Source organism: Trachinotus anak, unplaced genomic scaffold (assembly GCF_046630095.1).
Source record: "Trachinotus anak isolate AG129_WGS33_773 ecotype Australia unplaced genomic scaffold, CSIRO_AGI_Tana_v1 ptg000001l, whole genome shotgun sequence".
In the NCBI taxonomy this organism is placed as follows: domain Eukaryota; kingdom Metazoa; phylum Chordata; class Actinopteri; order Carangiformes; family Carangidae; genus Trachinotus; species Trachinotus anak.
The window spans coordinates 20,621,153-20,693,241 of NW_027273852.1; the positions used below are offsets into that span (position 1 = coordinate 20,621,153).

The 72,089-nt window shown below is 42.4% G+C and overlaps 1 protein-coding gene across 5 annotated transcripts; it reads right to left on the reverse strand.

Moving 5' to 3' along the window:
• Window positions 1–2,056: 2,056 nt before the first annotated feature.
• Window positions 2,057–53,353, reverse strand: satb2 (SATB homeobox 2). 5 transcript variants are annotated; one of them, XM_071483804.1, is made up of 15 exons: window positions 53,040–53,353; window positions 52,592–52,726; window positions 42,406–42,624; window positions 37,282–37,467; window positions 28,138–28,264; window positions 26,420–26,543; window positions 25,802–25,904; window positions 24,021–24,071; window positions 23,096–23,688; window positions 21,532–21,744; window positions 21,250–21,336; window positions 19,928–20,080; window positions 18,465–18,659; window positions 4,869–5,075; window positions 2,057–4,734 (listed from the first exon to the last, which is right to left on the reverse strand). In XM_071483804.1, the coding sequence occupies exons 3-15, from the start codon at window positions 42,578–42,580 to the stop codon at window positions 4,240–4,242; spliced, it is 2,709 nt and encodes a 902-aa protein (XP_071339905.1). In that variant the 5' UTR covers window positions 42,581–42,624; window positions 52,592–52,726; window positions 53,040–53,353; the 3' UTR covers window positions 2,057–4,239. The 5 variants fall into 5 exon arrangements, with proteins under 5 accessions (XP_071339905.1, XP_071339934.1, XP_071339925.1 ...); XM_071483833.1 differs by having other exon boundaries at window positions 23,168–23,688; window positions 52,592–53,353; XM_071483824.1 differs by having other exon boundaries at window positions 4,869–5,054; window positions 52,592–53,353.
• Window positions 53,354–72,089: the final 18,736 nt, after the last annotated feature.

The window sequence follows — 72,089 nt, forward strand, 5'->3', positions numbered from 1 at the left end:
TAAAAATGAATAAAACTTTCTGCCAACTGAGGAGAAAGAAAGTTGTGGAGTGACAACCAAGAGAAAAATCTGCTGCATCAGTCTCTGGTTGGTTGGTTGAAAGGAGTGATTATCTACCCAGAATACACAGCAAATGAGCATTACGTGAATCGTCAAACTCTCTTTATGGAAGCACACTCTGGGACTAGTTTCACAACCAGGGTTAGGCCTTCCTCAGTTCTTTTGTTAGACTTGTTTACTGCTGCTTACTCAGTTTAGCCACAACATGTAGTCGCCATGGTGCTTCTTTGTCTGAGCTAATAACTGTGTTTCATTAATCGATGACTAATGATGACAAAAGAGAGGAAAAACAACCACAAGAAGACAAAGAGTTGTCAAAGACTTTTTCCTGCTAGTTCTTCTTCATTTTAGCTGCCTGAGCCCCCAAGCTCCATCAGTCATGTTTACAGCACAGGTCTGTCCATCCATTATCTATAACACTTATGCTTATAGGTTCATGGGGGGGCAATCCCAGCTGACATTGGGCGAGGGCGGGGTACACCAAGACAGGATGCCGGGGCTGCATGTTTTTGGACTGTGGGAGGAAGCTGTCAGCAAATACAATGAAAAGACCAAAACTAACAATGAACTGACTCTTCTAACGAGTATCATCTGTGTAGCCTGCGAGCTGCTATACTGTGTATCTCATTCTTCTTATTCCTACAAAATGAAAAACACAGAAAACACAGAAATGAGCCTTTGCATTGGGTAAGCACTTCCTCTCCTGTTTGAATCACCTTTGTCACAAACTCCAGTGCTGAGTGCCTCAGGAAATTATATAGGGTTAAAAAAGAAAAAGAAAAATATACATGTGACCTGGTTTTGATCATTTCCTATAATCCACTGTTGTCCTAAAACTGGTAAAAACACATCACGGAGCCGCACTGTTGCAGATGCTGCTTTGTTACCATGAACATACACAGTGTAGTTTACTATGTGAACACCGTCCTGCTCACTACTGCACCAAACCCTGGAAATACAACAAATCCTCAGTTTGTTCTTCTTTGAGTATCTACTCTGCTCATTAATGTCTAAATCTGTGACCTGTTTTTTTTTTTTTTTTTTTTTTTTTATAGATTTACGCTTTCAGTAGGAACCAATGGGCTTCAAGCTGAGAGCCACAGACAGGGTAGTGAGGTAGGAAAATACTGAGTGATGGGCCAAGACATTGTTGGTTTTGGTCTTTTCATGGGATTTGTAGAGAGCAATAAAAATCACAAGCATTATTACTTAAATTTCTTTTTCCCCCAATGTTTTTTTTTCTTCATTAAAAACCCATTACTCATCTCATGACCCCTCAGATTCATCTGGTGACTCGCTTGAGGGCTCCAGCCCCTAGGTTGGGCACCGTTGGGATGCACTACCTCCTTGAAAAACTACAACAGTGAAATTCATTCAAACTCTCATTGTTGCATCAGTTTTAAAATTTCAGTTATATAAGCAGTCCTTATAATACATAATGTCAGTCGCAGGTCAGGTACTTTTACTTTTGACACTTTAAATGCAGTTTTCTAGCTGGAAATAATTCTTGAACTGAATGGAAGATTTTTACTTTGTTGTATTGGTGCTTGTACTTAAGCAAAGGATCTAGATACTTCTTCGTCTCATTAGAGTCATTTTCTACAGTGTGTTTTCACATAGTGTATCTGAGACAATGAAAAAAATAAACATGATCATCAGTGGGACTGGTTCACAGAACAGGCTCATTGTTTTCTAAAGTCTGCTGGGTGAAGTGGGACTGTGCAGCGTCCAGTAGCTCTAATCTTGTGGGACAGGAGAGAGAGAGAGAGAGAGCTGGCTGTGCTCCTGTGTGAATTACTGTCACTCCCCACACACTTATTAGAAACCCCAGCCCCTGTGGCTTTACACAGACCTTTTAATTGATTGGCTCGGAGGACGACTTGGCCCAGCTACAAAGTGTGTGTCTTTGCGTACAAGTGTGTGAGTGTCTGTGTATGTGTGTGTGAGAGAGAGAGAAAGGATCCGTGAAAGTGAAATAAAATCACACCATCTTGAATTGAATTCACAAATTTTTAATTGACTTCAACACTGGATGAATTACAACTGCATTTGAGTCGAACCCTGATTCCTGTCATACAGAAAAAAGCACAATGTTATCATATGGAGTGATCGGAGGAATATCTAAAAGTCATCTGTTTTGAGTGTAGCAGCTGATCAGGATAGTCACACAACACGCTATCCATTCTCAGAAATTGTTTTGAACATTGTATACCTAAACACAACTGCACCAGACATCGAACAAAAAAAAAGCAGTCAGATTTTTTTTCTTTTAAATACTCTTGTGATTCAATTTGCCTGGCACATTGTAAGGAACTGATTTCACTGAGTTGTCCAAAGAAAGGAAAAAAAAATCAAAACTCTTCTGTCACTCCAAACTGGCTCAAACACTTAAAGTTACTCAGCAAAATCAAAACTAAAAGTATACCAGTTAATAATTAATCCCATGTCGGGTATTTACAGACATTAAAAGTGAGGAACAGACTCAAACCTGCCACTTTTCTTTAATGGCTCAAAAAAGTCGATTGTCATCAACTGCAGCAAAAAAAGCACAGTTTTACTCTCTTATTTAACTATTTCTCTTTTCAACAAGTCTTATTTACTATTTTTGGGAAACAGAACTATAAAAAAAATTGGCATAATACAACATGACAGGACTTTTTTTTGTATATTTATTTATTTTTTTACCTAACAACACTCAGTAACTGCTTCTTTTTTTCTTTTCTTTCAGTCTCCGCTCCTTTTCGTCCTCTTCTTCATTCAGGGCAGAGTTTCTCTTAATGTCTCTTGTTACCCAAACAACTGCCCAGTTCTGAAAACCAATATTTAAAACCATGGAAATAAAAACTAAAAATAGCACACGATGACAGCAATTCTAACCATAATAACAACAATAATAACAATAATGATAATAATAATCATGGATAAAGATAGCAATAAATAGGGATGGTGAAGTTTAAGTGCGGGTAGGTGTGGTGAAACACAAGACTGTGGGCACCAATTAGAGAGAGGAAAAGGAGGAGAGAGTGAGATGGAGAGAGGGAGAGTGGAAGGGGTGGACTACCGCACATAAAGTGACTGATTGTTTGGTTGCTGAATCTCTGCTCTGTCCTTCCTTTCTTGACATTTTTTTTTCTCGCCACACGTACACGGGTGTTGCCAGGAAGGGCTCAGAGCCGTGGGCGCACAAGCACCGGGTGTCCCTCCACACCACATCCTCTTGATGTCAGTCCACTGTCCTCCTGCCAGACCGTCCACTTGCTCCTCTCTTGAGTCATTTTTAAACCTTGCAGCTTTATGCGAGCCTCGAGGGAAGAGACGGACGGACAGACGGGGGCCAGGCCAGAGGTCCTCACAGCCACAAAATGATCAGTGTCTGTGTGAACAGTAAGTGCTGGATAGGACAGGTGGTGATTCTGGAGCGTGACGGTGAGGTGAGGATGGGGTGTCGGTGCTCGTTTCCTTTTTCCACTGAAGTGATGAACAGCAAAGTCCTGTTTATCCATGTTCTCAGGCAGGCAACAGCATTAGCAACATCAGTGTGTGTCCTGAGGATGTATAGGATTGTAGAGGTCTCAGAAGGCCCCAGGATCCAGTCTATGAATCAGTGGGGTAAATTCAACCCAGCATATAAGGACAATGTCCTATGGGACTGTGCTCAGTTTTTAAAGGAGGCGCAGCGACAGTTTCTGGCCAAGGCTGATGAGATCCTGCCTCCATGGAGTGTCTTTCCTGGAGATTGGCTGATCAGGAGATTTTTTATCTTTTGTGTCTGTTTGTAGTTTTGGACGCCTGAGCAGCAATAGTCGTATCTGCTATTATCTGGAGTGAATTATTTAAACATTTCTGGGAAAACTGTTTCACAGTTGCACAACCACTGCAAACCTGCTGTCTCTGTCTGAGGTAATTCACTCCACAAATCAGGTTTTCACAGATGTCTGTCACAGATTGTCGTGTAAAGAGTCTGTCGGTTGTTTGGATGATGTACAGTACTTCAGTCTCATGGTTTCTTGGTTTCATGGTTTCTTGGTGAATCTGTGCCTACGTAGATATTTATGTCTCATACAGTTTCTGTGTAGCCATAGTCCATCAATTATTTCCAGTTCCTCATTTCAATTACCCCCCCCCCCCCACCCCCCACCCCCACCCCCCCCCCACCCCCTCCTCTCTGTTTGTCAGTCTCTACCTCTGGTAGTCAGCCTGCTCTCGAGGACTGGATGAGGAGCTTCCGGGGGCCATGTTGCCACCAGACCGGCTGTGCCCCTTGTCCTTGCCCTCCTCTTGAGCCACGTTGGTTCCTGAGGAGGACTGGCTGGAGTTGGAGCTAGAGGAGGCTGGAGGCTGGTTCAGCCCCCCTGTGCTCCCGCCACTCCCCTCTGTGGACTGGTAGATCTCCTCAGCTCCGTCCTCGCTGGACTCTGGGTCCTCTGAGCCCGACAGCAGCTCTTCTTCTCTGTATTCGCTGACATCCACACCGCCACTGGCGGCAGCCCCTTCACCCAGCTCCTTGAGGCGGCCGTGGTGCTTGACGTGGTAGCGCTGGTTCTGGAAGAACTTGATGATGGTGTGTTTGGGCAGGTCAAGCTGTGCAGACAAGGTGTGGATGGCCTCCTGGTCTGGGTACAGGCCCACGTCCTGGATGAAGCTCTGCAGAATACCCAAGGCCTCCAGGGAAATCTAGAATGCACACAGCCGGGATTCAGGAAGAATAGATAGATGAATAGATGAATTAAAACCATAAACCACATGCAAACATGCATCATATTAACTTCATGGGTCCTGAGCAGAGAAAATACAATGTCAGACTGTACCTTAGTGCGCGAGCGTGGCTTCTTGTTGCTGCCAGCACTGCCGACAGTGCCAGGCGGACAACCGCCTGCAGCAGCTGCACCCACAGTCTGTGACCCCTCCTCGTTCCCCGGGGCAGATAATGGTTCCTCACGCATCGGAGACAGGCGGTGTTCCTTCATTGGGGCCGGTTGTGGCCTGTGAAGCGCCTGACGTGAGAGACAAAAGAGCTGATTAATGGGGCACAGTGACCCCTGATCAAGACTGCAGGCAGGAATTCATTTTAAGCAACATCCTGAAATGAAAAACAACCAAACCTGCAAAATTTGGCTTTGTCTTGTCATTTATGTTTATTTCACATGAACATTTGTCCAGCAAAAAATAAATTGATAAATAAATAAATAATTAGATATAAAACAATATATCACAAAAAAGCTTAGTCTATAGTTAGTCCAGTGCATACTGTACTTGTTTATCCTCTAGCCAGAATAAAATATTATGTCCTAGTATAATCTGTAGCTGACAGTAACCTTGTATGATGCAATGCATCTAATAAAACAAACAGTAACCTATTCCAGCCTCCAGCACACAGTAGCCAGGGCTGCAGGGTGACCAGAGGGTGAGAACAAGTGTTTCACAGCCCACAGGGTGTCACAGTCTATTAACCAGCTCCACGGCTGGCATTCAAGCTGCTCTGTGTCCAGTATACCTTTGACCTAATGTGTGTAAGATTAGCTCTAGTAAAACGCCAACCACCTGTCTGCCAGGAAGTCTCTTATTTACAAACTTATGACACCCATCACTATTTAACCAGCTCATTCAGTAGAGAGACGGAGTGTATACAGGGGACCAGTAGCTGAGGCTCTAGTTTCATAGTGAAGCTTTAAAAAAATTGAAATAGTAAATTTGAAATGTTTCACAGTGCAATAAAAAGTAAGTAGAATAAAGTGAATTCAAATAATTAGGGAATGCAATACAAGTTACACACACAGCACAGAGGAGAAAAATTCAGAGTTTAATGAAAAGCAGTGGCAGAAAGGTTTTTAGTTTTGACTTGAAAGTGAAGAGCTTGAGTATAACATGTCATCCATATATGTGATGCATGGAAACAATTTTATGGTGCTTTGTTTTAACAACGGCGAATGAAGCATCAGTCGCAGATTATAGTAATATAACACAACATAACACAGAAGCAGAGCAGAGCTGGTCAGTGCTTTGTAAACAATAAATGAAATGTCAAAGTTGTTTGACACATGATTTTAGTTTGTAACTATGAAATTCAGGCACATGTTTAGCGGTTCCTCAGGGCTGTAGTCAGTTGTTAACACAGCCATGTAAATCTGATTATTGTCTGTATAGTAACTAATCTGAGCTCCTGGGAACATGTGGAGAGAACAGAAGGAGCTCAAGAATCGATCCTTGGGGAACTCCACCGTCATTTTTGTTAGATTAGACATACAGTTACAACAACAACAACAATGTCTTTGTTCTACATCAGTTGTCTTGACACAGTCAATTGAAGCGCCACTTTTCTCCAAATTACTTCACTTGAAACTGGGGTGGGTTTAGTCGTATATTAAACACAAAGGAGTGGGTCTGTGGGGGAAATAAAAAAAAAATCGTCTGTCCATTCTTCATAGTTTTGTCTCTTTTTCTATTTCAGCTGCTGCTCTGACTCTTGATTTTCCTCTATTGCCACACTGCTTTGTTTCTCTGCATGTGGTTTGCAAATTTTAAGAAACATTTTACTGTGTATTGTTTATTGTTCCCTACATGATAGTGACCATGAGACCCTGCTGTAACCGAACTAACACTCCTACACAAGTGAGCAGTGTTGCCAGGTTTGACAGCCTCCTCTTAAATTCAGTGGCAGTGTTTAGGAATGTAGTAAAGCTTATAGTGTAGTGTAGTGTGTATTTACTATTGTTTAAATCAGCCCAGATAATTTATTTATTTATTAATTTATTTTTTGTGTGTGCATTTTAGGCATGGTTGCTTATAAACAAAATTGTAGCCATGTTTTAAATGTTTTTTCCCCCCAGATACACATACATATGGTGGATATAATTAATGGTGCATTTTACATGTGCTTACAAGTGGAGCCTCCTGAGTGGCTGACTGTTATACAGGTGGTTAAGTTTGATTGGTCCTTCAGAGGACACAATTTTTATGAAGCCTACAAAACATATGGCAAAAAGCCTAGAAAGGTGTACAGAGAGGCAGAGTGGACAGCAGATATTACAAATAGGGACAATGAGGGAGGTGTAGACATGTGTTTGCTACTCTGACGAGTGGAGCCCCCCCCCGGACCTTTCGCTGTTGGGACCACTGTGAGGTCTGTTTGACAGCAGTGAGAAGGGCAGCCTGAAGTGTTGGGAGGGAAAGTGGGGACTTTGGTTGTTTGTCAGGAGGTAGTGGCTGTTGTGAGAGCGTTGCGGTTGTGTCCCGCCCGCTCGCTTTAAGAGCAGGGAGGGGCCTCCCCACTGGAATGCCCAGCTATAAATCTGTGGTGCATTAAAATTAAAGGACCCACATAAAGATAATAGTCATTCGCTTTTCTCCCCCTCTCCTCAATAATAACAGGGTATTACTTAAATAATATTGAGGGCAGGCCAGACCATGAAATTGCTCCAAATTCATTCGCAGGGGCTTTATTTTCAGGGGTGGTGGTGGTGGTGGTGGTGGGGGGGGGGGGGGGGGGGGGGGGGGGGGGGGGGGGGGGGGGGGTGACCAATTTACAGGAATTCAGTAGGTTTTTCCTTTTTTTGTCATTTTTTTCTCTCCCTCCTCCAAATCTTCTGTTTCTTTCACGCAAAGTGACGGTTTTAGATATTGAGGAAAGACTGTAAGAATGCTGGGAAACCAACGGCAGAGAGTTACTGACACAGAGAAAAAAAGATATCTCTCCCTGCCCTAATGAGGACCACACAGCCACAAACATCCCCCATACAAACTTACTGAGACACTTAATAACTAAATTGAGGGTAAATCATGGAGGGGATTGCGAAACCTCCCATCTCACCCGCCTCCAACCTCCCCCCACCCCTCCACCATCCAAAGACCTTCATCGTTTCCACGCTTATTTGGGCTGACAGCAAGGACTCTTGGATCAATCGCCAGACACACATGCTTGCATCGATGGCGGGGCCTGGTCTCCCTCATGTCCTAATGATGATGTGACAGAGCAGAGCCAAACACACGGGGCTGCTTCACTTCCACAGAGTTTATCTCTGAAGACTCTCTCTTCCCTCGTCCTCTTTCCTCTGTGCTCACACTCTTCTTTTCATGCCTTAAAGCTTTTTCTACCCTTTTCCCTCTTTTCTCCCACCACCCTGCTTTACTTTCTCCTTCCTCCACCTCCCTCTCTACTCAGGTCTAATGCATCAGGACACTAATGAAGTGGGCCCCTGCCAAGCCAACATGACTCCACATCCAAATCAGCCCTGAACTGGTGGATGCCAGCAGCCCCCACACCCACCTCCCTCCATCCTACTCTTCATCCCCACCACTCCTCCTCCTCCTCCTCACTGCTGACCCTCCCACTCCCCACTTTTTACACCTCCAGCCCTCTCCACCTCCTGTGTAGTAGTAACAGAGTTTCAGACAGTTGTGGGCATATTGGTTTTTAGTTAAAAGAAATAATCCTCAGGATTTATTTTGAAGAAATAGGGTCAAAAAAAAGAAAATCAATAATCCATCCGGACTCTGGTGCATACAGTTGTAATAATTTAGAACAATAATAACAACCCAGTCAGCAGCTCTCAAGTTTTCTCTTCATTTTCCTTTTCTGGAAGGACTTTCTGACCACACAATCGTGAAACTGATCGGCTTCTTTTCATTACATATCATTAAAAGAACCTTTGTCATATGTCAGAGAGAGTAGACTCACATTCCCTGACATTTAAAACCCCAGGATGACCCTGCACGTCACTGGCCAACCAGTTCTCACCAGGACAACATCAGTTTTCACTGTCTGTCAGTAAATGATTCATATGGCATTTCTGACCTGCCACCTCCATGGTTGAGGTTGAGTTATGTCTGGGAACTTGGTTAAGGTTATAGGGAAAGATCATGGTTTTGTCAAAAAAAAAACACTTGGTTAATGGCAGGAAAAGATCACAGTCACAGCGAAAAAAAAAAAAAAAAAAAAAAAACCTACAGCAATTGGTTAAGGTTATAGGGAAAGATCGAGGTCATGGTTAAAAGAAAACACTGGCTGTAACTAAATACATTTACTCTGGTACTTCACATACTTTATACTTCTACTCCACTGATGGAAATATTGGACTTCTTACTACACTACATTTATTTGAAGAGCTACAGTTACTTGTTTCACATATGAGATTTTACAGAAAAAACGTATACAATAAGCTTATAAAACACATTATTCCAGGATTACAGAAAACCTATTGGTAACTTTTGAGTTGCTATCAGTTTCATCAAAGAGACTTTTCCCTTCTAAACTTCTCACACAGTCTGATTTCATTATCTGTTCAACTGATCCAACATTTCAACAAAGATCCAGAAACTGAAAACAGATCTGTGTTTCCGAACTTTCTTCCTTCCTCTCCAAGTAATCATCTCACGTCCCCTCACATTCATCTGATGACCCTTTGGAGGGGCCAACCCCAAGGTTGAGAACCACTGGACTGAACTAGCTAACTGTAAATAAAGTAGTTAAACCAGCTCCACCTGCCACCACAGGGACATGCTGCTGACAGGCTTTGATGCTTCAGTATTAACAGTCTAATAATGTCACATGATATATATTATTATCTCACTCAAGGTCATTTTACTGCAGAGTACTCTACGTATTTAAAGCCACTTTTACTCAAGCACATTTTTGTGGTACTTTTGTGGTACTACATTTCATGAAAGTATACTTATAGCCTACTTTCTGCTCCACTACATTTATTTTTAATACTATAGTTATAACATACATTAAACATTAACCATACAAAACACATGATCAGCCTATGAAATATGATGCATAGTGTACTTTAAACTGTTGGACAGTATGTAAAATGGTTAAAATTAGCTGCACTTTAAATGAATATATCATTAGTTATAATATAATAACACATTATATAACTACCCATACTGCCTTTTTATTCATAATGAGTACTTCTTTTAATACTTGTAAGTATATTTAGCTGCACTTTTAATGTAGGATTTTTTCTGAACTGAACTGAATACTACACTGATGTTTAAAATGACTTAAGACTGATATTATGCTCATTCATTTTTTCCATTTATTTCACATAAAATCTACTTTCTCTGAGAAAAGCACAAGAGGAATGAGTTGTTGCACTGACAGAAACTTTGTCTTGAGTGTAGTTGTTAAGTAGTGAATGTAAACAGACACTTTAAGTATGTTTGGCCCGTGTCACCTTCATCCCTCCCTCCCTGCCTGTAACTCCTCCCATCTCTGACCATTACACTACTTTGAAAGAGACTACATGTCACTTCAACACAATACAGCCCTGCTCTCCCAAAACCACAGGCAGTGGAGCCCCGTGGCCAGGCCGGCTCTTCTCATGGCATGATTCAATATTCCTGAAGAACTTCTGCTCCTTTTTTTCCCTTCTTTCCATCTCTCTCTCTCTCTCTCTCTCTCTCTCTCTCTCTCCTGGCAGCACCGTGAGTGCACTGCAGTAAAATGAAAAAGTTTTCTTTTAAACGTAAATCAAGGCAAATTACGACGCAGAACTATGAAAGAATTATAGAACATGAAATATTCATCTTCTCCTTAATGAGCTCTGGTCCTCCAGGGCCCCTAACTCTCTCTCTTTCCTCTTTCTTTCTGTGTGTGTGTTTTGGTGGGGTGTGTGTGTGTGTGTGTGTGACCACCAGAGACACCATTAACACAGAGATAAATATGTAATGAAGGAAAAATCACTTTTCTGTTAGTTTTGTGCATGACTTCACCTTTCCTGTTAATCAGTGTGTATTTTTTTATTTCCTCTTTTCTCTCTCTCTCTCTCTCTCTCTCACTCTCTCACTCTTGTATTTGAATAAGTGTGTGGTAGTGATCCAGGCTAAGGGAGTAGATGAGTCACAGCACATTCACTGTTTTTTTTCTTTTTTTGTAAAATAATGTTTCTTTGATGAATAAATGTATACACGTAATGTTATTGAGGCTAGCTGGAGTGTAAGTGTGTGTGTGTGTGTGTGTGTGTGTGTGTGTGTGTGTGTGTGTGTTTGTGCTTGTGCGGTCGTACACATGTATTTGCATGCACGCACTTGCGTTGTTGCATATTTTTTTCATTCAGACGGTGGGTGGTATTCATTCCATTTATCTGCAATTAAACAATTAACTTAATTGTGGTTTGCCAAAAAGCCCAAACTCCACCCTGCACCAGTGAATAAGAGGCCACCGGGATGCACTGAAGAAACAGAGAGAGGCAGCTACTTCCTCTCAAAGTGAAGGAGTGAAGACGACAAATTGTATTTATCTCAGTAACACTATAACACACTATAATGCAGTTATAATAGGATATCAGTGTTTATAAGTGCATTTATCTACAGCTTTAACTCCTGGTGGTTGGTGTGTAGACAGATAATGAATAACTAAATAGTAAAACACAAATGCAATGATATAAAATACATTATAAATGTTGAAAAATACTGTGTTAATAAACTCTTAAAATGTCCCTCTAGCTGCTCACAGCTACATTATAGTGTGTTATAAGTCACTTATTAAATGTTTATAGTAGGGCTGAAACTACTGATTATTATTGTTATTGATTATTATTGATTAATCCCTAATTTACCACATGCTAAGGTGACATCATCTTTATCAAATGCCTTGTTTTATTCTAACAACAGTCCAGTGGATTTTTTATTAATTTTAATAATAATTTGAAAATAATAATTAATGAAACAATTATTAGACTATCAAAATAGTCAATTAATTTTCTGTCAATCAACTAACCATTGTGTGATTACTGATGCTAAAGATGGAAGTTAAAGTAAAAGCAAAGCAGTGAGATGAGAGTCAGACTTCTGCAAAACTGCAGGAGAAAAAAATGATATTATGAAAAATATTGCATATGGCAGGAAACTTTGTGATATTTCATATTATCAAATATCGGTCCAAGCCTAGTAATTCGTGGGTTTCCTATGTTTTGGACCACATTTTTCATGAGTTTACCTTTTAAAGTCTAAGTCCAAACCAAAACACCAAAACCAACAGTGCATCAGTTAGTCTGAATAACTGACTGACTTTCCCTGCCTGTGTCTGTGGCACTGAGCCCAAAGCCTGTTGGTTTCTTTTCAAAAAGGCTAAATAATCTCCTAAAACAGCTGCACGCTAGTTTTCAGCCAATATCACTGAAACAGGATTCAAGAGTTCCTTCGTTTGGGACTATTTTCAACTGCGGATTAATACATATTTGGTGTTCTAGTATTCAAGTATTCAAGTATTTTAGTATTTAAGTATTCATTCATATGTCTTCCACCTGAGCTACATGTTAAACTAACAGAGCAAACGTTTCGACTTGTCACAGTACAGGAAGCACAGGTGTCAACAACAACATGAAGTGTGGATCTTGGTGTCTCAATAAGCTGTGACAATAATCCAGCATGAACCCGGACCCTGAAACTGAAGCAGCTAAATGGAATTCAGCCTCATGAATTTATTAGTCTTTATACTGTGACATATTAAAATGTCCTCTGATGATATATATTTGAAATTAGTTATTAGGGTTGTTACACCTTTGTTTAGTTTTCAAGAGGTGAGGGTTTTTTCCAGCCCATAGAAAATCCTGTGATCTTTTTGAGTGGCTGATTCACTGATTTTACACATCAAAATCAATTCACTCATCGTGGGAGGTGCTGCCAAGCTGGTGAAAACAGTTGTGTAATGGCTCTGGAGGGAGGTTTCCAAACTCTTGAGAAAATGATGCCTGATGATGTCATCAGGGCTGTCTTAGATTGGGCTCGGACACGTTTTAACAGCAGGCTTACGTTACAAAGTTGGGTGTGGTGGGCGTTTACCTGGGTGCGGAGGTTGAATGAAGGGACACAATGGTGTTTTTTGAGCTTGACCCATACTATTGACTAAAGGTCCGACTGTCTCAGCCTCTGCTGCTTTCTTATTTTAAATACACCTCTTGTCTCTCAAGACCCTCAGCCCTATGGAAGTGGATACTAAATTGCTGACGGAGAACAACTGTATATTTTTTTATTTATCATGTGCTTATGGTTCTACAGATATTTTATAAGAGAAATATTCATATTATCTCTGTTTTTTCTTCAATGAACCTTTTGTATAGATATGTTTAGACTCTTACAGCACTTGGTTAGGGTTAGGGAAAGGTCCTGGTTTGGTTTAATACAGGAAAGGTTCTCAGTGACTTCAGACACAACCTGTTTATTTACATTTAACAAAAACCACCATCTTTCACCGACTTTAACCAAAGTGCTTATGAGTGCTAAACCCCGGACATAACAATTGTAATGCTTTCATCATTAATTAAAAAAAAAAAAATGTTGAGAGAGCACCATTACGAGGAGACAGGGTTGCATATCAAGACCAAGTATTTTTTTTGGCAAAACATCAGCAGCTACACAAACATCATTTGAGTCGCTGAAACTTAAGCTGTGTTCAAATTCAGGGGCTGCATCCATCACAGGACATGGTCTATGAAGGTCAGGAAGGCTGAACTGAAATGAGACGGGCTGGCATACGGAGGATTTTTGCTTTGCATCAGCAGTCTTCAAATGCAGCTTCCAAAGGATGTGGCCCTGAATTGGGACACAGCTATAGTGATCCACTGCTAGCATGATTAGCATTGTAGCTAAGCACCACCAGTAGTTCTGGGTTGGTACTGTGCCGATCAGTGCAGCATGCACACTTCTTCTTTTCCCATTGTAATATTGATCATGTGTGACTTGAATCATCGATGTGTTGGGGGCGGCCCTACTTGACAATCTCTTAAAAGGGAGACATGAGTCTTTCACTGTTTTGACAGGAGCCATTTGTTGCTGCTTTGGCAATGAGCACCTGCGTGAGTGACGCCAGTGAAGCACCTTTGGACTGAAGTGAGACACAGAGAGAGGAGGAGGGGCGCAGTGGCTGTTACTTCTTGTTCTAGTCCACCACTCCTGGGGTCTGAGCCATGGTGAGCGGTCACACACACACACACACACACACACACAGACTTGCAGCAGAAATCAATTTAGCAAAAACAATAAAGAAATAATTTATAAGGGCAGACTCTGCCAAATTAGCTGTGGGACGCACTTAACTGCTAGAGCCGTACGAATAAGAGCTGTGGAGCGAGCACCACAACCATGTCAGTCATGAAGAAATGTGATGCTGCTGACATGAACACAAACACACACACACACACACACACACGAACACAGCACCTGCAGATTTAATAGACACAGTCTGAGATCTCCCAGAGCCCCTGACATGCAGAAACAGCTCACGCTACTGTACATACAGTCCAGTCCAAGCACACACACACACAGACACACACACTGGTGTGTTGATTTACCGTACAGCTCTTGAGGGCAGCACTGCATTCATTTTTCCTGTGGTTGGCTGTTACAGCTTTCGAGACCCTCTTACTGTCCGAACACAAAGGAGCGCTCACATTACCAACTATCAGTGTGAGATGTTGTGTATGTGTGGCAGATGGGACACATGTGTGGTCTGTGGTGGCAGGCTGGCTGGAGCCTGAGGTTGGTGGGGGCTTCATCTGGGACAGAGGGGGGTCTGAAGACAGCAACACGAACACACACACATATAAATATATATACACCACACCTCATTTCCCATTAATAAATCACTAGTGTTTCGCCACAGTTCATGTCCCTGTGTCTCTGGAGGTGTGTGGGGGGGTTACAACATGATTGTTATGAGGATAAACTTTATTTTTAGTCTTTGTGGAGAGTGTGAGAGGAGCAGAGGAATGTGTTAATGGTGCCACCACAGCTTCCTCCCCGTCTTCCCATCAGCCTTTAATACACAGCTCTGAATTGGAAGAGAAAAATTGCTCGGTGGTGGAGTGGAGGCGGGTGGAGCCACAAAACAGCCCCTACGGTTCATGTCGAGATGTAAAATGGGAAGTTTCAGCATTTGCCTGTTTCTGATTTATGACATATGGTATATGCTATATGTGGTATATAATTGCTTTGCACTGGGGGCAGGGAGAGCTGGTGGTTGGAGACACTGTCTCTCAACTAGATGACCGGGCCTCAAACGCACCAGGCTTCAATGTGTTCGAGCAAACAGTGAACTCAGCTTCTGTGTCTCATCCTGACCTTTGACCTTTTCACAGTGCAGTAGGACAGTAACACATTTTCTGTTACTCTGGACTCCATATTTAATTTAAATGAATAATTCAACAGTTTCAGAAGTACACTTTCTGGGCTTTGGCTTTGTTGCCGATGATGAGAAGATCGATATCACTCTCCAATCTGTCTGTCAGCTGATTAGCTTAGCTTAGCATTATGATAGGAAAACAGGGGGAAACAGCTAGCCTGGCTTCGTTTAAAAGCTAATTAATTAGCCTGTTACACCTGGTTTGTTTAGTCTGATGTGTCACAAAGGCCTGTGTGCTCCTCCTGAAGTTCTTTAAAAACAACCCTTTGGACTATGAGGTTGATGAAACTGACTAACTTCAAGGTCCATTTACAGGCTGTTCTGGAGCTTTTTATTGTATCATATGATAATCATCAGCAGTGAGTCTGTCATGGGATTATAGATTTACATTTTCCAGAGCATTTTCCAGATTATTAGAGTTGTTAAAAGTTAATGCGCTGATGAAGATCATATGATAAAAAAAGTCGAAGGCTCCAGAACAGCAACTAAAATGAACTTGAGGTCAGATTGTTTTGTTAGCAGCTGAATGAATGAACTGCTAATTTTAATCTTTAAGGGCATTTGAAGAATTTCACATGTATTTTGAATGAACAATGTAGGACTAGTTTTCCTTTAGCAAGCAGGTTATAATAGCCAAACAGTTTTGTGACCAGGTCAGTCATCTCCGTCCAAATGATCGTGTTTCAGTTGCCATAGATTTAAGGCAAAAGACCCCTGAAACAAGCCAACAGTAGAGATCCTGCAGCACAGGCCTGACATTTATTTATCTGCAGATTTCAGTCATTGACTGTGAGGGTTTATGCAGATGCTTTATAGTCCACAAATTTGAATTAGTTTCCAAATAATTTCCTAGGAAGTTTCCAGGAAAGAACCATGTAAGTATAGATAAAATGAATCTCAAGTGATTTATTAACTCAGATGATAACACAAGTTGACCCTGATAAGTGTGAAATGGGTATAAAAACAAAAAAATAATTCAGTGTCAATGGAAAATACAGTTTCCAGTAATAACAGAAAGATGAATAAATATTTACTGGGATTTAAATTGAGCAACTTCCTCTGAAAGTTCCCCTGAAATAAGCACAAAACCACATGGTTCCTTCCACCAAACTTTCAAGAAAATTTTATAAAATAAGGATCTAATCTCTAAAATAAGGTGTGACTGGGTTTACAACAAAAATATTAAGTAAATAAATAATTATTAATGTTTATTTTTATTTGTTCATCTTAATTTGATCCCTACATTTACAGGGCTGTGTATGAAAAGGATACAGTTCCTGTGGTGTTTACAAATGATTCAAAGTGAACATCAGGACTTTAACGTCCTGTACTGGAGAACACGGACAAAACAAAAACTGTGACTTTAGAGTTTGAGAAATGTTGTTTTTCATATTTTTCATGTTTGTGTTTCTGTGGTGTCTGCTGCTTCAAATCACCAACAGACGATGTATTTATGTGTGCAGCTTAAAAGTAGTAAGAAGTCAGAGACAGGCAGACAGACAGACAGACGGGGTGGGTTCATTATGGACAGTTAATGAAAGAGGCCAACACATCAGTGAGTTTCCTGCATCGATCTCCCTCCTCCCTCAGCCCGTCTTCAGCCTCCACCTCCCTCCTCAAAAACTAATGGGGCATTTCCTCCAGTGCCACACCACCCAGCAACACTGTTTACTCTTCGCTCCACTGGGGCACGCACAGACACACAAACACATGTGCACACACAACGAGATCAAACAGCACTGTACACACTTACGCGAAATGAATATAATGAGTAAATAATAATGACAGGTGTGGTCTCTGAGGGCGGAGAAATACAGTTTTATACTTCTTTGACTCAGTCAGTGGATTTACAGCACAGCTGGACGCACAGCTGTGTGTCTGTACATGTACTGTACATGCAGTGTGTGGGTGGTGAGTGCTCCCGCTGCACTGAACCTGTGTGTACCTGACTTAAGGTTACCCTCAACAACTGTGGAGGTGACCGGGAGACATATTTGACAGAAATAAAAAAATGAATGTTTTTGTGGCTTTTTTTAACACAGAAGTTGCTTTTGTATGAGGAGCACAAATCAAAACGGAGGTCAGGAAGATCCAGTGATATTATATATGTCAAAAGACTTTTTCAGGCAGTGATGGATGAAGTATTCTGATCACTTACTTAGGTAAAAGTGCTAATACTGAAGGTAAAGTATAATCAGGGAAATGTACTGAAAGTATCAAAAGTAAAAGTACTCAATGCAGAAAAATGTCCTCTGTGACTGTTACTGCCACTGTTACACACTTATTATTTTTATTACTTACTTTAATGTGTGAGCAGCATTTTTTGATTGATTTGGAGCTAAATTTGAAATAATATTTGTAAGTAATGATTATGTTCTTAATTGACTGATTGATTGATTGGGCTGTAAAGTTTGAACATGGTGAGAAATGCCTATTACAGTTACCCACAGTCCAAAGTGACACCTTTGTGATGCTTGTTGTCTTTAATTGTTCAAAATAAAAACAAATGCAAATTTAAAAAAGTTATTGGACAGAATAGTAGGAAATCTTCACATTTGAGAAGCTGGAATGATCATTTTTTTTGGTATTTTGCATGTTTTCTCGATTAATATATCCACACATCCAAATGTCTTAGGTGCAGGTGCACTGGAAAGTGTCACTTTGGTCTTGAAAAGAAGAATATTCCCCCACATTGCTCAGCATCTCAATTTATTGATCATCCAACATAGCCCAGAAAGTCGAGAGAGTCTGAAACGTCTCAAAATGTGATGCTAAGCAAGAGCATTGTGTGGGATTTTCTTCTTTTTCAATTCTGATATTTTATTTATTTTAATTAGTCTGTCAATCAACTAAATGATTAATGGACTAATTGTTTCAGCTCTACTTGTATATTTTGTTGAGTTTTATGGCGAAGCATCATATGTTATAAACTCTCCAAAGATGTCGTTCACAAAAATGTGAACCTGTACAGTAAGTAACTAAAGCTGTCAGATAGTTGTAGTTGTAGTGAAAGTGGCATGAAAAGAAAATTCTCGAATAAAGTACAAGTACCTTAAATGTGTACCTGATAACAGTGCAAGAGGAAATGTACACAAGGGCAGTTACAACAGATGTAAACAACTTAAAGATGATGAGATGATGTGTGCGGCGAATCTGTTTTCAGTGTGTTCACCAGAGATACAGTTTAAGTCCAGGTGTTAATACAATCCAGTCAGGGGTATCACATCTGGACATGGAGATATGAGGTGCATGTAAACAGCAGCGGTTTACATCTGGCTCTTACCTGTGTGTCCTGCGGCAGGTGGAGGACGGTGTGCAACCTCTCGGTGTGATGGTGTCTGGACTCCTCCTCGTACGCCAGGTCTCTGTCGGCCTGCGGCAGGGTCAGAAACCTCCGGATGGTGCACAGGTTCTCCCACAGAGTGCGGTTTTCCGGGCTGGGGTTCTCCTTCCACCGAAGCAGCTCACACAGCCAGCCCTGGATGAGAGACGCAGAGGGTGGGTTAGAGAGAGAGGCAGATGTTAAAGGAATACGTCCATATTCCTTTGCTCTCTTGTGGAGAGTTAGATTAGAAGTTGGTACTGTCATGCTGCCTGGCTCTGTCCAAAGGTTAAATTAATCCACCAGCAGGGCTAAAGGTCACTAATTAACATGTTGAAAGAATATTACCATGGACCATCCTTGTATTTTCCATTTTTTAGGAGGCATTTCATGGCTCCAGCTGTGTGGAGCCCAAGAATAAACACATTTATTTTCTAACAATGACACCAGGTGAAGAAGAAAATCAGGAGAAGTTCAAGTATGAAGGGACAGAGGAGACAGGAGGGCACAGACACAGAAAAATGTGAACTACAGGGAGATGAAGCAATGAGCGCAGAATTAAATTTAGCACAAAAATAAATAAAAGTTGGAAATGTGTGAGGTAAATGTGGGAGAGGAAAACAGGGAGGGGGAAGGAGAGACGGAGAAGATTCAATTATATCTGCTAGACTGGTTCAGTTTGTGACACCAGCTGTTGTGTTCAACCAGCCACCTCGGGCAGCATGCACCGTTAATAGCCTGATCATCTCTCTCTTCCTCTGCCTCTGTCCTTGTGGCCAGCTGCAGCAGATGGGTGCACTGAGCCGTGACCCTGAGCCACCACCACCTCCACATCCGCCAACCTGGGGGACCTCACAAACCGCACGCACATACTGTATACAAGATGCACACATCTCCGCATGCTTTTCTCACGCTTCCACCTGGCCACTCGGCCACATGCTACTGTCCTGTGTGTTTGAATGAAGTCAAACTAAATCCATCAGTGAAGGGATTTAGTTTCTCCACTGTCTCCTGTGATTTGTTATATTTCTAATAGATTTTATATGTTAGGGATTTTTTTTTCTTTTTCCACATTTTCTCTCTAAGATAATATCTGCCCCAAGGAGGGGAGCAAGCATCCATCTTCTTTCCTTAAAGAGAAGAGAGGCTCTGTCTATTGATAAATGAGAACCGATGAACCTATTTATAAGTATTCATTGTTCAGTAGCAGGTAACAGTGGTTCACTGTGCATGTTTGCCTGAATGTGACATCAAAAAGTTCACTCTCACGGGACAGTACATCTGTGTTAGTGTTTCACATAAATTGTTTTGTCTCTGGCCCCCTGACTCCCCCAGGTTGTTCTGGTGTACATATTTATCAAGGAGTAAATATCTTATTGTCTTGTTCTGGTGACTTCTGTTTTCCCAGTGACTCCCTCCCTCACCTGGCTCTTGTTGGCAGCCACCTTTGCAAACAGAGCTTGGGACACTTTGGCTCTCTTCATCTCCTGCTGGATTTCCTCATAGATGCCTGACGTGATGTTGACCAGTGACTCCAGCTTCAGCGGGAGGTCGGGGGTTGGGCCGGACGGCTTGGGCTGAGAGCAGAGGAGCAACATGTGATTTAATACATGGTAAGTACAAACTGAATATTTTAACCTTTTCCTTGTGTTTTATTTGAAGTGTTGATCTCTGTTCTGTTGATCAGAAGATATATTTGTGGTTTAAAGAACCAAAAATCATCTCAGTGTAGTTTTACATCTCCTCTCTCAGGCTTCTCTCTGGAGCTCTAGTAACAACGGGTCAGTCAGCCAATCAGAAGAGAGGATCTGAGCCTCTCTTCTGATTGGCTGACAATTTTGTTGTGACATAACAAAGTTCCAGAAGTCCTGACGGCTGGCTTTAAGGCTCAGTTTCTGAATACAGGCTGTGTGCATTTCTCTGTGGACTGAGGCTTTGATACTTTCACAGTATTAATATAGAACCTAGACCTGCTTTATAATCAAAAAGACATGGACATCTACCTTTATATAATATGGGACCTTTAATGTTTTAAGAGAACCACCTGTCAGATAAGCTTGTATTACAGGATTCTGCTACAATTCTAAGGGACTTTTATATTATATTCAAGAGATTTACCCACGAAAGTGAATCTTGTGTATACATATAAGTGAAGGTTATCGGCTGACGATCAGTTCAAGCTGCTCTGAGAACAGACATGGAGTGTTCCCTGTATGAGCATCAGCTGCACATCTGCAGCGCACGTCTCCACATGAATTTTGTTTACAGATCAAAGTCATTAAGTCCTTCTCTTTTGTCATTCTTTGTTGTTTCTGTTTGAATGAACATGTATTGGCTCTCAGAGAGCTTGTATACACAGTGTTTGAAGTTGTCCACAAGACATGTACAGACCAGCTAGCTTACATTCCCTCAGTGTAAACGATGCTGAGATAATTTTATATAGACATAATAAGAATAGTGCGTACATTCGCCCCAGAGCCATGAATGGGCATTTGCCCTGACATCAGAGGGGACTTCTTATCATCGACATTGCTAAATTGTTATGTGCACATGGAAAGACATTTCCAAATGCTGTACAGTGTCCTTCATGTTTACAATATGCTCCTACGATGGCTTTGAAGCTGTTTTCCTTTATAAATGGTATTTGTTTAAGAAAAAAACTTTTAAATCCAAGCACAGGCTATAAGACAAAGTACATGATGTGCTGCACTTTGTGAGGGCAAGTTACAGATTGGAGATAACTCACTGAGTTAGAGATCTTAGTCTTGTTCTTCCAGATGGAGGCCCAGGTATCAGGGGTTATCTGGTCATCCAAGCTTCTCTCCCACACTTTCTATGCACACACACACAAGACACATGGCATGTTACAATCAAATGTTCAAATGAGTCATCATAAAAAAATCCTAAAAATCCCACTGTTTTCTTGTAGCCCCCATGAGAGAAACTGTTATGAAATCCTGTTGTAGAAACGTCTAATGATGGGCGGGAGAAGACGCTGCAGGTGCTGCTCACTACGAGCTACACTAACCTGTGAGAGGCGTGGCGCTCCGGGGTTGGAGGAGTTGGATGCAGGGAGGCCGACTGACGGGTTCATGGTGCGCTCTCTCTCTTCCTGGTAGATTCGGTCTCTCTCACTCTCGGGCAGGTTGAGGAAGTTCTGCATTGCTTTCAGATTCACCAGCAGGGACTGTGAGGCTGTGCGAGGGTCCTCCTCCTTCCTCAGGATCTCTGACAGCAAACCCTGAGCAACACAAACACACACATTCCACCATTCCATGACCTCTGCTAGAAGGGTATGTCGTTGCTTCACAGTCACTAATCTTAAACTAATGTGTGTTGAAGTGAATTATCCCAATGCATGTTTTCATGATTTCTCGTAAATGTGGGATGAGTGAGCATTTACTGTTGCATGGCATTGGTTGATAGAGCAGCAACACGAGGATGGAAATTACTTTTTTTTATAAACTTCTGATTCTGATTCTGTTCCTGTAGTTACTTATTTTCACTTTTCCCACAGTTTTCTCTGAATTTTCCAATGTTTATTTAGTTTTCTGAGCTCTCAGTGGTGAAAAAGCTCCTCTTTATACATTATAAAATCACTGAAAGGAAGAGCAGGAATTTCATAGTTCATAATTCAAATTATTTCATTGTACTTGTAAATACTGTTGGGTAATTCAATCTATAACAGTGAATCATATTTCATAAGCTCTTAATATGTTATGTAAATAAAATTTTTAACCTGTAAAGTAACAAGTAACTGAACTAGAAATATGTGGCATGAAAAGAAAATATGCAAGTAAAGTGCCATTCCATGAAAATTGTACCTAAGTATAGTAAAATATTAAAGTTATGTATTTAGTTATGTTCCACCATTTCTCAAAATCCCAGATCAACCTCCAGCTATTGTTTGATAAAAGTCGGTATAAACAGTATGAGCATATGGGCTGGATGCTCACATAAATATATGCACTGACACACAGAGACACAGATACGCAAAACTCACTAAAAGACACCTGGTCTCTATACCAGTAGGTCTATGAGCCAACTCCCATTACATTGATCTAATGGGGCATATGGTAACCAGTTTAGCACAGCCTGAATGCATCAGCTGCTTGTGCTGCTGCGAGGGTGGGGAAGGAGACTCAATGATCCAGCAAGCTACCCTGCCATGCTTCCGCTAATCCCACTGAAAATACCACAAGGTGGGTGACCACAAAATTAGCTAAACCCAGTGTGAAAAATTACAGTCTATCAGTGACGTCAAACGCTGTTTATTTCTATCAAATCAGACAGAAATAAAAACCTCTCACCTGATACGGTGTGAGGAAGGGGAACTATGATTGGTTTAGGCTGAGAAAATGCAGCTCAATAAGCCTTAAGAGGATGTTTTGATTCTCGTCTGGCACAATAACACCACAAGAAGCTATTTTTGTTTTTTCTGATTTTCCATTCTCGACAAATGTCTTCCATCTGAGACTATCATCTCCTTCCCTGGTGCATCACCTCGCGGCTCCTCTCACTCTGATCATTTTACCACCACTTTCCCAACGGTCTCCTGACCCTCTTGACCACAGTCTGTCCTGTTTTCCTACCTGTGTGCGGTTGAAAGCCACACGGGCGAACACGGCCTGGGAGACACTAGCTCTCTTCAGCTCGTCTCTGACCTGCTGGTAGATTTCAGAGGAGACCTCGGCGGCCGAGGGGTTGCTCCCGGGATGGTCGCCGCCACCTTTGGATGAGCCCCGTGGGATGGGCGGGTGGTTGAGGAACTGCTGGTTGAGGGCCTGGGGGTGCTGGTGGGCCAGCAGGCGGCTAACGGCCAGTTGTTGGTTGATGAGATGGGCCATGGCGAGCTGCTGACGTACCAGCTGTGGGGAGAGTTGAGGGGAGAGCAGCCCACCTGGCCCCAGCAGGGGCTGCAGGGCACCAGGCGGGGGCGGAGGGGGCGGAGGAGGCACCTGGCCCGTACGAAGAGGAGGGCTGTGGTGGAGGGGGCCGTGGGGCGAGGGCTGCTGCTGGGGAGGTGGAGGCTGCTGGGGCGGCTGGGAGGGTGCCTGTGGATCTCCAGATCCAGCCTTGAGGAGCGGACTGCCAGCTCCCAGGTGACTGAGCTGGGCCAGGCCGGCCAGGTGAGGAGGTGGTCTCTGGCCCAGCACACAGAAGTCTGCCATGTTGTCTCTCTCTACTGGAGGACAGAAATAAATAAACAATAATCAACCATAGTCATCTGAAATGTGACAAGGGGCCACAGCTGGACACAGTCACAAGCCATTATTAAGCACATACATTATGTTTTATACACATATCATACTGTATTAATGTATCTTATTGTAAAAGTAACTAAAGTTGTTGAAGATAAATGTTGTGGAGTAAAATGTAATGTTTTCCTCTGAAATGTTTTGAAGTATTAGTTTGAAGTAGCAGAAAAAAGACTAGTAAAGTACAATTTAAAGTACCTTCATTTACTGTCAGTAAATAACTAAAGTTCTTAGTACTTAGATTAATATGGCTTCTTACTTTTGATGTCAGCAGCGTCTCGTCCAGACCACATCTTCTCCAGATAATCTACTGCTCAAAGAAACAAATACAGAAAATCAGTCAGACATGAAGGTGCTGAAGTTCCTGACATACAGACATGAAAACAGCTGGAAAATAATGAACAGAATGAACTTTAAAGCTCAGGTTTTAAGCCAACATGGATTAAAGGTCCTTTTAGTGTCCCCCAAAAAACTACTTAACAAACTCAGCTGAAGAAGAGCATGTTGTGGTCCAGCAGTCTGCCCCTGTCCCTCTATCCTGGCTGTGACTGACATGTGTAACAGCCAATCAGAGAGCCTTGAGCCCTGTGTGTGTGTGTGTGTGTGTGTGTGTGTGTGTGTGTGTGTGTGTGTGTGTGTGTTGACATCTGGAACAGAGCCGTGTGCAGGCCCTGCTGCCAGCTGAAGAGCAGAACTAATGCTGGAAAGGCAGAGTGTAACCTAACACTCCTCCCTCTGTCAGCAGCAGACTCCACCATCACCTCAGCCTCTCTCTGCCTGTGTCCCTCGTTCTGTACCAGCTTTGCCTTTAACGTGAAGATTATAGTGTAGCTTCCAAGGAGGTGATGGTGGAGAGATGTGGTCAGTGGGTTGACCTGGACACGTCACACTACAGATGACACGGACCGAGTTGCTGAATCCATCGATAGGAGACCACTGCCATGTTATTCATAGGCATTCATTCACAGTGACGGAGCGGCGATCCTGGTGAGTAGATGGTTTATTATATGGATGCGTTTTACTGAATAGCTAAAGACTCCTGAGCCTCCTTCAACTTTATATGTTGTTTTTACTGCCAACAATCTCCTCCAGCATCAGAACCTTTAAGGAGAAAACACTAGCAACGCAAACATCCCCATGTGTTATCTCAGTGGCTCCATAGTGTAGTTCAGTTTCTGAGGAGGTGCACGTTATCTAATGAGACAATGGACCTCTGGGCACACACATGCAAAAGGGCCCACATCCCTTCCTACATATCAACAAGGGCCACAGATTCACATCTTTGTGGTTGTTTTGCATCTTTTTGTAGTCGTTTCTTCTTTTGTGTCTCTGCAGTCGTTTTGCATCTCTTTGTATTCATTTGAGTCACTTCCCAAAAAGAAATGTTAACAGTCACTTCAAACGGAGGCTCCGGCACAGGGGCCCAAAAGGGCAGGGGCCCAGTAATCCATCCATGGGCGTAAGCACAGCGGTAACATGTGTGAACTCTGTAGCTCTGTTGTATCCTTTAAAGAGGAGCAATCATACAGGTCACGGTCTGTCTCAGGTCTTGGGGAGAAGTACTGTATGAAGTCTGATAATTTGCCTCAAGTGATGTCACCTGAGTCAGTGTCCGTTGAGCCTGAAGACTACAAGTTTGAAAGGTAAAAAAATCTGTGGGTGTGGAGTTAGAAACAAGTGAACCCTTCATGTCTGCTTGAGGCTAGAGGCCCCAGACCTCATTAACTGCTACAAACATAACACACCTGAATCTCTGCACTGCCAGTGGTTAAGTTGCATTGTGGGTAATGTGGACACATAAAAATAAGATATCTCTGGATCTGTGGCATGAATTTGTATCCATTTTCAAACAGTCCATCATGAGTCCATATAATAGTGCAGTGGTAAATTAGTGGAGAACCTTTGTAACACACAATTTAAATCTAACTTCAGAGTTTAGTTTTATATTATTTTCTACCTCAGTAATCATCCCGTTCCGACCCTCAGGCGAACTTTAAGAGCATATGGGGAAGTGGGACCACTGTCACCTGTGCTGCTCACCTTTGATTTTCTTGTACTTCTTGTACCAGCGACCAAACTCTTGGCATTTGGCAGTGGAGACGTTGGCGTAATAGGAGCTATTCACTATGGAGGAAATCATGCTCTGAGAGAGACAGAGAGAGGAGAGATAATTAACAACCAACGTAATATGAAATGGTTACACTCACGCAACAACCACATGGCATGCACACACACACACACACACACAATAGAAACAGACAAACATTAATCATGATTGGAAGCCACCCATGGAAACTTGAGCCTGTGCAGTGCAGAGAGGGAATCTCCAGCCACACACACATATGCTTGCAATTGATGCTGCGATCAACACCCCCACCAGAGCACCATTTATACACAGTATGAACATACACACACACACACACACACACACACACACACACACACATCCATACATACATAAATCTCACACACAAGTGATTATGAGATCAGGATAGGAAGGTTAAACATGCAGCTGGGGAGTTCAACATGATTAAGAAACAGTGCTTCATTTTGTGGGGTGGAGCTTGATTCAAATGCAGCAATAATCAATAGAGTTTACGACTGTTTCTGAGTCTGATGAGGGCTGAAAGAGGCAGTGATGGTGGAGCCACTTGTTACCTGTGACAGCGGACACTCTTTGGCCAGAGTGCTTTGGTTCATCTCCTTCAGCAGCTCTTTGAGAGCGTTCCTGACTGTCGCGTGGTTCCACTGTTCACAGGGCAGGTCCTCCAGCTTTGAAAAACTACAACGAGCCAAACCCACACACGAGGAGTCAGTAGAGACTCGATCACCAACTGCCTAAAAGCCCCAGGTTTGTTCTGCACAATTTATTAATCCAAAATTTGTTAGAGCTTTTCACCACTAAAGCACAATAAACAATGTTGTCTCCTCCATCCTCTCTGGTGTAGCCTTGTTGTGTCAAATCTGGTTCATATTTTGCTAATTTATTACATAGCTGTATTCTATCAAATTGCTTCCATTGTCAAATGATTAACACATTAAAAACTTCAGGGAATATAGAACTGTAAGGCTGTAACCAACAATTATCATCACTATGAATACATTTGACAGTTATTTTCTTTAATAATTGATTGACTGCTTCGTCTATAAAATTTCTAAAAATGTTGAAAAGATGCTCATCATTATATTTGTTTACTAAGAGTTTACTGTCATAGAAAACTAGCAAATATTCACGTTTTAGAAGCTGGTACTAGTTAATTTTAACTTTAGAAATCAGTCAAATGACTATAAGTTATAAAACTTGTTGCCAGTTAATTTTCTGTCAATTGACTCATCAATTAATCGACTGATAATTTCAACTAAAGGCTGGAAACGGTGGAAACAGCTATGTTAGCCTGGCTCAGCACAAAGGTAATACATTAAAAAAAATGTTAACAGATTAAACAAATAAGATATTACATGTTAATTCATGAGCTTTGGATGTGCTGCTAGGTGAATTTTATTACCTTTGGACAGAGACTGTCTGAGTGTTTCTGGTCTTTATCCTGAGCTAAGCTAACCACCTGGTAGTGCTATCTTAATGCTGCTAGCTGCTGCTAACTTGCTGGACAGGTAGTTAGGCTAACCAGCTTCACATTTACTGCCAATAGAGTGGTATCAGTCTTCTCATCTACCTCTCAGAAAGAAAGTGTATTAGTGAAGTTTCTAACTCTTCCTTTAATCCTAAATGAACCTGTAAAACCACTGATCTCTCCAACATCCTGTACAGATCTGTCTTCCTGCAAATCTTCCTGTTTTTATGTCATTTTAATCTCAAATAAATCATTTCGACACTGATACACAAAGTGTGCAAAGCTCTGCCGTTGCCATGGATACACACATAAACATGTAAACAAACCTGGCTGGTATTTGCCAAGACAATAACAATAATAAGCCTCTCATCTGGAGTTTATCTGTTTTTATCTGCCCATCAAGATCCTGCTTCACTTATTCTGGAGAACTAGGAGTTCCTGGCACCCGGACTCTCCCTGACGGAGACAGATAATAGATAAACCCCAACTGGAGCTTTAGTGTTTCAATATTGCTGCTTTCAAATTTGATAGATATGGTAAATTCTTGACTTGCAATCAGTGACAATGACATCAGCCACCCACCGGACCAAGTGTCTGATTCAGAGCAACAGAGTGTGGATTAAAAGCCTTACAGTGTAGCCTACATAACATATGGACACGCAGTCTCTTTAATGTTGTTTTCATATTCAAGGGAGAAGCGCTGTTGGAAAGTCACTGATTTACAATATAATTTTAAATTTCTCACTCTGAAACAGCACGTACAGTTTCTCATGATCGCCTTGAAAAGTGTCAAATTTTTCTGACCTTTGTAGCTGAATACGTAGCGTGACCATGTGGTAGACCTCCATCAGCATGTCAGCAACTGTGGCTTCTGGGGCGTCAGTCAGGAAGTGGATGGGCAGAGGGTTCCACCTCCCCACCTTGATGATGCCTGGACAGACACATGAAAGATTTCCAGTTATTGTTTTAACATTTTTGACACTTTATAAAAAAAAGAACTGTAACAAGAAGAGGAAAAGTCAGTGAAAAAGAAAAACACTGTTAACTGACCTGTTTGGCAGACAGTGATGTTAGATTTGGCTGCTTCTGCCTTAGACATGACAGTGTGTTTCTGTTATTATTATGTTTACTTTGTTACTGGGTGAGGACAGTATTCACAGAGGCTTTAAAAGTGCAGTGGGTCAGAGAGAGGTTAAATTTTATGCTTTAACTAGTAGCTACTAGTGAGACGAGTGGAGCGAGATAAGTGGGGGTGACCCCAGTGTTCAGATGAAACTGAAAGTTTAGCACAAGCAGATGCAGTGAATATTGATATGAGGCTAATCTTTCCTTTTCTTTTCTGAAACTCTATCTTTACCGCACTGTTGTTAGTTTTCACTGCGAGTGTTACACAACTGAATCCTGCCACACATGCTGCATTAGACTGGATTAAATTGTATCTTAGCTCTATCTGACATCTTGTATAATTTGAGGTGCATATCAAAGAGCTTTTTGTGTCTAATAGTGAGTGTTGGTGTGTGTGTTTGTGTGTTTATGAGTTAGTAGGTGTTTGTGTTTCTGCTGTGTCACCATGAGTAAATATCTCTGTCTTGATTTGAATCAAGTCTAGTTCGGTCGCTTTAGGAACGACGAACCAGAAAAAGCACAAGACAATACATACAAACCTACATGTACACTTCACCCAGCACAACACACACACACACACACACACATAGACTCAAATGTACACAGACACACACTCACATAGGTTTTTCATGGGACTGGCTGGAGCTGTGAAAACTAAACAAAGCTAATCGCATTATTCTCCTCTAAATGAGATCCAGACGGGTCCCAAGAAGTCCCTCTCTCTCTCTCTCGCTCTCTCTCTCTCTCTCTCTCTCTCTCTCTCTCTCTCTCTCTCTCTTGCTCACACTCTGTCTTTCTCTTTCTGTCCCCTTGTTCCTTGTTTCTCTCTCTTGCTCCCACCCCTCCCTCCTCCTCACATATCTTCTTCTCTCCTCCTTACTTAAGATTTCTCTTTGCTCCACAAACCACTCTGATCTCTCTCTCTCTCTCTCTTTCTTCCTTCCTTCCACTGTGTTTATAGCTCAGTTATATCTTTGATTCCAGTCAGGCTGCGTCGGCCTGTGTTCTTAATTATCTGGTCATAGGGGGAGCATCATTTAATCCACTATGAGCAGAATGGACTGCAGCCCTCGGGGCAGGGAAGAACCCCAGGGGAACTGCAGACCACCATGGAGACATTTCAGAACAGAACCAGCTATAGTTATACTGGAGCAGTATAATCATGAAAAGGTTAGTTATCTATCTATCTGCACTATGCAACATGTGAAATGAAATATTGCACATGTGAACATGCAAAAGACTTTTGTTTGCATAGTTTTTTTTTGTGGGGGAAGAAGAAATGATAAACACTTTCACTTTAAAGGGATGGAATAAAATAGTCAGATTATTTAATGACACTGCTCCCAGCCTCCTCTCCTCCCCTTTCCTCACACACACACACACAGACACACAACAATTGTTTCTACTGGCTATCTTCAGTGCGCAGCATCCAGAACATCTGAAAATAACCCATAAGAATTTCACTAATGCCAAGTTGGGTGGAAGCAAACGCATGAATAAGCAGACAAACACAAACTCACAGAGGACACATGATGACAGCACACGGAGAAGTGGACACGTACATGTACCAGCTTGCATGCAAGCACATGCCCACACACACACACACGCCCACACACACACACACACACACTCATGCTCGCAGTGTGATGGTAAATGTATTAATAATTGATCCATCATTTTCGGTTTGCTGTTCGATGGGCTCTGCTTCTTGTCCACATTTAAAAGTAGAAATCATTGTTCCCATTTCCACATTAAAATTCCACCTCCCAGAGCTGGGCTTTCATGTGGCCGGCTGGTGGCTTGGCTCATGTCTGAATGTGTCCATCCGCACAAACGCAAATCCATACACAAACACCCACTGATGTCTCTGACTCCTCTCATCGACGCACACGGACGCCTGTGTGCGCACACTCACTAATACGTGCACTCACAGTAATCCCATTGTCCCACGCTAGAATAAGTCTTAATGGTCGCAGCAGCCTGCACACACGCGCAGGGCTTCTTCCAAACTGGTTCCAGGTTCCACCCCAGACACACACTGAGGGAAACCTCATACGCCTGACTCACAACTGTCATCCTCCACTGCACCCTGGGAAACTCAGCCTGATGAAAATCTGTCATGCTGTCATTCCTGGGAGTCTTCCTCTTCTTCTTCTTAAATCATAAATAGGAAATAATTTAGGAGTAACACTTCACTTTAAGTCCCTCTATTAACATTTATGAGAAATACAGTATATAACCAGTTTATAATGTAGCCGTCAGCAGCAGGAACCTATAAGTGGAGGCTGCTGATAATGAATGACATCATAGTAATAATATAAAAATGCATCTTTCTAGTAGAAGTTTAATAAACACGTTATACCTATAGATACCTATATATTCTATATATAGCCTCTGGACCAACACCCATTTAATAACTTAACAAGTCCCGACTCAGTGAATTATGTTAATACAACAACTTTTGTGACATTCTTAGATGAATGTTTATTTTAAAACAAGAAGACGTCACTACAACTGTCTGAAGAGGGTGCAGTCAGGGTGTCAACAAGCCGACAGATGATCTATACGTCTCTATTTTGAGGTAGAGGGAGCACACCCAAAATGTTGTGCACATAAATTGTGCACACAACCACAATAAGTATGGTGGGTCACTGTTGAACCAAGAGGGTAGTCAGTACACTCTGAAGGATGTGTACAAAGGATAGTTTGGGTGATAATTCTTCCATTCATCTTCATTTTCTCTTCTCTCGCCAGGGTCTTTTTTAAAGGGCAACTTTGCACATGAGGTTCAGTCGACTCGTTCATGGGAAAACAAACTCGTTGCAAACAGAACACTGCGTCACAAACTGATGGCAGGAGTTTGAGAGACGGAAAAGACCATAAACATTAGATGTTGCATTATGGGAACTGTAGGAGCCGGCATTTTTGGCTCCTGACCTACAGAGATTCAAGTCAGAATATCTTGGCCTTTGCAGAGTCAGGTTTGACCACTGGTTTATTATAACAACTACTGCTGGTCCCACCAGCTCTGTGGAAGTGCAGAACTACATTTGTGTGTTAAACCCTGTATGATTATCTGACCGCTCATGTGACACCATGTGCTCAGATCTCAGAAGTTAACTTGGTGAGTAAATATTATAATCAATAGGAATAACAGCAGAAACTGTAGAAGATAAAACCCAAACAGGCCTGAACTGGTTTCTGGCAGCACTGGGGGAGAATTCCCAGCAGCCTGGCCTGATTTTCCTTTGATTTTCATTTTTATCACACCACTGTTAAAAATGCTAAATGACATGAATAAATCAAAATAAATCAATCACTGTACACCATCTTTTCTGTCATGTGTCTCTACCAGAGACACATGACAAGAAGTATGGATCTGTCATACTTCTGATGATGGAAGTGCAGTTGTCTGACTCCTGAAACTGAAGACACTTCATCTGCTTCAAAAACATCCAGAGTCATTATTGTTTTTGAAGCAGCTTTCGTGTATAGACATAAAACTAAACAATATGTCAGTGGCATAAACAGTAAGAATATCTCAACACAACAGTAACAGTGTAAATGGGTCTGTTGTGAATATGTGGAGACTTGCCTGCGCTGACATTACCTGCCTGAATTATTATCCCAATGCAGCTCCGGACCCAAGCTAGATTAACCTTTAAGGTCAATGAGAGCGGCCCACAAAGCTAAAAGAAGAGGAAATGCAGCAGCCAAACCTGGTGATAACTTATTTATAAAACTCTGATGAGTCTTTTATTAACAATTAATGCCTTTAGGAGATCAGAACGCTTCATAAGAAACCAGTAACAGCACTGCACCTGAGCTAAAACTACAATTTAAAGTCAGTCAAACCTCAGATGTCCATAGCTGACATGTTCTCCAGCAGTGACCCTTGGTGGCCTGTCAGACGTGGCACTACAACAATGCTCTCTCTCTCTCTCTCTCTCTCTCTCTCTCTCTCTCTCTCTCTCTCTGTCTGTCTGTCTGTCTCTCTCCCTCTCTCTCTCTGTCTGTCTGTCTGTCTTCCCCCCCCCCCCCCCCCCCCCTCTCTCACTGACCACTGTTAACTGTTCACAGACTAAAAGCCGTAAAGTACAGGTCTGCTCCCATCCATTCTATAAAAGCCTTCAGACCCTTATAATTGAAATAAACAATATCTCCCAGTTAATTGCTGGGCTAAGCTAATTAAAGAAAGGCCATGGTCCTCGGCGGGCACTTTAAATACACCGCTGGGACACAAGAATGCAGGACACAATTCAAACAGGGAGAAAATAGCTGGGACTCTGTGTAATTTTGGTTGTGGACCGCAGGGGAAAAAATGTATAATTTAAGCCAGAAATTATTCATTTAACATAAACGCTTGTTTTAAAAAACAAAAAGTATTCATTTGAGAGAGGTGGGGGGCGTGTGTGTGAGAGTGTGTTTTGTCTGTGATACTGCACAGTGCAGTGTCTGTGAATCTCAGTGTGAGCGTGTGTCGATACACCCCTGCATGGGTTAAATAGAGTTTACAAGTGCGCGCATGCCTGTGAGTGAGTGAGCTCGAGCTGCTTCTCAGAGTTTTTGTTTGTGTCGAGTTGTGATGTCCCGTGTAGTCTTGCCTTTGAAGGCCCTGGTGTGGTGTTTTTTGGAGAGGAGTGCATTGATGTGGACGGGGGGACCAGTGTGGCTCGCTGTTTTCCATACACACTGATGAGACAGACAGAGGGAGACCTCCCCTGATACTTGGCAAAAACATTTGTGGCTAAAAGTGCTACTAATGGCATTCATCTGCAAAGCGTGGCAAACACTCACCATACAGTTCACTGGGCTATTTGAGGCCGTCACTGTAGGATAATGTGCATCTGTGTGCTGTTTACTTTTCTAACTGGCTTTAACAGGCTGTCAATTGCAGCTCTGAATTTTACAACCAAAAGGAAAAAAAAAGCAACATAATAAGCTCACGAGGTTAATAAATGTTTTTGTTCGTGCTGGAAGCAGAAAGAAACCAGTTAAAGTTCATTTACATAATATCTGAGATGATCAGATCCACTGTGTAACAGCTCGGAGCAGCTTCCTCAGGGAACATGGACATGGTAAATGTCTAATTGCAAAATATTCATAGTATTTTCATCCTTTAAAAAAGCGTTTTTGTGGCAGTTCAGTATTCTTCAGGCTCTCAGATGTTTCCTCAGTTCGAGTGATTTTGTATGTGGTGCTGATCATATTTGCATTGGTACTAATGAAAGGGCAATTCTGTTATTTGAGTCTAGTTTTTCTTGTTATGGCCGTTGTTTCTACTCACATACGCAGTTCATGAAAATTTATGATCCGTCACTACAACAAAGTTCAGTTGTAGACAAGCTGACTGTTTATCCAGATCATCTAAGCTGCTTTACTTGGAGGTGAAACAGGAAAAAATTCCCAGCTGCATGGGAGAGCTGTTTCCGTGTATGTAGAGTAAATGGAAGCTGGAAGGAACTCGCTCTGTGACCTCTGATAGATGTTTAACAACAGTTCTGGTGACAGTTTTCTCCTCGGTTTTCATTTGAAGTTGAGCTAACCCTCAGGTCAGCGAACTTTTTTGGTAATGTTGCCACGTCGCAAAACCCATCATCACTCTAACCCTAACGACCAAAACTACAGAACTAAGTGGTAATAAACTAGAATTATACTCGAATGGTCCTGTTCAATTTCAGATTATGACTAAATTCAGACCTTTGTGCTGTTCGACAGCAGAGAAATGGATTTCAAACAGGAAGAAGCTGCTGCTGTTGTAGCTTAAATGCACTGAACTCGGCTGCTGCTGATACCAGCATACATGTTATCACATATTATGATAGCATCATACATATTTGCTGCCTTTGACTAAAGAATACCAGAGACATCAGTTGGGGGCTTCGAGTCCCATCAGATTTGTTCATGTACCAGAGTTAAACAGGAAACATAAAAACACCTGGCAAGGATGAAGCAAAACTCTGCTTTTCAGCCAGATATTAATTCACTCTGTAAAGCTGCTAACAACAATTCAAACGACAATGTGATGATGTGACAGATGAACCTACAGAGAATTATCCCCACATCCTGCAGCTCCCCTCAGCCTTAAAGAGCTTCACAGTGAGTTTGTTTATGTGTCCAGACCAGGACCTTACTCCTCTGGTTCACTCTCTCTGCAGCTGTTTTCAGATAACAGCAGTAGTACAAAGTCACTGTCCACGACCTGACACACACAGTCAGAGAGCAGCTGCCGAACACAGTGGAGCATTTAGATGTTTCCCTCAGGAGCTGGTGGAGACCAAACACAGAGCTAAAAGAGAGGGAGCAATGAACTGAGATTTACCAAGTGGACACAAACATGTGTAAATAATAAACTGTTTGCCTGCAAGTTCACCATTTCAAATTAAAAGCTGATGTTTCACATTGTTGTGTTAGTGTTGCATTCAGTCATTTCCAGGAATTGAACTGACTTGTCATATCTGAGCCAATGAAGTCAGGTTTATTAATTCATTTATTTATTTTCAACTTTATTCAATCATGTTGACTCATTGAGAAAAATATCTCTTTTCCACAAGATACTTGAGAAGAAGAAACGTTTCACAGAGCTGTAAACACTAATAACACGACTACAGACCTACAATAAAGACATTTACAACAGTCATAAAAACATCCAATGATTACGTTTTTAAATCCCAAACAATATGTAGGACTCTCGTTTGAGGGCAGTTTGCAGTTCATTCGATTTCAAAGGTGCAAAGTACCTGAAACCAGCTCTTCCCAAGATTACTGGGGATGTAAGGGATACATAAGATTAAGTAGTTACATGACCATGTGGTTAAGTTATAAGATTTAAAGGTTAAAAGACGTTTCAGAGAGGTTTCAGTTCAGGAGATCTTGAGTTAGACTGAAACATACGACTGGTTTAACCACTGTTCAGCTCATGGAGACAGATCATGGAGGTCGAGAGTACACGGCCTGCTCCAGGTGGGCTGGAGGCCTGATAAGAGCGGCCGGCCTTGAGGCAGTAAAGGGATTACCTGTGGTGGTGTGTTTCTGCAGCTGTGAGAAAACACACACACACAGAAACTCCTGCACATAAGAAGCGCGTGCTAATACTCTGAAGGCTTCATCTGAATGTGATTTGACGGGGACGACGCTCACGAACACTCCAGTGGGATTTCAGACAGATGGGGATCTCCCATCATTGAGCCCTGCTGCTCACTGTTGCTCTGTTGTTGCCGTTTCATATCGATGTGAGGCAACGTCCCCACATGGAATATTCTGCATGCTTCAGAAAAGACGGCAGTAAATGACACTGTCCTGCTGCAGATGACTACCATGTGTGCAACAATAAATTACAGTTTTTCTTTCCCTCTGCTTCATAAACATTCTCACACATACTGTAGACTCACACACACACACACACACACACACACACACACACAGACACACACAGGCACACACACAATGTATTTTTGTCTTGCGGAGACATGCCTGTCCTGCTCTTTGTTGTGTCTTTAATGACTTTTACAGCCTCTGTCTGTGTCTTAGTTGTGTTTTTGAAACATTCTTGTGCTTATTACCACTGTGACAGTGCAGTGTCTGCTCTAAATAGACAACCTCACATCCAGTGTTCTTCCCAGGCCACTGATTAGAGGGAAAGCCTCCTTTCAAAGATCATTCTCGTCTTGACCCCCGAGCTGCAGGGTATTTTACTCTGAGTCAGTCGTACCATAGTTTACACAGTGAGAGACACTCGGTGGTTGGAAAATCATGACTATTAATAATGGCCTTGATGAAACTGTCGTCATGCTAACGAAAAGAGGCAGCTTGACCTCAGACATTTAACTTTTTAAATGATGGTGTATTAACAGGGTTTAAAGAGTCCTGTTTCAGGCTGCGAGACGATGTTTTATTGATTTTGGCAGCATCACTGTCGCTAAGTGCACATTTTTCTGTGCTGTCACGAACTGTTGTGTCCACTACTGTGACGTGGACTAGTTGGTGTGGGAGGTTTTCCTTCTCCTCACTAGCATTGCTGCCTGCCTCTTATTCTGTTTCTCTCTTTCTAATTTAAATTTGTCAAACGATCGCCACCTCTGAACGCGCATCATTTCTTCACATTTGAGGATTTCTTTGCTCCAAGGACCAACCAGACGCAGGCTTTCATCTGTGTCCATGAGGTGGGTTCAAGCTAAGTGTTAATGCATTTTATTCATGTAAACGTATTTAAAAGAAAAGTTTGACACCTTTAAAAAAAAAAAAGAGCTAGCCTGGCTCTGAAGCTACCAAAATCCACCTACCAGCTCACTAATTTCCTCTTGTGACAAACACAAGAGGAAATAACGTGCCCCCACCACCCATAACACCATATCTTGTTGTTTATACTTTTCAGTAGGTGGATTTTCTTACCTTTGGACAGAGAGGAGCTGTTTCACTCTGATTCCAATGCTACAAGCAAATGGCTTCTGGCTGTAGCGTCATGTTTATTGCACAGTCCAGAGACTCTCGGTGAGAAAGCCAATAAGCATATTTCTCAAAATGTAAAACTTTTCCTTTAAGGATGCAGGGATGGCTTTATGAGCATATAATAATGCACAGCTTTAGAGATCATGAGCCAAGCCAGGCCTGTAGCTCAGACACAACTCCCATTGTTGATTAAATATTCACAGCTCTGTGCATGTGTACTCTCGATGCTTTGCATTTGGTCTCTGTCTCTGCCCAACACTTCAAATCTAGATTCACAGATAAATTTCAGCTCAGTAGTTTAGAACTGACATTGTGTTTTATCAGTTGCGATGTGGCGGCTGTGGTGTGTCGGTGTTTGTGCCGTCTCTGACTGACCGTGGGCTTGTGCGGCGGAGCTGTGGGAGTAGCCGAGGGCCAGCAGAGCCGTCTCCACCAGCTGAGAGAAGAGAATATCCTTCCTGACCAGGACAAACTCTGCATGCTCCTCTCTTCCCTCACATCCGTCCGTCTGCATCCCACCGTCCGACTGCTCCACCACACAGAAGACAGGAATCATCAGACCTGTGGAGGAGAAGCACAGAGAGAAAACAACAGGAAGATTCTTTGAATGTCTGGCTTTTATTGTCCGTGATCACAACACAGTTTATCCCTCACACAGCAGACATGTGGGTTGTATTTATTGCGGGTTTTGTCTGTAACCGCTTCAACCTCTCTGTTTTACACTGTTGAATACTGCAACACCTGAAATTCTCAATATCTCACCATCAACCAAGGATGTAAAACAAATGATATGCATCCCTGCGTCAACTGTCACAGTGCCGTTCACTGTGCACCAGACATTTCCAGGCATTTCACCTGACAGTCTATTAGATAAGCTGTCATAGTAATGGCTCCTCTAACAGATATGCAAAGTCTATACAAATATCCAGAACACCTACACTGAGAGCAACTGCTTCTTTCATTAGAGTATTAATAACAGCTATTCAACGACCAACAGAACGATAAATGTTGAATTTAAAATCGAAGTGATAACAAATATTCATGTTTATTAAGTTGATACAGAGGTAAAAGAAATGTCTTCAATTTACCTGACACTGTGAGTCTTTCTTCAGTATGCAAATTCAGCCCAGGTGAAAACCACTTAAACATTTAGGATAAAACCAGCTTGCAGCACTCACACACACACACAGACACACACACACACACACACACGCACACATACACACACACACACACACACACACACATACACACACACACACACACACACACACATACACTCACACACACACATAAGGGCATAAAAGGCTCTGAGCAATTCTCTGAACCACTTCAAACCACACATGGAAGTTTTCAATAATTATATAAATGATTAACAGAAACATTTTCAAGTAAATCCAGAGAAAATATGAAGCACTGGATTTGGACATGTGGCTCCGTACTGCGCTTCACATGTGGTCGTCTAACTTAAATGATGCCGCCTTCAAAATGACTCACAGGAGTGTTTTCTCATCCTGTCAGGACAACGCGGGACTCATGAACTCATTTTCTGATCTGCCACCACTTTGGTTCAGGTTTGGTTCAGTTTAGGCAGCAAAGGCCACGGGACAGAAAGAGCTGACAGTTGGTGGGAGACAGAACAACAGAGCATCAAACTCAGACCACCTCCCCCTGAGAGACTACGTCTGCCTTTTCTTGTTTCCAGTGACAGACAACAGTCACTGGAAAATACTAATCCCCGACTGACTCACAGTTCTCTCACAGTATGTTAGAGCACCAAGGCTAATAATATAAATGAAGCTGAGGTTATATTACAGCTGAAATCTGTAATTTAATCTAGGTGAAGAAGAATCCATCGTAAATCACTGACCTGGTGAAACTGTTGCCAACAGTTCAAACATTCAGAAATGTACAGACTTCATCTTTCAAATGCTTCACATTGTGTTACCAGTTAACTCACAGGAGAAACTGAAGCAGGGCCTGAACTGACTTCAAACAAACTGGGATTATTATTTTTCACTCTGAGACAATAAAGATCAGGTTATGCCAGAGAGTAGCTTGTTGATAGGATGTGTTCAATGTAGCTCTGGCTGATATCTCCACTCATAGTGTTGTGTTCTGTTGTTCACGTGAAAAGTGACAGAGATTGAAAAAAGAGCTTAAGAGAGAAGTTCAAACCCTGACCTCAGCTGACCAATCACGTCGTGAAGTGGGTGTGAAGGTGAGGACGTTAACAGAAATGGTTGCAGGAGACACTTCCTCTCTGCTTTACATCTCAGCTTTCTTACTTTCTTGTATGAAGGCACCTTGACCTGCTTTAATGCTTATTTATTAGGATCCCTGTTCACTCTGTGTTGCCATAAAGCCTTTCATCGGAGACAAGCACTTGTTCCTTCTCAGTATCTGGTTGCAGTAAATGTTTGGTTCCAACATTTGCATCCCTTTGGCTCCCTGCACCAATATCAATCCTTCCTGTCCAATAGCAGCCTTTTTCCTAAAAGGCTTTTGGTTTTGGGCCACCTGTCAACTGGCAATTAATTAAAGCTCTCTGAAGAAATGATGGACTGTGAGCATTAGGCAGCGTCCCAGCACTAATAATACAGGGCACGGCAATGTGTTGTAGCACATGGACACCTCACAATACACACACATATGTACATATGCCTCCTTTTCCTCAACACGCACACAGATGCTGCTCCATACAAACACCCCCCTACCCCTTCACACACACACCCAGATCCATCCCACCCGTTGTTTTAATCAGTCAATTCCTATATTTCTATTTCCTCCTCATTAATCACTCTGCTCCCAGTCCTCCAGGCTCTCATGGAGTGAATTACACACTGGAGCACTGTGCCAATTCAAGTAAGTGAATTTCCCCCAACAGGGAAATATAACTGTCAACACAGAGCAGCTCCCTCCGACCAGCACTTCTCTCTCTCTCTCTCTCTCTGGTTCTATCGCGCTCTGTCCTCTGTCTCCACCTCAGTCTGTCTTCTCTTATATCCAGTGTCCTGTGATTTGCCCGCTGACTGTGTGATCTGGTTTGGATGATGTGATGTTGCCTCAAACCTCTAATCCCTCTAATATGTATTGGGATGAGTGAACGGGGATATTAAAAATAAGCTCTGTGTGTGTGTGTGTGTGTGTGTGTGTGTGTGTGTGTATGTGTGCGTGTGTGTGCGTGTGTGTGTGTGTGTGTGTGTGTGTGTGTGTGTGTGTGTGTGTGTGTGTGTGTGTGTGTGGAGTATAAGTGGGTGTGTGTTTTGGCAGCATTTCTTGGGTGTGAGTGTCACAGCGTAGACATTTGTGACTGTGGACATATGGTGAGTGTGAGTATGTAAATTTGTGTGTTTTCATGCTGTGTGTGTGTGTGTGTGTGTGTGTGTGTGTGTGTGTGTGTGTGTGTGGCGCCCTCCTCGTGGCAGCAGTGTGGTTTGGAGGAGACACGTCAAGTTTCCTGTCTTCAAAGACAACCCATCATTATTACAGGCCAACCACCCGTTCAGCACAGGAAACCCCTTCCTCCATCCTTCCTCTCTGCCCCCCCACCGACCCCCACCCCACCCCCACCCCAGTCCCTCGTCACTTTTCTCAAACAAATATGTTTTTCTTTTTACTCTTTTTTCCTACCTTTAAACATTCATTCGCTCATTCTCTCACAGCAACACATGGATTCCTCCTCTCTACATGCTGTGGTCAAATCTGAGATTGTTGATGATTTGTTAGCCTCTTTGAAACCACACACAAGTCCATCTTTACCAACTCAAACTGTGCAGCCGTGCACTGTTCAAACCCACAGAAATATTTTTTTTCTTTTTACAGAAAAGTTCTGCAGAAATAGTAAAGTTCCCACACAGTCTAAAGGTAGATGTCCATGTGTTTTTGATTATAAAGCAGGTCCAGGTTCTATATTAATACTGTGAAAGTATCAAAGCCTCAGTCCACAGAGAAATGCACACAGCCTGTATTCAGAAACTGAGCCTTAAAACCAGCTGTCAGGACTTCTGGAACTTTGTGATGTCACAACAAACTGAAGCCAATCAGAGGCTCAGACCCTCTCTTCTGATTGGCTGACTGACCTGTTGTTACTAGAGCTCCAGAGAGAAGCCTGAGAGAGGAGATGTAAAACTACAATGAGATGGTTTTTGGTTATTAAAACCACAAATATATCTTCTTATAGACATCAACACTTCAGATAAAACACAGGGAAAGTGTAAAATATGGACCTTTAAAGGATGATATTTAGGAAGAATTTATATCAGATCATCCACAGAATATTTCTGTTTTGTGTGTGTAGTTCTAAAATCAATGCACCTTGGATTGAAATTTTTCTTTCAATTTCAACTGTTAAAATCATTTTTGGAACAAGAGCAGAACTTATATATGATGCCGCCAGGCAGTGTAGAATGTTTCCTAAATTTAAGAAAAAGAAAAGGAAAAGAGAAGCGAAAATTTAAGACATTTCTGCAAACACATGGCAACAGGAACGCCCAGACACAGATGGATAAGTGCATACACCCATGCACACATGCACATAAACAAGAAACTTTCACAATGAATGCAGGGATCGATAACCCAGAGTGAGTTGTATAAATCTTGTTTATATGAAGCAATCTCCTTTATTTGTTAAGCCTGTATTATACAGTTCCCCCCAGACTTATAGATTAACAGTGTAGAAACAGCTCGGGGGGTTTTGCCTGCAGCGCTGCCACGCTACAACACAGCGCACTGAGCCAAACCCCACTCATGGCCAGGATGTGGCTCGTTACACAGCCAAACGCTGCCTTTGGGTTTGGTGCAAAGGAGCTCGAAAACCTGACACCTGGGAGAAATGGCAAGAGTGTGCAGACATGTTGTCATCTAAAAAAATTCCAAGAATCCAATGAAGCTGTGCAGTTGAAAACATTTTTTTACCTTGTTGATTTCTTAGGTATAAGGCATTTTTTAGCCATCAGCCACATTTTAAGAGAAAATATCAGTCAAGTTTTCATCCAAATTTACCCAAATTTAGCACAGATTTTAACCAAACGTCTAGAAAATTTGCAAAGGAAGTGCAGTGCCATTAAACCACTGAAGAACAAGAGGGAACAGCAACATGAGCACAGTCAAACTTCTGCAAAAACATGTAGAAAACATGTTTGTCTCATGTGTTATTGTGAGGAAGGCTCCAGCCTCCTCATCACTCCACATAGAGCTGGTGTTTTTGTTCCTTTAGTGGACATTTAAGTTGCATGATTCAATTGCAATTTGTTGTGTTTTGCTTATATCTATACACTAACTTTTCTATGACATCCAAACATAATAAGGTTTTGCAATAATTCAGCTTCACTCAGAAGTTCTTTAGTTCCCAAGCAGGTTTTTTTATGCACAGATTGGAAATGTGCACAAAAACAGGTGGATGGAAACTTGGTAGATGATTTTCTTCACACAGTGGAAAACATAAAGAGAAGAAATCATCCCGTCCACTTATAAACATCTCTTGATCATGTTGCTTACCTCCCAGGGGTCTCGGTGGGGCTCCGTTGTGGCGTATGCGTGGCCCCGTAGGGCTCCCGTTGAGCTCCAAACGGCCCTTCTTCCCTGGTGGTGGGAGGCTGAGGCTGAGGTCCGGGCTGCCTCCCCTCCGCTCAGGACTGTCCTGGGTGATGGGACTCTCCCCTCCCCGCTCCATCCTCCTCCACACCCCCAGAGGAGCTCCAGCCAGAGAGAACGAGTCTGGTGAAATTGAACAGGAATGGAGAGGCATACGAGCTGTCAGTATCTGTGGGTTGGATGACGTGCTCCTTACAATGAACAGGGACACTATGGTTTATTTTGAGTCAATTCAAATCAAAACAGGAGCCGTAAATGCTCACTAGGGCACCAAACGTGTATTCATCCATGGCAAAAAATAGTCCCCAAAAAATACACAGTTTACTTCTGTTTAAGTAACATTTGCCAAAACCTACAGTGCACAGTTTTTTAAGGACATAATTTTGCCTTGTTTCAAAAATGCAACTCTATATTTGTGACCTATTTTAAAAGCTTATGTCTTCAATAACGGACTTGTTGCTGAAAACCGCAGAGAGCGAGAGAAAATCAGGAAGAATGAAACTGTCTTGTAAAAAACTAGCCCACAGGTCGTCTGTCAGCAGGTTATTATGACCCATAGTTAGGTTTAGTTTTTACATCTAGTGGTCGTAGTAATGATGACAGAAGCAAAGGGTAAAGTGTGGTGATGTAGTTTATAGAGCTACAAAGTCAGGAGGAGGAAAGTAGCAGTTTATGTTGTTTCTATTATCCATGACTGTTCATTGTTTTTATTGTAACCATGACAACAAAGATCGTCTAATGTTGAGGAAGTACTTATTTTAACCCAAATCACCATCTTTTCCTAGACCTAACCAAGCCATGACTGTAGTAACCATGGCAATAAAGGTTGGTGTGACGCTCTCAGTACAGTTCGCGCAGGTCATATCAGAGGGTTTAAAAAAAAAATCGACCTGTGTTGTTGTTCAGGCTGAGGACTGGTTGGGAAGTACTGAGCTGGCTAATGTGTTGTTGGTTTTGGTCTTTTCATGGAATTTGTTGACAATAAGAAAAATATAGAAGAGCAGCAGCTTTATCCTTTAAGTGGAGGAGATGATAAGTGTATTAGAGAGAAGTGGCAGAGCTTCAGCAGAGAGGGGGAAAGACAGACCTTTATCAGTGTTTGGAGCAACTGTAAACTAGACAACAACAGTGAAGGATCAGTTGTGTGTGTGTTAACTACATATGAATACATGAATATATGGGCACAACCCCCTACATGTACACACACGCGCGCACAAACATCCATGAGAGTGTGACTCTCGTGGGTCAGTGTCCCCTGATAAGGAAGCATCAGCCAAAAGTCTCATAGAGGGTAATGCCATTAGAAACGCTGCCAGGCCAGACAGGGGACACACGCCAAAGTATCAAAGAGCAGCCAGCTCGCTCCGGCCAAATGGACTGCTTTTATTTACATACGAGCCCCTGGACAATATCTGCCAGCATGTGTGACCCTCGCTCGCTCACTCGAGAGAGAGAGAGATTAGAAACACTGTCTGTGGAAAAACAGAGAGGAGAGCATGGGAGGTTTTTCTATTAGAGGATGGAAATCAAGTTAGTGACCAGATCAGTGGAGTGGAAAAACTCAGAGGGTCTCTGTGCTGAGTGTCACTAGCCAACAAGTCAGCAGAACAAATGAAGGAGAATCCGTGGTTATTGTCTGAGTGTGGCTTGATTAGAAACTCCAACCCCCTCCCTCACTTTTTAATATTTCTGCAGCTTTTACTGCTGCAGCTGTCGTAACCCACACAGCGTTCGGTGTGGTGGTGTCTCTCTCTCCTCCTCCTCCTCCTCTTTCTTTCTTTCTTTCTTTCTTTCCTTCTCGCCTTTCCTCTACCTTCTACACAACTCTCAATCTTACACAACAACACACAGCCTGGGAAAAAAAAACATCCCACAAACAGACAAAAAAAAACAAAAAAACACAACCCAATCTGAGAAGCATTAAAAGTTCGAGCAAATTTTCAAAATGAATAATAAATGAAAAACATTAGCTTTGATGTGATTAAACAATGTGGGAGACAAAGGCCAAAAAATGCAAGTGGCAGAGTTTAATAAAAATGGCTTTTAAAAAAAAGAAAACAAGTTCAAAGGGTTACACTGAGTGGAAAGCAACGGGTTTAAATGTGAGTACATTGGAAGCTATAATTCACAATGTGAGGCTCGCTGAGGATAAGGGAAGGCTTTGCAAATAAATCTAACCGCTAACAATGTTGTAGCTACAATAAAGAACAACTGAATATAACAGAACAATAGAAGAAATTCACTGGCTATTGTCAGCTGCAGTTTACAGCCAGTACACTCCTCCTCAGTGACTCTCTACCTGCCTAGTTAACGAGGAGAGGTGAAACCAAATCTGAGACTATTTAATTTTGCATTTTTCACCTCTTGTTTAAAAATTATCCTCCAAAGAATCTGTCTTTATCACCATCAAGTCCTGTCCTGCCCCACGATCCCTATCTGACTTGCCCTCACCGACATCTCACCATCTGACCTGGGACACACACACACACACACACACACACACACACACACACACACACACACACACTGTAACAGATACTCACAGGTTCCCAGCATCATCTAATCTTTCAACACATCCTGCTTCAATTACATTTCATTTGGTATTTAATCCAAGAGATGAAGAATGTTATCATGCCATGCATTTTTTTCACCTAGTGCCATCCCAGATAGACGATGTCCCACCATAGCAACAGCAGATATCACCACATCGGATCATTACCAAGTCATGTGCGGTCAGATGAAGCATGTTTTTTTTTTTTATTGTAATGACATTAAGTCCCATATTCAGCATGTGTAAGCAGCATATCAACATGCTAGTAGTTGTAAGCAGATATAAGTGTTTGGCTCCTGTGGATCCCCAGAGGTGGAGGCTACTGAATCAACAGATAATCAAATCACAATGATAATAATAATAATAATAATAGTTTTCAGTTGTAATAATTTAAAAAATTGCCGCACATTAACAAACACTTAAATATCAGTTTGATTTAAATACTTAAATACTAGCCCTCAAAGGGAAACTTGAGGTAATTCATTTGCACACATAAAAGTCTAAAAACACAACTATGTCAGAAAGAGCTGCAATACACAAAGCAGTAGCAGTGGCAACAACCACTCACACCTTTGACAGTCATTACATTCAGACGAATGTAATGACTGTCAAAGGTGTCAGTGCATTTATCAGTCTGACCATTTCTCACACTCCGGCTGTTCCTGAGTCTAATGGAGTAAAAATAAACTTCCTTCTCTTTACTTTTAAGCCATTTAAAATGCAGGACTTGTTTAGTATTAAAGTGTATAAGGATCTTTGTGTTTTCTCAGTAATTTTATAACAGATTATATGTTTTTAGTTTATCTTACAACTACAATATAGTGTATTATAAACACTGTATTAAATACTTAATACCACTTACAAATGCTAAATTACAAATAGGGACCTTAAGTAGAGTTTTAGGACGTGTTTGCAAATGATACATAAATAGTAGAATCTGAAAAGTACTCTTGTGCCGTGGTTAATAAAGGTTCACAGCTCTGTCTCTGCGTCAGGGTTTTGTTAACGTGTACGCTGGTGGTGCACCGGAGGAGTGACGTGCTCACATGCTGTGAGGAGGCTGCAGTGGTGGAAAGTAATTAAGTACATTTACTCAAGCACTCTGGTTGAATTAAATTTCATGCTACATGTAGTTTATCTGAGAATTATACTTTTACTTCACTACATTTCAGAGGGAAAGATGGTTCCTCTTACTCCTCTACATTTATCTGACAGTGTTTACCACTTCAGATTAAGATTTTATATTTTCTAAGAAAACATATTGATGAGTTTATAAAATACAAAACATTGTTAAATATTAAAGCAGTGGCTCCCGACATTTTAAGCTTGTGACACTTTATCATGGGACCATTTGAAGGGGCCTGATCCATAGGTTGGGAACCACAACCTGTATTTAAAGTTGTCCAGTTGAGCTCAACCTCAAGCAGCTGCATCAGTAAAATGCATCAATGCATCAGTAAAATCAATCCAGGACTTAGAACTGAAAAGTAAAGTTAATTTATTTGTCAAGCACTAGAAATTTAACGAGCGACTGTTTTGATAATCGATTAACTGAGGATTTTCAGCTTTTCCATGAGAACTGATCATGTTTTTGTTTTTAGACTGCTGCTCGGACAAAACTGGAAATTTGAAGGTGTCAGTTCAGGCTTCAGGAAACTGTGAATATTTTTATAAACAAACAATCCAATATAGTGAATATAGTGAATATAATGTTTAGCCCCCCCACCACCACTGTAATTTTCATACAGTCCCTCACTGTAGTTGTGATTTATGCTGTATGATATAATTCAGTCTAAGTAAGAAGGGAGTTACTGCTTTAAAGATCAAAAACATTTGGTTTTTATTATTTCTTACAACTGGCATCTTATTTCAACAGTAAATCACTGTGCAACATAGATTTTTTAATAATATATGTAAATGTGTAAATATGAAATTATATCCTCTAGATCTGCAGGACATAATTTCATATTTACACGGAGCCTGTTGCTGTACACTGTATCACTGGAGTTAAATATGAGGAAGTGATTGATTAACTGATTGATTCATTGAAAACGTTCTTACATTACTGTTTTCTCCCTGTTTCTTTCTCTTTGTTTCTTGTTGTTTTTTCATTGTAAACACGGGTGCAGAATTTTGGCATGTAAACACTAACTGGAGTGTGAACGTGCGTGCCTAGATATCACACTATCACATAAACATCCACAGTCACAGACTGATAAATGCTAATCTGTTTTATGCAATTACTATGGGTGTGTTGAGCAAGAGCCTTTTGTCATGAGGACCGTCTTTAAACAAACGCGGACTGGACTTGATAACTGTTTGATGGTATATACAGGCACATCACATGTTAATGGCTCTGCCACTAAAGTCATAGGTCTGGCAACACAGATATCAGTGTTCAAACGAGGAGATCGTTATCGGGACCATCCGAAATTCATCTGAACCGCATTGTTGAATAAGGTGTGTGTTAGTTAAAGGAGTTAATAAAGAAGTGATAAGAGGAGCTGTTATTTATCTGCCATGGAAACGGGTATCAAATGTAATGTCTTTTTGATAAGGAGACACATTTCCCAATTTATTGCTTCTCTGAGCAGCTGTCATAGCTCTCAGAGAAAGTGTACAATTAATTATTAAAGCTTTCCTTTTAAAAGCCTGTCAATGAAATGATGATCAACACAGATGAAAATAAACAGATACATTCTGCTTCTTTTCCATAAAAAAAACAAAGAACACAGTCTGAACTCCTGAAGTAAAAGGTTGAAAAGCATTCTGCTGTGTTTATCCCGCATAATGTTTGATTCTGGGACAACCTCGTGTTTTGATGATAAGCCACTATCAAATTCCACATTATTACACGTTGTAGACATAACAAATACACACTGAGGGCCAAAGACAAGATTGCAGAGCAAAAATGCAGACACACCCAAAGAAATAGAAGAGTATACGACACGACAAACAAACACACCTATAAACAATATGTCCAACTCAAAGACGTAAACACACACAAACAGAGGCTAACATGTAATTCAAAGCCAGTCTAAACTCTGCAAATCAGACGGCTGACAGACTCTGATTGGTAGTCCCATCTGTTTGAATACATATGGTATAATGACGGGTGCATGAAAGCTGCACTTTGTTTTAGTTTTTTTTTTTTTCATCTCAGTCACTCTCTCTTGTGCCTTTAGTTTTGTGAAAAAGTTGCATGAAGCTGTTTTAATGTCAAATGTGCACAAAGTGTAAAAAAAAAGAAAATCAGAGGCGACGACAGGTGGAGTCAAAACAGCTCCACGGTTTTTAAGATGTAATGAAGAAGAAACCTGTTTTTATATTGGCTCCTGCCTCCCACCCTCACACACACCCACACACACTCACACACTCACACACACTACTTCACTGTACATTCAAGTTCTACAGAAAACAGACAGGAGTAAACACCGCAGCTCTGAAACTCACACACACCTCAAGTAAAAACGAAAAGTCACCGGGATCAGATGTTCACTCTGTGAAAGTGTTAGTAAGAAACACAACTGACCTCTAACACGGCAGAGTCGAGCGAGCGTGACGCTTAAAGAGGGAAAACTTCCATCGCCTGCTCTAACTGCCTCTCCAGTATCTCTTTTAACCGTTACGAGACGTGTCTGCTAACGAAAGGCTGTGCCTTTAACATGCAAACCAGACAGACAGAGAGAGAGACAGAGAGAGAGAGAGAGAGAGAGAGAGAGAGAGAGAGAGAGAGAGAGAGAGTGACCTATGAGGGCATTATTAGCACTGATAGCAGGGGAGAATGGGAGAGGCGTCACCTATAGGAAAATATCCAGAGATACGGCTGTTCTTCCCGTTCGAGATCCACTTTTATAGCAGGGTTATCAAGCTATTGGTTAATGCTTGGCTCTGCAGCACAGATAAAAGACAGCAGGAGGGGGGGAGGGGGAGAGATATTAAAAGCCCTGCTGTCAAAGAAACACAGAATGTACATACATGCATGCACAGACGTACTGAAGCAGGGATGTGCTGAAATGCCTGCTGCAACTCCTCCATCACCTTTAATGTGCAACCAAAGCGGCAGAAATAAAACTCAGGGGGGAAGTATCAAAGTTCTGATTCACAGAATCTGTTTTTTAAAAGTCTGAAAACAAAATGAGGAACAACATGAAACTTTTTTTATGTGGCCGTTTATGAGAAATGATTGCTGTTAGTGCAGGTTACATTATTGTGGAGTTAGCCGTTTATGGCCATCAGATGTGTTACTGCAGAGAGCGGTGTGATGTGGGAAGTGTTGGTGTGAGGGGGAAAGAGGGACCTTCATCACAAACACACTCACACACAACTTTTTTGTAGCTGTGGAGGGGGTCTACATGCTCAAACACACACACACACACACACAGAGTGAAGGGGCAAGACGGAGGCCTTCTGGCGAACATGTTTGTCTCCCTGGTAAACATCTCATTTGATAAAGCAGGATGAAGAGTTAGGCGTTTATAGCCTCGCCCCTCCAGCTATAGAGGACGCACAACGCCTGCTTAAACACACTCATCCATACGCACACAGTCGCACACAGACAGACACAAAGCCACACAAACCACAGCCAGCACGCTACACAGACTCTGTGCTTTAACACTTCCAGGGACCACACACTGACTCACACACAGCGGGGACGAATGAGAGCACGGGGAGCAAAAACGCACACGTGCACGTGCAGCACTGAGAGTGGACACAGTGGTAGTGCCCACAACGGTGACGCAACCTCTGTGACACTATAAGGTTTCTGTTATTTTGTCCACCCCTGCGCGTGCACGCACAAACCCACACGTGCACGGAGCAGCCTGGTGACAAGTTGAACTTTTACTGTAATGTACACAAACTGATTCCAAACCAGTCTGCCACAGCGCACCAGCCTCACCGCACTGGGAATCAACTTGGGTTTGTGAACACACACACACACACACACACAGCTGAATGAGATGTTACAGTGATGTGAGTGTGCAGAGCATCATTAGTGAAGCTCTCTCTCTCTCTCTCTCTCTGTGCCCACTGAGCCTAATCTGCTGTTTAATGACACTGACACACCCATCTCATGTATGAACAGATAACTGGGTTCACACAGACAGGCCGTGAGAGTGGGGGAGAGTTAATGGAGGAGGTCAGATTATTAATCTAATAAATCCTGATTATCTTTTCAAACTTTCTAAAAGTTCCCTGAAACGAGAATGAAAGGAATAATATAATAAAATCCTCTTTTAGCTGAAGCAGAAACTGCAGTCAAGACAAACAATGTGATAATCTGCCTGACGTGACAGACCAGAAATCATTTGTGCCTCACCAAACCTTCACCTCCTGCACCACATTTCGATGTAAATATGAAAAAAATAAATAAATTAGCTCAGTGAAAGTCATAGAAAATATGGCTTTCTCACCATTTTTCCCACCGCCCCTTTTCACGTCCCGTCAGACTTTGCGCGGCCCGTCAACTTTTTTTTTGGTAAAGCAAACTTTACACGGAGGAGCGGGCCAGAAACCATCACACCGGCTGAGACCAATCTGGTTTCTTCGCGGTTTCCTCAGAAAAAGCCCAGATGATTTTTCATTTTTTTATTTATGTTTTTTTTATTTTATTGTTTATGCGCGGGCTGTGATGACGCCTCAAAGAGAAAAAGCTTATGTTGGCTGACCAGGCCGCAGGATTGTGATTATTTTCTAATTTATTATTAGGTCTATTTTAATTCTAACAATCCCGGTACAATTTACCGATACGTGTAAAAAGAAATGTATTTTACTCAGTCTAAAGCCGGAGCCGCATTTTACCTGCACAGGTGAGAAATCAGCTCCAACAACAACAACGACGACAAACCAAAAAAAAGGCATTTGTGTGAGCGGAAGCTGACATTTCACACGTGTCTGAGTTTATGAGAGAGGCGCAGTGGTGGTTTGGAGGAGCGGGGGGAGCTGAGTCAGCCTGCTGGGTCTGGAAAGGTCACCGGGGACGCCGGGCTCCGGTTCGAGGCTGCGAGGCTGCTGCTGTCACCGTGATGACGAGGCCCTGTGTTCATGCACAGCACCAACACAGAGCCCTTTAAGCTGCAGCAGGCTTCTGTCAGCGCGACCTGTTGTTGGACTTGTGCATGCGACGATTAAAACTTCTGTTTGTTTATTTCTTCTAAATTCAGGGTTCGTTGTAAAACGTGGCTGGGTGATGGAGGTTTGGTTTCATGGCCACAAACAGCTTTTGTGTTTTCGCTGCTGCCTCTGCGGAAGGACTGTTTCCGGGCGCACTTGGCCGCAGCGGGAGCGGGGTGTGCAGGCCTCGGCCCGGGACCTCTGCTCGGTGGCCGCTCGGACCTCAGCCTGCAACCACAGTGAAGGCGTGTGCGCTGCGAGGCTGCTGCGGCCGCTGCCTCCGCGGACACTGTGTCCTGTGTGACAGGGCTTAAAGGCCCGTGTAGCAGCCGAAACACTGCACCGTGTTCCGCGCCCCCTCGGCTCCCTCCGCTGTGTTTTATTCATCGTTCGTCCCGGTCACCGGTGAAATGTGCGGGTTGAAGCGGCGTAAAACTGACGCGATTATTTCAGCTCCGGGCGCGTTAATTAGTAACATCAGCGACAGCTCACACAGTGATTGGTCATTAATTATTATTTTTTTTTAAAGTTAAAAAGTTACAGCGTGGGCTGAAGAGATGTGGTGACGCATATAGAGACGTCTTCTTGTTTTGTGAAAACAGGATTTATTCTGACCCACACACACACACACACACACACACACACACAACTTGCAGTGATAAAGCTTTGCTGTGAATTATTCTGAATGTGTGGTTATAAACCTGCAGCGTTTGCCAAGGATCCAGTAAAGTGAAATAACTAATGATAAATTATACTAAATAATAAAAAACTCACAATATTTCCAGACAGTTTTTAGGAGCCTAATATATGTGATTTTATTGACGCATCTATGCCACACTTTGTGCAATATTTAAAACGCTTCAGATGCAACTAATACTTGTGAAAAAATACTAATATTAAAGGAAATAGATTTCACTTGAACACACAACACAGAGCCATGAAACTCAACTCAGTCACACATGGGAACATTATTAGTAAATATGCGGGTGTTGTTAAAAACTATAACAATTCATAATTTGGTTTATTACAGAAATATATTTCAACTAATTTTCCAATAACCGTAATTACACTTATAGCCTAAATATATTGCTGGTCTTTGGCTATATATTTTTATTAAACTAATAATAAGCCTAATACCAATACTGCTACTAATAATAATGACGATAACAGTGTATAGTTGATTTATTTAATTAAACTGACTGAAGGGACAATCATTCTGCTCTAAAGTCAAATCTTTCTGTCAGGTTGATAATCGAGCAGCGTCTCTGATACTTTATTTTATTTGACTTTATTATCATTTGTATTCACTTCGTGATCATTTACAGCGAGTTTAAATCACTGTGTGCGGGCAGATGAGCATGCAGCCTGAGAGTGTGTGTGTGTGTGTGTGTGTGTGTGTGTGTGTGTGTGTGTGTGGACACTCACTGTTTACGGCGTGTCTGTAGCGCTGCTGGCCGCTGAGGAGGCTCTGTCCATTGATCAGCAGTATTGAATCCAGGGCTGGGCTTGGGTTCGGCTCCCGGACACACGGCGGCGGATCACGCTGCTACTGAGCTGAATCTGGACTCGGGGTCGGGACGGAGATCCACACGGAAAAAACTTTCAGTTAGTGGCGGTGGCAGCGGGGTGTCTGTGTATGTGTGTCTGTTTGTGGATGGTGGGGGTGGGGGTCGGGGGGGGGGGGGCGACGATAGCAAAGCAGTAGAGTGAATGTCGGACACTGGAGGTGAACGGAGGATGCGCGTCTCTGGGGAAGCAGAGGGGGGAGAGTTTGACAGCACCGGCAGTGGTCTGTCCTGGAGCCGCGGAGCCTCGTGTCAAACCGGAGCGCGCACACACACACACACACACACACACACACACACACACACACCTGATAGTATTTTCACGCAGTCTGGACTTTTTCTCTCGTCCTCCCTTTAAGCCTGTGTCCGCCTCAGAAACGCGTCTTCAGGGCAGAACTCTTCCCTCCTCTGAGCTCATCGCTTCATCCTCGGAAAAGAGAGAAAAGCGAAAAGAAAAAAATAAGGCGACACAGCGAGAAAGCGCTCCGACACACACAACCCGGGAGAGAGGAGCACAGCGCAGACCGCGGCTGCCGGAGTCACGGGAATAAACGGGATTGAAACGGTGCAGAGGACCGGGCTCTAATCAGACTGTGTCACTTTCAATCTTTCCTGTGCCAACGGGCGCACTGACTGATAGAGGGAGGAGAGAAGGGAGGAGAGACAAAGAGAAAGAGGGAAGGGAGGGAGGGAGGGAGGGAGGGAGGAGAGGGGGCGTCAAAAAACAAATCTGACCCACGAATACATTTTGTGGGACGGATCTCTCTCATAAGGACAAAATAAAATGATTCAGAAGTGTCCAACAAAACTTTTTTGTCCATAAATTGTCCTTTTTAGCGACAGCAAACACAGAGTTCACGGCCCGTGGGATCAAACTGTTCCCGGTGCCAAAAAACAACAGAAAACTCTGTTTTGACTAAATTCTGTCTCCTGCAACATAAACAGTTTTTTGTTTTTTTCCCGTAATAAATCATATTTCACTGGGATCTTCTCCTCTGGGCCATGATGTGTACTTTGACATTAAAGAGAAAGAGACACATGGTTAGAATATTATGTAACTTATCGCGCTGCTATCAGCGGCTGCAGCTTCCCTCTCACACTCTCGGTATCATCCTGCAGATATCATCCACCCAAGTTGAAGTCCATGCACCGATACACGTTAATAAGTAGCCTAATAATAAGTCAGGGGTGAGTTCTCTCCCCCACCCTCTCTCTCTCTCTCTCTCTCTCTCTCTCTGCCCCTCGTCATCAGTGTTGTGGTCTCTCTGTCAATGATAAACCTGTGACAGACAGATGTCATTGCGTGGTGTCTATTAGATGAGGAAGCCATCGAGGGTCAAATCACACTGAAATACGGAATATTCTCTGACTGCAAAGTAACATTTAATACATGAATTAATAAATGAAATATATTAAAAATATCCGCTGTGTGAAGTGAGGTGTGCAGCAGAGAGTCCTCAGGGGAGGCCGCTCTATAAAGAAACTGAAGTTGGAAAGCAGATGTTTTTGAGAAAAGGTCAGTTGATTTGACACATTTGTTAAGTTTTGATAAGTTTTGATAGAAGTAAGACGGAAGTGTGATGGACCTTATAACAGCTCTGTTAGTAGGCCTAGTAAATACTGTGCGGTGTGAAAATTATTTTCTATGACAGCCCTGTTTCTGTTTCCCCTCTGCCCTCAGCAGAATCCCCGGGGCTCACAGTAAACTGGAGCCACAGGTTTGTAACATCTGCAGCTCTGGTGCTGTGCGTCCGAGTGTGTGCGTCCGAGTGTTGTCGTCCCATCCCCCCCCCCCCCCCGTCCCCCCCCCCCCGTCCCCCGTCCCCCACCAGCCTCGTCTCAGTGTCACACAGTCAGTGTGGAGCACCACGTCCGGGACTCACCTGTTCACCTGGTCCACACCTGGCGACCCCGCAGCTGGAGGCGGACTGAGCCAGTTCCTCCAGTTCCACAGTATTAAATATGATAATGACGCTGATGGTGGTGATGGTGATGAGAGTGATTCTGCTGCAGAGGAGGAAGCACAGGCCTGATGGCAGAGCGTGTGTGTGTGTGTGTGTGTGTGTGTGTGTGTGTGTGTGAGCGGGAACAGGCAGAATGTGTGGGGAAATGAACAGCTTCTATCTTAGCGACATTTACGAGTCTCTGCTGAGTTGATTTTAATCGTGAAGGACTGGTTAGAGGCAGAAATAAGAGCGTGACAGCAGCGTCTTGTCTCTCACCATGAAGCCCGTTCAGCCCGGAGTGCGCGGGTCGCACATGTGAGGCTCCAAACTTCTCCCGCTGCTGGAGCAGAACACACTTCAGTCTTCAGGTTATTTTCATTTGTAACAGACAATTGTCTTTGAATTAAACAGACTGTCGGAACCTTGGTAAACTGCTCCCGGAGGAAACATTTCGTTTTGTGTTTGCTCTTCAGTGTCTGCGAAGATTAGAGCAGCATCGTGCGTGTGAGTTCGTTTTAAATAGATTCCAGGTTAAAGTGACTTTGGATTCAATATTGAATCAGCGCAGTTCTAATGCCCGGGTCAGGCGCACAAGTCAACAACTAAAATATCACGAAAAATACAAAATAAGAATAAAGTCAAACTCGTCCCCTTTCTCTCGTGTTTAAATATTAAAAATATTTCTCTCAGATCAGGAGAAAAGACATTTTGTGGAGATAAATTCAGAGTTTTGTCTGAAGGAAAATGAACAAGCAGGGGGACAGGGCGCATCACTGCTCTGTATTTATTCAGAGAAATGTCTGTTGACTAAACTGCATCCTGCGCTTTTCAGCTCATCATGCAAAGACACTCGGCTGCAGCGGGCACCGTGAATTATTGAAGCCCGGCAGGGAAGCGTCAGCCTGCAGACCCTCTCCCTCTGTCTACTCTCCATTTCTTGGGGAACTGGGAATCTAGGAACGAATCCAAACAAGCGTAAAGCGCTCCGCGGTGCCGTGAAGTAGAATGAAATATTGATCCCTGAAATAGCCCCGATGGAAAACAAGCTCGGAGGAGCGGGGGCTGAATAATGGATTTGATTCTGCAAAAAGCCCGTGTTAACATCATGATAGTGATTGGAGAGTAATGTGGGGCAATTACAATTATTGAGAACAATAAGTTGTGTGTGTGTGTGTGTGTGGGGGGGGGGGGGGGGTCACCTCCTCTGAGCACCACCTACCCACTCTCCAACCCTCACCACCACCACCCTCCAGTAAAAAAAAAGAAAGAAAAGAAAAGAATAACATGCTTTTATTTATCTCACATCCAAGGAGCAGAGCAATTTATAGAGAGTGATCCTGTGAGTTTAAGCAGAGCAGACCTCCGGCACAACACAACACTCATTTCAAATTCAAGAAGTCAGCAGAATCTTTCCGAGAAGAATGCATCTGGACTGGATCAGGCAGGGAAAATGAAACATTAATAAATAACCTGAGTTTCGGTCTTGAATTTACACTGTGGGAGCATGCAGGCGAAATGACGCGGAATGAAACTTCATTTATTCTAATTTTGTTATTCAAGAATTGACCTTTATCTTAATGACAGACACCGGGGAGAGAAATAAATCATGTGCGACTCTGAGCTCATGCTCTGAGCTGATCCCTCACTCCGCGTTTCCTTCATGTGCCCGTCACTGAGGCGGGTTTATTCCAGGAGGCTTCAGACGCCTGTTGCCACCTCCGCAGTGTGAGCCTGAGAGAAGCAGGAGCATCGTTTGTGCAAACAGCGCGGCTCTGTGGTGGAGAGCAAAAGGCAGAAAAACCCGAGAGCACAGGGAAGAGGAGGCCGCTTTACCAAACTCTGGATTAACAGTGCTGCAAAGCGTGAAGTGACACATGTCCGAGTCTCAGGATGATTCGCTGCTGGAGTTGATCAGAGTGAGACCCCCCCCCCCCCCCCCCCCCCCTCCCGCTCTTAAACAGGGACTGGATGTAAATGATTCTGTTCACATGTTTACAGTGTTCTCCTGCAGAACCAGTCATAGGACTGTAACGCAGGAACAGGTTGTTGCCTGGAAACCTGATAAACTTTATGCTCTTATGAGCTGCATGCATCCAAATGTAAGCAAATCTACACAATGGCACGTTTTATTAAGATTTTTATTGTTCATCAGAAACAGCGGGAACTATTGTATTGTGACGTTCACATGTAAATCATGTTGGTGAGCGGGTTTCAAGGGAAATTATTCATGTAGCCTATTAACAGGAGCTGTCCGCGCTGCCAACAGGAAGCGGGGCCGCGCTCTGGCCGCGCTCTGGCCGCGCTCTGGCCGCGCTCTGGCTGCGCCCTGAGCCGCTGCTGTGCCAGACACCCCCGTCTCTCAGCGTCGCCGCTGTGTCACACAGGATGAGAAAAAAGACTGAAATCGGCTTTAATGATCCTTCTCACGGATGGAGGCACAAACATCATTTATCCATGTGTGTGAGTTTCCCGCTGATCGTGGGTGAGCTGTGTGTTGAGCTGCTGTGGGGAGAAATCCCCTCAGATGATGAGGGACACAAGTCCTGACAAAAAAAAAAAGGCCTGCGAGGCCAAACTGTGCAGATAAGTCACTCACGGCCAAATTAGTCGAACCGGAGAGAGGAGCCACCGGAAGTTAGACAAACAAAACAAAGCAAAACAAATCTCGTAAATAACAGAAATGTCAGGAAACAAGTTTGACAATATAATAATGTAATTTTGTGAAATTAATGAGATGAATAAAACAATGAAAACGGACCGAATTAGTAAATTAGTGGCTACATACTTCCAACGCCAATAATAATAGTAATAGTAATAACAATAATAATAACAATAACAACAATAATAAATAGGTTAATTCGACATTTTAGAGGGCAAATTTGTTTATGTTACCCACAGTATTATTATTATTATCATTGTTATTATTATTACTATTATTATTAGAATTATGGAGAATGCCGCTGTGAGTGAGGCAAACGTTTTCTAATTGCTGCGTTTTCCGGTTTTCCGCTCAACTGAAGGGCCCATGGTTGGAATCAGCTCTAATTGAAAACGAAAGTAACGAAGGGATAACGAACAGCAGACAATCTAACGAAAATAAATGCATATTTTGCAGAGCACCTATTTCACGCGTTTGTTTGTCCGTCCGCCTGATCGGAGCCAATCGGGGAAAACGAAGATGTAAAGCTTAAAGTCTGTGAACCCACTTATCTCAGTAGGCCTGTTTTCTGTGCGTTAATACACAGGTTTAAGGAGCCATGTAACTTCCCTCCAGCACTAAACGTATGATTCACCTGGGTGTTATTGTGTCTGCTTGGTCTTTAAGGTTAAAGAGGAGCTGATGGGCCACAGCGGCCCAAATGGCTTGTTTTTAAAGGATGTATCTCGTTTCCGTGGAGGATTAATTTGTCTTTACGGCACTTTCAGGCTGTTTCCAAATTGCTTCCATGCAGAGGTCACGACTTACGGCTCCATTATTGCTCCTTCACACCATTTTTCACTGGTTTCTCTTTTTTCTCTGCGACAGACTGGAGACTGATCCTGACTTTAACTGATGAGTTAGAGCTCCTACCTCTAAAAACATCCTCTACGAAATAATAATAATAATAATAACAATAACAATATAATCAATAATCATTATCATAATCATAATCATAATGGCAATAATAATGGTAATAATAACGATAATAACGATAACAATAATAATAATGTATTTGCGTTGGTATTTTTATTTTGTGAATGGGAATCAATAGGCCATAATATGCTCAATATCCTGGTAGATATATGATTAACAATTAGGCCTATAGGTTATGATATTTAGTCTTTGTAGAATCTATCAGGCAAAAACGGTTTTGATCTGTGTGTCAAATGTCAAATATTGACCTTGATCATATATTTAATTTTTTTGGTTACCACTTTCTAATAAAAACACAATTTACAAAGGGTTCAAAGTTGTAACTAAATGCTTTATTAATGGTAATAAATGATTTAGAAAATATTACATTTATAAGCCATTATTAATAAGAGTTTTTTTGGTTGCCAGGTTGTGAATCAGCCTGATTGATTGGACTTTATGGTCTAAAAGAGCTGCAGAGGATATGGACCGACATCCATGAAATTCACAGCTTCTTAAACATTTATTGATGGATTACAAACATTTGTAGTTGCATTATTACCAAATGAATGATTAAAAATGATTTTTCACAACCCCACATTTGTTCTTGTTGGTTGATTATAACTGTAAAAAAAGTATAAAACATTCACATTAACACTTAATGAAGGCTGTCTTATTAGAAAGTGGTGCCTTTTTTCTATTTCATCCTTTTTCCCCACTGTTATTATTAGATTAACAGAATAAAATTAGATTAACAGAACAGTAAATGGAAAAAAAGCCGCACATAATCTGATTTATGACACACCAGCAGTTATATTTCAGAGACACAAATGTGGAGGAAGTTAAATGAAAAGCAGTTGATACACTTGGCAATAACAGTCTGACCTTGAATGTCTAAAACAAACTCCAGAGGTTTCATTTTTCTGAGCAAATTGTGTCTATCAGCTCTAATGTCCTCATGCCTATCTCAGCTTCTCAGCGCCTGAGCTCTGATATGCAACACACAGGATTGTTTTCCTTCTTGGTAAAAGCCGTGGCCCCCGCTGGCAGTCCCCACAGCCTTTTTTTTTTCCCTCCTCCCAAAAACTTCTTACCTGAAATCAAATCCGCCTGCTTAACGAGGAAGGAGCGAGTTGGAGGGAGAGAGGCGGTTGTGAGCGTCAGCACTCTGCACTATGTCATCGGGCACAAGTATTTGACAGTTGGAATTATCTGTAAATACTTCATTAAACTGTGTATGAGTTCCCCTCTTGTGCTCATGGTCCACTTCTGGTAAGATTTACAAATGATAACATAAACACTTTGAAAAAAAACAAGAGTAAGAAATTCAATTCTCATTGGAAAAGAATTGGAGAGAGGAGGGGGGGGGGGGGGGGGGGGCAGGCAGGCTGGGGAGCAACAAAACAGCGGAGGTCTGTGTAATGAGGTTTGGAAAGTGTGTTCAGTGTTTTGGGGGCCAGGGTTTACTTGACCTGCCAGAGGTATTGTCTTCCAAACGGACCCAGTGCCAGACGCTGAGCTGAGCTGAGCTGTCCAGGCGTTCACTACCAACTAACCCTCTGTTGCATTAAGAAATGTGGAAATCTGAGTTTCTCACTGTGCCCCAGACAAATAGGGTCAGCTCATCAAAAAAACCAAAAAAAGGTGAGTCTAATTCATCCTGCTACTTGGCCCTTAATATTCAGCTCTAGTGAAATAAAATTAAACTCTTTATAGCATGAAATTTTTCCTTGATAGAGACGTGTTTTTCCTCTTAAAAGCATCTACACTCCACAGATGAACAGGCAGGACGGTCTTAAGAGCAGCACACACAAAGCTTGTCCGTAAAATAAAACACCCTCTGGCTCTAAGATCATTCAGGCAACAGTGACACACCATAAAGTTGCTCCAAAATCAACTCCGTTCCACTCCGACCGGTCACCTTCCTCTAAGGCTGACACAATCACCTTGGCAAACACTCCCCATGTCAAGCTGTCCGTACTAATAACCAGGCAGCCGGCCTCTTATACCTCATGTCAAGAGAGAGGCTGATGTTTGGAGGAAATGGAAACTGATACGGTTTTGAAAGCGTCTACTCTGGTGGAGAAAGTAAGGGATGAAAAAAGAAAACTGGAGATATGAGAGAGGAGAGAGTGGAAATGAGAAATAAGGAGAGATTTTATGTTTTCATGAAGGGAGGTCACAGGTGATGCAGGAAGAAAAAGAGCTGATGGTTCACGTTATTGAGTCTGAGAAGCAGGACAAGGAGGATGTGTGCAACATGCACATGAACACACACATACACACAGATCCTACCATGAAGCATGCTGGTCCCAGAAGGTTACCAGTCGTCCACTGTCGGCGTCACAGACTTCCCAAACTTCAAGTCTCTCGCCTCCAGCTCCTCAAACCGCCAGGGCTCAGACAAGGAAACGGCCTGCGGGTAAACAAGGGTGCAGGATAGTGGATGGTTTCACTTTGCAGGTCCCCCCTTGGGTGGGCGGAGTCCATGCAGTCAACGTAAATGTCAATCATTTACTGTCAGACACCAATGAGGAAGCTTTTGTCTCCCAAAGTAAATCCCTTTGAGTCGTCTAAAGGCAGTCAATGATTGAAAACATGCATCGAGGGGACACCCATATTGGCCTGTCGACCACTCAGTGTGTGTGTGTGTGTGTGTGTGTGTGAGCGGCTGTCAGAGCGATAATGATCTGGCCGGCTGTGTGGAGGCTGCGGGGTCAGAGGTGACCTCCCTGCTGTGATCTTGTGTTTGTTATTGCTATGCTGCCCTTGGACGGGTTAACATAGCACACACTGCATCAGCTGGTCTGTGCACTTCCTCCCACACACACACACACACACACACACACATACAGACACTGCTCAGTCACCGGGCCTGTGCAAGGCGTCTGAGGGTCACTTCCACATGTGTTGATGGGCCCTGAGTGAACTAATCTAAACTGGTGAAATGTTATCCCCCTGCAGGGAGGACAGAAGCCCAAACGGCCCCAGTCCACCGCTGCTCTCTATCGCTGCACGTGCAGGGGAGCAACACGCCCTGATCTGAATGTTACTGTGGAGCTCAGACCAGCATCGGGGGATGTGGCATTAATATCTTTTATCTTTATTACAGTACCTTGGTTGAAGGTAATACACATTTTCTGGTGGTAAGAAATTTTGTTGTTTTCTCTAATATTTCACATGAGGCTGTTACAAGATCAGATTTTCACCAAATGATTATTGTGCCCAAACAAAATCACGATATTATAATGATATCTACAGAAAAGTCAAATTCATCTTTAACTTTTTTTAGTGTGTGTTTTGTCTCGTTTTGGTCAAATGAATTAGACTCAAGACTCTCCACTAATAAACTGATAAATAAACTAATAAACAAAAGATCCACGAGGCCGAACATCTGCCATCACTATATTATCACATGTGTATTATTAACACATTCAATATTTCATTTTTTAAATATCGCAGTTACCTGTAGTTTTTCAAAGAAATCTCGACTTCATGTGGAACTATTTCACGCAGCAGTCTGTTGACAGGTGTGAACAAACCTGTGTGAAACCTTTGTGTCTCCACAGCTGTGTGACAAATGTCTTCAAGTGAGAGAGTCAGATCAGAAAAGTGAAAAAAAAGGATGATATCTCTTTTTTATCCCTAAAAAAACTGTCCATCAGGTTTAGTTTCAGAGGAGTACAGTGATAAATCAGTGGAGAACTTGTTAAACCAAGTTTTTACCACAGAATGAAACACAGACTGGTTTTGATTTACGTTTCCCCTCAAGCAAGAAAAGTCTTAAACTTGGTCAGTAACAGAGGAATTAATCTGGTTTTTAAACTTACAAATCAACCTTTGAAGTTATAATTATTAAAATGAAAATAATAATCACACTGTGTGACATCATCCTTCACAGTCTGTTTTATATTGTTTACACTCAGCATATTGAGACCTATCTCTGGAAACTTTGAGATCTTTACTAAAAACTGAAAACACATTTTCACCAGTTTGAATGGTTGCACAGCAAGAGGCATTAGTTGTTAGAGCAAGAGTTTAGGAGGTTAATGACGACAATTAGGTTTTGCCAAGACAAAAGTCAACCTTAACACACACCACCTGATAAACAGTTGCTACGAACTCACAAAAAAATGTTGGCAAACTCAGTTTTCTACAGAACTCAACATTTCCCTCTCGCATCCTCTTAACTGACACTGCAGCTTTCCAACTGTGAGGATCATCAGTTTGATTTAATGTAATAAAAACTGTCAGGTGCGCTGTTGTCTATTATATTTATGGAACTGGTCTGAATTTATTCTGCCATAAGGAGACAGAACATATTCACAAAAATAATCACATTAGACACAATGAAAAACACAGATCTCCAGCACAGATTCAATAGACCAAGCAACAATTACATAAATAAATAAAAAGCAATAGCCCTAACAAATCTGACATGTTTATATCTCTTTATCTCTCATGTGGTAAACATATATAGATATAGATCTGGACCTTCAGGTAAATCATGTCATCACATGTTGAAACTTTTTATTCACATGTAATATTTCATCTTCAGTATGACCAGGAATTTTAAATGAATGTGAAAACATGTACGTCACATGTAAAAGTGAAGTATAAACCATCGTCTTCTCCATCATGAACAACCACACAGGTTGTTTTCTACCCTCTGATTACCACCACCCCGTATCACAGTTATTATAAACACGGACTGTACCTTGTCGCCATGGTTACTATAATTACGCTCATGGCTTGGTTTAGGAAAAGATGGTGATTCGTGTTAAAATAAGTACTTCCTCACCATTGGATGACCTTTGTTGTCATGGTTACAATAATAACAACAAATGGTCATGGATAATAGAAACAACATAAACTGCTACTTTCACACAGGAATCGAACACCGCTCTCCTGTGTCATATTCATCCAACCACACCAACCTCCTCCTGACGTGGACTTTGTCGCTCTATGAACTACGTCACCGCACTTTTCCCTTTGCTCCTGTCATCATTACTACAACCACTAGATGTCACCTAGCAACAAAACCTAACTATGGGTCATAATAACCTGCTGACAGACGACCTGTGGGCTCATTTTTTACAGAAGGACAGGCTCCTATAAACAGCGTTTGAGTCAGACTTTGGTAATACAATGACTTTGGCTCATTGTATTCTTACCTACTGAGTGAGATAAGATTCTATCAGTGATAACTATTTCAAGTGTTTTGTCACATGGACATCCTCACAGTCAGGATTTGATATATATTAATTGACAGGCCGTACCCTGGAGATGCTTTTGTGGTGCAGCCTCCATACAAATATAATGGCAGCCACATAAGAGAGCTGTGGAGGCAGTTATGGCGACTGTAGCTGTGCCAGCAGAGGTATGCTAATGGAGTCAGAGGATAGGTCTGTGTGCGTCACAGGTCTCCTCTGAGTATGGTGGGCGGCTGCCCACCCACCTCCTTAATTTTCATACTTCAAACACTCAACAAAGACCCTCTAATACAGAACATATTGGGGGGGCCAGAGCGCTGGACATGTAAGAGAGACAAAGAGTGAGGGAGAGAAAGAAGAAGAGGGTATCCACTTCATCAGGCATTATTTATAGTCCAGGGAGGTTTAAAATCAACATGTTCAGGAACCAGGGCCAGGCCTTATGGCTTTATAACTGCTGTTCAAATAATCACAGCACAGATACCAGATATGGATCACTAGTCCTTGGCTCCTGCCTTTCTCTCCCTCACATCCTTCCATCCTTTCCTCCAGCTCAGTCATGCCCCATTTTTCTAATAAATCCCAGCATCTAATTCTTTTCCTGAGGTGATCGAGCACCTGTTTGTTTCCCTCCATGCTCTTCTTTGCTGCTTTTGCATATGAAACAATTTGTCTCAGGAGAGGTGATAGTAGATGCCAGTTTATGTGCATAAATGTCTGCATGCATATGCAGATAGTTGCCTGTTTTTGTGTTTGTGCGCGCACGTGTGTGTGTTTGTGTGTGTGTGGTGTTTTGCTGTGAAATGAAAACAAATGGGAATCCTAAGTGAGGTGAACATGACTGATGGAGCTGCTCAGAGGGAACAGAAGCATTAGTGTGTATGGTGAGTGGTCTGGTTTGGCACATCGGGTGTGTGTATGTGTGTATGTGTGTGTGTGTGTGTGTGTGTGTGTGTGTGGTAATAGAGGAGTGGGAACGACAAGGCAGATGAGGGGAATGGTGAGATGGAGTCAGTGAAGGCCTGACATTGCCAGAACCTGCCATGTGTCATTGATTAACCGAGTAGAGCTGCAATGATTTAGTTGACAAAGCATCACATTAGTGCTGTGGATCCAAGTATGTGTGTGTGTGTGTAGATTAATGATCCAGGGAAAAGCCAGATACTTGCTGACATAAACTGAGGTGCCAAAGTGATATCATGGCATTGTTTTATTTCTGCTATTTTTCTTCTATTACCAAGAGATTATTGAGTATGACTGCAATGCTTTCTTGGAACTGGTTCCTGCAAAATGATTCATGCAAAAACACTTTGCAGCAGCAGAAAATATTAACACAGAGAAACACCACAGCAATTGTTTGGCTGTTGTAATAGAAATGATGGTAATTATAACAGTAGAGTCATGCTACACATGAAATTAGTTCTAGTGTCAGGAATACGAACAAAAAATAGTCTGCTTTCCAACCAACACACATGTCTTTTTTATACACTGTGTTTGGAATTGGCTTCATGGTTTTAAGTTAAGCTGATGAACCTAAATCAAGAAAAAAGGTGAAAAAGCACCAACAATGAGGATTTAACCCTTGTGTGTCCTTCAAGACATTTTTTTGATCATTTTGGTTGTGTTCTTGTAAATGGCATACATTTTCCCAAGGCTGTGTATTTTTTGGGGAATTTTAATCTTAAGGACAAAAATGAAGTCTATCGGGGCGCCTCGGTGGCTCACCTGGTAGAGTGCATACCATTAAGGCTTAGTCCTACCCGCAGCGGCCCTGGGTTTGAATCCGACCCGTGGCCCTTTGCTGCATGTCATCCCCCCTCTCTCCCTGACCTTTCTGTCACTCTCTCACTGACCTATCCAATAAAGGCATTAAAAAGGCCAAAAAAATAACTTAAAAAAAAAAAAAAAGAAGTCTATTAAAACTGCAGTTTTTTTAATCTCTCTGCCATTACAGCACAACATCACACAATCTATTTTATTAGACTTTCATTCTAAAGTCCTGGTACCAGCAAATACATATGTTTTACTGTTTTTCACTGGGGACATTGTTGTGGTGTGGGTGTGTTGATGTGGGTGTCAGAGTGTGATGTGAATGTGTGTATTGAGAAATTCAATAAAAAAAAAAATTTAATATATAATATTTTTTTTTACAGTTTTTGATGTGTCCCCTAAGGTCAGGAGCGTGAGTTTTCATTTTAATTCTGACATTGCATAAAATATAATAATGCATCAAAATCAATGCTGTTGGTAATCACTGACATATCCTAGTCTGTGGTAATCCATACATTTTTTAAGATTATTATAATTACAAAAAATTAATTATAAGAATTTCCACTTACCATTTAATATATGGAAAATAATTCATTTTTTGTGTTTTTTTCCCATAAAAACTATAGTGGCATGATGTAAACAAACTGGCATTTAAAAGGTTAAAATCCTGAAAATGACTGAATATTTGGTTGTTATGATCAGGACTCATGTTGAATAAAAAAATAATAATTCAGTGAATATAGGAGAAAATAAGATACATATATAATAATGTTGGATTTTTAATGCAGGCACTTTTGTCCCCTGAGGACCTCAGTGTATGTGTTTAAAAGGACACACGGGTTAAATTCACATCAGAGATCACAGTGTCTGTGGATCAAATGTTCTGGTTCAGCTGCAAAACAGAGCTGGCTGCAAACTGTGAAGTTACATCTACTACTACATCTACGTACAGTATGTCTGCATGTGGCTGTGTGTGAGTGAGTGTGTGTAAGAGAGGTGAAAGGGCCTGGTAGACGAGACAAGAGGAGTGGATAAGTGAGGGACAGTTACAGCCAACACTTTTCTTACACTGGAGCGGGACCTGTTTTATCTCAGTGTGAGGAGAGAAAGAGGGAGAGAGGTCTCTGCAGGGACAAGGCCAGGCTCAGTGCTGTGTGGCTGGGAGAGAAGGAGGGGAGGATGGGGAGGGGGGGTAAGATGAGGCTGCTGTAGGGCTGGGGGTCTGTGTGTCTGTCTGGGAGCTGTGGAAGGCCTGCTCTTGGGGCTAACTGATTAGACCATAATTTGAGGGGTGTCTTGAAGGAGCAGCCCCCTTTTTCACCCAGCGCCACCACCCAGGGGAGGCTGGAGGCTGGAGTAGGTGCAATAGGACCCTGAGCATATCAACACACACACACACACACACACACACACACACACACACACACACACACGCATGCTTATGAAATGATGGATAAGCAGACGTGGGGATTGAGAACAGGAAGTGATGATTTAAACAGAGTGCCACAGACGCCAGCACCAGAACCACTTACCCTCCTTCTCTCTCACACTGAAACTATATGCACAGTGGAAGGAACAGGTAAGTTTTGAATTATGTCTCACATTCACGTCGCCAGTGCAAAGTCATTTAACTTAAAGCGGCTGTAATCAATATTTCATCGGATCAACAATGGATCACATAACTGCTTGTATGTGAAAAGCTTTGCTAGCAGTGATGAACCTACAGAGAATTATCCCCCGACTTTACAGTTCCTCTCAGCTCTGAGGAGTTTTTTCTTTTAATGTCTTTCAGCCATAGACTAAATTAAAAATGGACGTAGACTCCATGTGGTGGATTTTCTTCCCCTTATTCCCAGCCTTTATGCAAGGCAAAGCTAATCAGCTGTTGGCTGTAGTTTCATATTTACAGTAGTGAAGCGGGAGTAGTGTTAACCTTCTCATCTAACTTGACATAAAAACCAATAAATGTATTTCCTGAAATGTCAAACTATTCCTTTAATAACTTTGATAATAAATCAGGCCAAAAAAACGGTTGCAGGTTTAAAGCTATCACTTGATTGATGCTGCATTTACTGACACATCTGGTTGCAGAAATGTTACCTGGAAAACAAGGCACAAGAAGGAAAGCTAGGGTGGTTACAGTTAATAAAGCTATTTTGTAAGTTTGCTAATGCTACATAGCTAATGTTAGCATTAACAGCTGTTTACTTAGCAGTCTAGAAGAAAGGTCAGCATCAAACTTCATTCCTTATTCACCAAGAGCTGTCTTTAGTGGTGGAAAGCAACACCAATGTTATCGCTTGTCTCTATCACTTCCTTTTTTTCTACTTACATTAGCACGCTAACCAGCTAGCACTGGCCCATCTCATCACTTATCCAATAGCGTCTCACTGTAGCCTCCAATCTGCCCTGAAGACACAGCGCTCCTCAGAGGGCATATTATAACCTCTTGTCTTGTAAATGCAACAATGTCCAATGCGCTTGTCAATCAACAATCACCAGAACCAGCTCCCAGCAGAGAAAACTAAAACAAATAGGCCCTTTTAAGTCAGTGTACAATAAGGGTTTGCACAGCCAAATCAATTACACTGTTCATTTTATCTTGTTTTCAATGTCAGAATTTTGTGCAGGGGCAGAAGGTACAGATGTTTTGGCTGTGATTTCTTCAGTGTGTAATTGTGTTATATACCTTGTAATGATGTATAACCAATGAATGAATGAACCGAAATACATTTAGATAGCAACCCACCTTAGTCCAGTCTCCATGAACCCTTCGTATTTTAAGCAATGCAGACAATATAATAGCTGTAATTAAGGCAGCATATTATATTTATTGCTGGTTTTAAGCAGAGGAGCTGATATTTATCCAGTAATTACAGGTACTAAAGCCCAGCCCTGCTTTGTCTCCTTGTGTTGTTTGGCCATTGCCATGACACTGTGTAGGTCTGCACTGTCAACAAGCAGCCTGCAATCTCCCATTAGATCAGACGCTATTAGGGCAGAGACGAGTCACTGAGCAAACAGTACCCCTGCCTTTAAAACCAGGTTATCTAATCTAGTCAACAGGGATGAGCTGGACTTTGGAGTTCACAGACAGACAGAGCAGTTTGTCCTCAAGTATTGTTTGGCACTGGAATAAAACGCCACTCTGATCTAAAACGCATCAGACGAGTCTTCATTGGTCGATTCCCATGACAGTCCTCATTTGTAGTACGAGCTTTACAAGCAGGGGATCAGATAAGAGTTTGTGGAGGTACTTTGTTGAGGATCAGATAACGTCTGGTGTTGATGATTGGAGTTGGTGCTGTGGTCCCTCTGGATGTGCTTCAGTGGAGCGTTCTTATAATTAACCAACTGGCTGCCAGGTAGATGTGCATCTTCCATTGATTAAAGTATAGTCTCATATTTTTTCACATACTTATAAGTACATTAAAAACATTTTTGGTTCCTGTAGATGGTCCATTCTGGCCCTGAAGTGATTACAATTCCAATGTCCTTTCTGGGGCAAAAATTGCAACAGAAATTCAACCACAACTGTAATTGGAAAGTCTTTTTACAACCAGTCCTCCAAAATGAACAACCATATAAGTCATTTTTTCAACCTTCTGATACAATCCACAGGAGTGTCTCCTGAAATCGTGCCCCCACTACAGCAGGTGTACCAGACCTCAGTTGTCATGGTTACAATAATAAACACACGGACTGTACCAAGAGCCACCATGGTTACTATAGTAACAGCCATGGCTTGGTTACGCTTAGGAAAAGAGGGTGATTTGGGTTAAAATAAGTTTTTCCTCAACATCAGACGATCTTTGTTGTCATCAGGGACGGACTGGTAATCTGGCAGACTGGGAACATTCCCGCTGGGCCGATGTGCTTATTGTGCTGATACAGCCTTTTTTATTTGTCTGACCGGCCCATAAGACTCATAGATTGGCGGCCCATTGGGCTCAGGCTGGCCAATCACATATTTAAACACCTTCCTCCTTGGTCTCTGTGCCGGCTCAATGCGTTCATCAAAAACAGTCAGCACAGGCCCATGAATCACATAAATCAGCAGCCGATTGGTTCTTTTTTAAAATTGACACTGGGCCGGGCTGCATGTGATTGTATGTGGTGGGTCAGTCTGGACCAAAATGCCAGGGCCAATTTTTTGTCCCAGTCCAGCCCTGGGTGTCATGGTTACAATAATAACGTTGTTAACTTTGTTGAACGGTCATGGATAATAGAAAAAACATAAGCTGCTACTTCCGTATGGGAATCGAACATCACTCTCCTTTGTCATATTCCTGTGTTTTGTTGACCCATCCAACCACCCCAAACTCCTCCTGACGTGGACTTTGTCGCTCTATGAACTACGTCACCGCACTTTTCCCTTTGCTCCTGTCATCATTACTACAACCACTAGATGTCGCCTAGCAACAAAACCTAACTATGGGTCATAATAACCTGCTGACAGACGACCTGTGGGCTCGTTTTTTACAGTTTCTTCTTTTAGCACCAAATTCCTTCTTTCCTAACCCACAGACTGTGATTTCATGTCGAGCTGCAGTGGTGAGATAGAAGCACTAAGAAGGATTTTTTCCACTAAAAGCACCATAACACTGGAAGATAACAACTTGATTTGATTAACCCAGTGGTCTTATATTAGGTTAACTTCCTGCACAGAACAGGGACTGCGGGTTTTGTCACTCGTCACTTACAGTGGAATCATGTATGGAAGGGATCTTGTCACGGCCAGTGGACAGGAGCAACAATTAGAGCAACCACAAACTGCTGCGAGGCACATATGTGCATGTGAGTATTGTTTTAAGACAGACTTTTTAAAAAAAGTGGAGTTATCCTTTAAGCTGCAGCCTCCTCCTGCCTTCAAGTTGGCCGAGCTCAGGCTGGGAAACTTGGCCTCGTCCCAGTTATTTACTCTCTTCCTGTCTGTTAGACATTAAAAAAAGGATCCACACACACTGTTTTTTTTGTAGTATTCATATTTGTTTTGTTTCATTCATGTCCCCCATCCTCTCCAATCTCAATCAATGTATACGTCTCCAGCTCCTCTCTCTCTCTGTCTCTTCTCCTTCATGGCTGAGTGCTTTGGTCCAGGCTCAGGAGGCAGACACGGCTGTGTATGTCGGCCCGGCCTGGCCCGGCCTGCCCAGCGTCAGGCTAAGTGCCTGTGACAGCCCGCTGCACAGTTATTAACTGTGATCCGCCACCACAGGGCCTGGGCAACCCCGCACCGAGGGGAGGGTCCACCAGAGGGCTCTGCTGTGAACACAAAGACCGCTTTCACCTTGCCCCAGTCTCCTCTGTACTCCACCACATACTCTCCTGACCCCCCCCATCCACACACACACGCACTAATACATATTTACATCATTTCATATACTGTGCATACAGTCTTTCTAATATGGCCCCATTCATGTGGCCCTGGAACTGCTGGGAAGCTGCTCTGCCAACCATCCAGGCCCCTGACACTGGTGGGCTGGATAAAAGTGCTTTCGTAAAGGACAACTGTGAAGCTGCGTTTTTCATATGAAGGATTACTGGAGGGCATATCCAGCACATATACAGACCGCTGTAACATACAAGCAGGGCATACACAGCGCAGCCTGTTGTCTGTCTCTCGCCTATGTAACATAGGCATTGTGGCTTTCATCCATATAGGTGGTCTGCTGCACTGTTTGCCCTGCGCTCGCCCTCCAGCCACCCCTTCTCTTCCTCAGGATGTGGGAGACTGGAGAGCCATTGGCCCCCTTCAAACAACAACACAACATGGGTCATTAGATGACAAAATTGGGAGAGAAATAAATAAATGTTAGTGCGCGGGAGGACAGAGGAGAGAGAGGGACTGACAGACAGAAAAGGAGAGAGAGAGTGAGATCCATAATGACAGTTGACTATGTTTAGCCCCCAGAAAGGCATTGGGATAAACAGCAGCTCGTCCTAGCTAACAGGAGGGCTTTAAGTCGCTGAACTGAAAACCCCCAAAGCCACTTTTTCCTGCCCACATCGGCCATAATGAGAGCCCCACCATTCAATTGTTGAATAGTTGAGGCTTTTCCCTTTGAGGTGACTGGCTTTAATATAGCAACACGACATACACAGTGAAGCAATGGACGTCCCCAGCAGTGTTCAAAGCTGTGGCGGGATAAGGATACGGCTGACATGCATTATTCCTTACAAAAGCTGCCCTTTGTTTGCTTTATGCTCAGATCCCACAAATTGTAGGCTTTGTCCGTCAACATTTCTTATTTTGGGCAGAGTCCTTTTTTTTCCCTCCTCGCCACCCCCCACCCCCTCCCTGTCCTTGGCATGTGTTGGTGCTTGACAGTATTGATAACTACACACACATTTGTTGTCTGTTGAGTTCATCCTTGCTGCTGCTGCTGCTCTTGTAGGGGAGGAGGTAACCTGTCAATCTGGGCCCTGCCTGATTCAGTGATATAAAATTCAACCCAGACTTCATGACGGTGACGTTTCCAATTTCCTGTCTCCCCATTAAAGGTCTCAGTTTTATGATAGAAGTATTAATGTTCTCAGCGTTTGACTTTTCATGGATTTTAAGGTGATTGCACAACAAAAATCATCTGCAGGGTCTTTCACACACCTGAATGTGCAAGAAAGAAAAATCTCATTATTTGTTTTTATTTTCATGGACTATTAAAAAGAGAACTTAGTTTGCCAGAAGAAAATCATGGAATAAATTCAATCAACCAGGGGAAAAGTCATCCAAACATCATCCCTTTGTGTCAGTTAATTATAACCATATGAAAGCCTTAATTTTTCATACAGCTAAGGCTCCAAATAATAAGTCAT

What these genes read in the sequence shown, in the direction of transcription:
- satb2 (XM_071483804.1), bottom strand. Translation starts at nt 42,580, where the DNA reads ATGGAGCGGGGAGGGGAGAGTCCCATCACCCAGGACAGTCCTGAGCGG. An exon ending in CCCACCGAGACCCCTGGGAG is followed by an intron (nt 37,468 to 42,405) that starts GTAAGCAACATG and finishes TCTCCTCCACAG; the next exon opens with GTCTGATGATTCCTGTCTTC. An exon ending in GAAGTACAAGAAAATCAAAG is followed by an intron (nt 24,072 to 25,801) that starts GTGAGCAGCACA and finishes TTCTTTGAGCAG; the next exon opens with TAGATTATCTGGAGAAGATG.